At 35.2% G+C, this 72,089-nt stretch overlaps 1 pseudogene; it reads right to left on the reverse strand.

Moving 5' to 3' along the window:
* Positions 1 to 40,146: 40,146 nt before the first annotated feature.
* On the reverse strand, positions 40,147 to 41,002 carry LOC109275228 (armadillo repeat-containing protein 1-like; annotated as a pseudogene).
* Positions 41,003 to 72,089: the final 31,087 nt, after the last annotated feature.

The raw sequence follows: 72,089 nt of genomic DNA on the forward strand, positions 1-72,089 counted from the left end.
ACTCATAGACATCACAAAATAAAGTGCATACTTCAACTTTGAAGCAAAAGATCTTTTAAAAAATTTCTTAAGGGGCGCCTGGGTGGCTTGGTCGGTTAAGCGTCCGACTTCGACTCAGGTCATGATCTCACGGTCCGTGAGTTCGAGCCCCGCGTCGGGCTCTGTGCTGACAGCTCAGAGCCTGGAGCCTGTTTCAGATTCTGTGTCTCCCTCTCTTTCTGCTCCTCCCCTGTTCATGCTCTGTCTCTCTCTGTCTCAAAAATAAATAAACGTTAAAAAAAAATAAAAAAAAATAAAAAAAATAAAAAAAAATTCTTAAAATGTTATTTTAGAGAGAGAAAGGGCCACAAGTGGGAGAGAGGGGCAGGAGGAGAGAGAGAGAGAGAGAGAGAGAGAGAGAGAGAGAGATTAATCAGGTTCCATGCTCAGTGCAAGTCCAATACAGAGCTCAATCCTACAACCCTAGGATCTCAACCTGAGCCAAAATTAAGAGCTGGATGCTCAACTGACTGAGCCAACCAGGTGCACCTGAAACAAAAGATCTTTTGAAAATAAATTAGCAGTATTGGGTAGGACAGCACTCAACCTTTATAGAATATCAATTATAAAATAAAATGAGTTCATTTTTAGAAGACATAAAAATATCATTTGTATTTTGCTTCTAAAATATTATTTCCAAGAAAAAATTTTTAAAATTGAAATTTCAATTAGGGTAAATTCTCATAAGGCATACTTTTCCATGAATATAAACACCATGTAAATATAATGCTAGTCTGCCATTATTTTTCTATTCAAAACCAATAAAATGAGTTGGGGGTCACTCCCTTTCAAAAAAGAATGAAAATCCAAAACACTAATTTACTTTCTTATTTATTCTTCTAATTCAAGATTAGTAAAAATGACCCTCTGCCTTCATTAAAATTGGCTTATTTAAATAAGTATTGCAATTAAATTCTAACCAGTGAATGTCAATTACTTGCAGATTAGGAATGAATTTATTTAGATCACTAAGGAAATTGATCTTGTATGTCTTCTCAAACATGATAAGATTTTCAACATTTATTTCATTTAGATCAGATGAAGGTATGACCAAGCACATTCCCTTTACTAATTTTCTTTCTTAGCCTTGAAAATCATGTTATATTTGTGGGCCAGGTGTTTTAATATATTTTCATATATATGTACTCTTTAGTAGTCTAAGCATAAATTAAAACATAATCACATTTCTTGACACTTCTTTACAATAACTTCCTGATAATGCTTTATCTTTAGAGAGTACAATGATATTAAGAGTTGGTTCATTTATGGTTTAATAGAATTTTTTTGAAAATAGCTTTAAAATTATTTTAATGAGTTGATACTTTCATGAGGTAGTTACAAATAGAATATTTCCTTAACGCAAACAAAAAAAAGTTCAAAATACGATTTTTTAAAGCTAACTATTTCCAGAAAAAAATGCCTTAGTACGTGTTATGAAAATTGTATTAGTGAACAAAACACATTTTTTCCTGCTGTTATAAATTGCTCACTTTATAAAAGATTGATATTTAGGGAGTTTTAGAAGAGTAAAAGAAACAGGAGAAAATCACAAAGAGTGGGATGGAAAATGAGATTCAAAAAAACACTAAAAAAATAAACTAGCTCACTTGAGGAATGGTACTTCAATTGAGAAAATATTTTCCATGATAATTTGGTCGTTTTAAATTCTGTATGCCAGTATCTACTAGCTATAATGTTTTCAGTGGTCTCTGTGGATATGATTTGTTATATAAGGTGTGTTTCCTGCAAGTAACTAAAAATCTAAAGGCAAAATAGCTAAATAATAAAGGGGTTTATTATCTCACATAATAAGTTGTGCTGGCAAAATCACATCCCAATCACATTACTAAGAATCCATGTTCTTTCCATCTTTCAATTCTCTCAACCTTAGCAGGTTTGTTAGTTGACCTGTTGGTCCCTCAATTTCTACAGCAGCTGTAAGTACCATGACCATGTGCCCTATTTGCTTGCACGCAACAAACAAACAAAACACTCTTTTTGTTTATTGTTCTTAAAAGGAAAAATATATCTCCTACTTTTCCAGAACGTTTCTCCACAGCCTCACTGATAGAAATTGTGTTTGCATGAGTTAACTGATGTAATCATTGAAAAGGGAGATTAGCATTATCATCATTGCTTTAGATTAGTTAGGATTCACTTCAAGGTTAGGGCTTGGGATAACATTTTTGTGAGATATGCAAAAAATCGTGGACACATAAAACAAATCAGAGGGCAATTACTAAGGGAGAGAGAGAAACTGCCATTGGAAAATCAACACAAGAGTCTACTGCTGTGCAAGTGTAATCATGCCATTAATCAAAAGCACTAAGAAAGGAAAGAGTTAAGATGGCAGAGAAATAAGGGGACCCTGGGCTTTTCTTGTCCCACAAACACAGCTGTATAGAGGTCAGATTACTTGGAACATCCAGGAACTCTATCTGTGGAGTGGCAGAAGAATCTCCACATTTGGAAGGAGAAGCTTGGCAGGTGTGAGTTGCATGAATGTGAACTTGGAGAGAGAAAATGGTGGTGCCTTGGAGAGGAGGCGACTCTTTCTGTGAAGAGACAAAACAGAGAGAAAGACAGGGGTTGAGATTGTGTGGCACTGAGTTAGCACAAAAAGGAAAACTTCTTTGGACCATGGGCTGGGAAGTGAGAAGTGCTGAGGGTCCCAGTTCTTTTTTTTGCAAACAGCTTTCAGAGCTTAAACCCTAAGGTTTTGGAAGTGTGCAACTTTCTCCAGAGTGGAGCTAGGGCATGTGTTCCTAGTGGGGAAGGAACTGGCCCTGTGTGCATTGTGTGGTATAACGATCTCTGGGGCACACTGGGAGAGAACAGTCCCCTTCCTAGAGTACTTTTCCAAGAGGGTTTATTATCCCCCAACGACAAAAGATGCTGCAAGTGCCAGCCAAAGTCCTTTCATCAGCAGAGTGGAGAGGCTCTACTCTGGAGGAAGGGAGCAGACCCGTGCAGTGCTGCGTCCTTTTAGATTTTGGCTTTTGATCCCAGCCATGTGCCATAGAAAAAAACATAGGAATGTTGTGGCATAGAGCAGGTGACTGGTCTTGCTATTCTGTGAGGGCTGCCTGAAGAGCAGGGCTTGAGATCTGCTGTCCAGGGAGGAGAGATTGGGGTGGCACCACTTCCTCCCCAACACCAGCACAGTGGGGCTTCAGAGAGCAACACGGTGGCTCCCAGTGAAGGCGGGACATGCTTACAACCTCACCCCCCCCCCCATGCCTGGCAACTGCTTATTTACTGGGGCAAGACTGACTCTAACGCAACACAGCCAGCCTGTCCTCCAGACCAGCACAGCCAGCAACCCCATGCACCAACAGACAACTCTTTTATTTTTTTCTTCCTTCTTTTGGAATCAGGCTCATAGTTTGTTGTTTGCTCTTTATCATTCCCTTTTCCTTTCTTTATTTTTTTATCAGGCTTTTAAATTCTTTTTTTCTGCTTTTTTTTTTTTTTTTCTTTTTTTCCCCCTCTCTTTTTCTTTGGACTCAGCCTTATAGTTTTTTGATTCTGCTTCATTTCCTTTGTTCCCATTTTTTCTCTTTTTGGGAGATTAGGCTTTCCCCCACCCTTTTTTCCAGGGTTACTTAAACATATCGAAGCACACTTAGTTAAATGTCCAAACACTATACCACTGCAAGCACTGACCAATGGGAACGAGCAGCCAAAATGAAACAGCAGAGTGCACACAGAAATTCTTCCCTGTAGTGCCAGGCCCTGAACCATGTGTGACCCCTGTTTCATATAACAGTACTCTCAGGTACAGGAAACATAATAAGATTTTCAAACACACAAAAGACAGAAACTTAGCCAAAATGACAAGACAGAGGAAATCTCCCCAAAAGAAAGGTCAAGAAGATATCACAGCCAGGGGCTTACTCAAAACAGATGTAAGTAATATATCTGAAGAAGAATTTAGAACAAAAATCATAAGACTACTAACCGGGCTTGGAAAAAGCATAGAAGACACAAAAGAAACACTTGCTGCAGAGATCAAGGACCTAAGGACTAGTCAGGATGAAATGAAAATGATATAACAGAGGTGCGAACCAAACTGAATACAGTGACAAAGAGGGTTGAGAAAACAGAGAAGAGAAGAAGATAAGATAAAATTAAAGAAAATAGAAGATGGAAGAAATAGAAGATTGGGGCACCTGGGTGGCTCAGTGGGTTGAGCGTTCTACTTGGGCTTAGGTCATGATCTCATGGTCTGTGAGTTCGAGCCCTGCATCAGGCTCTGTGCTGACAGCTCAGAGTCTGGATGCAGTCTGCTTCAGATTCTGTGTCTCCCTCTCCCTCTGCCCCTCCCCCACTCACACTCTGTCTCTGTCTCTGTCTCTCTCTCAAAAATGAATAAACTTAAAAAAAATTTTAAAAAAGAAATATATGATAAAATTAAGAAATAGAAGAAGATAAAAGGTGAGATAAAAGATAAGAAGATAAAATTAAGAAAAATAATGAAAATGAGGGGCACCTGGGTAGCTCAGTTCGTTGGGTAGCCAACTTCAGCTCATGTCATGATCTCATGGTCTGTAAGTCAGTGAGTTTGAGCCCTGCATTGGGCTCTGTGCTGACAGCTTGGAGCCTGGAGCCTGCTTCGAGTTCTGTGTCTCCTTCTCTCTCTGCACCTCCCCCACTCACATTCTGTCTCGGTCTCTGTCTCTCTCTCAAAAATAAACAAACACTAAAAAAATTTTTAAAAGAAAAATAATTAAAATGAAAATGAAAAAGAGGAAATGAAAATTACTAGATCACAAGGGAGACTTAGAGAACTGATTCAAAACAAAACAATTTCTGTATCATAGGGGTTCTAGAAGAAGAGGAGATGGGACAAGGGACAGGTTTATTTGAACAAATTATAGCTGAAAATTTCCCTAATCTGGAGAAGAAAATGGGCATATGATTCAAAGAGGCACAGAGAACTCCTTTCAAAATCTGCGAAAACGGGTCAACACCAGGATATACCACAGTGAAACTTGGAAAATACAAAGATAAAGAAAGAATTCTGAAAGCAGCTGGGTATAAAAGGTCCTTAACTTACAAGGGTAGACACATAAGGGCAGTAGCAGACCTGTACACTGAAACTTGGCAGGCCAGAAGGGAGTGGCAGGAAACATTCAATGTGCTGAATGGGGAAAATACGCAGCCAAGAATTATCTCTCCAGTAAGGCTGTCATTAAGAATAAGAGAGATAAAAAGTATCCCAGACAAACAAAAACTAAAGGAATTTGTGACCACTAAACCAGCTCTGCAAGAAATTTTAAGGGGGCTCTCTGACTGGAGGGAAAACAAAAACAAACAAAACAAACAAAAAATAAATAAATAAATAAATAAATAAATAAATAAATAAATAAACAAAGCAACAAAGACTACAAAGGACCAAAGAATATCATCAGAAACACCAACTCTACAGGTTAGACAATGGCACTAAATTCGTATCTATTAATAATCACACTGAACATAATTGACCAAATGCTCTAATCAAAAGACACATGGTATCACAATTGAATAAAAATCAAGATCCATATGCTGGCTACAAAAGACTCATTTTAGATCTAAAGGCACCTGGAAATTAAAAGTGAGGGGATGGAGAACCATCTATCATGCTAATGAAGGTCAAAATGAAGCTGAAGTAGCCATACTTACATCACACAAGCTACATTTTAAAACAAAGACTGTGACAAGAGATGAAAAGGGCATTGTATCATAATTAAGGGGTCTATCCACAAGATCTAACGATTATAAATATTTATGCCCCTAACTTGATGCACTCAGATATATAAAGCAGTTAATAACAAACATAAAGAAACTTGTTGATAATAATACCATAATAGTAGGAGGCTTTAATACCCCACTTAAGGCAATGGACAGATCATCTAAGCAGAAAATCAACAACAACAAAAAAAATGGCTTTGAATGACATACTGGATAACAGATATATTCATAACATTTAATCCTAAGGCAGCAGAATACACATTCTTCTCGAGTGCACATGGAACATTCTCCAGAGTAGATCACATATTGGATCACAAATCAGCCCTCAGCAGGTACAAAAATGTTAAGATCCTACCATGCATATTTTCAGATCACAATGTTCTGAAACTTGAAATCAACCACAAGAAAAATTTGGAAAACCCTCAAATACATGGAGGTTAAAAAACATCCTACTAAAGAATGAATGTGTTAACCAGGAAATTAAAGAAGAAATTAAAAAATACATGGAAGCAAGTAAAAATGAAAATACAACAGTCCAAACAAACCCTTTGGGATGCAGCAAAGGCGGTCCTAAGAGGAAAGTACTTTGCAATTCAGGCCTATCTTAAGAACCCCAAAAGTTTCCAAATGTGCAACCTAAACATACACCTAAAAGATCTAGAAAAGGAAGAGCAAACTAAAGCCTAAAGCCAGCAGAATAATGGGAATAATAAAGATTAGAGCAAAAATAAATGATATAGAAACAAAGAAACAAACAAAACAGTAGAATAGACAAAATAAACTAAAAGCTGTTTTGTTTAAAGAATAAACAAAATTGATAACTCCTAGCCAGACCCCTGAAAAGAAAAGATAGAGAACCCACATAGATAAAATAATGAACAGAAGAGGAGAGATCACAAAAACCATAAGATAGGAATAAACCTAACCAAAGAGGTAAAAGATCCATACTCTCAAAACTGTCTAAAGCTTATGAAAGAAAATGAAGATGGCACAAAGAAATGGAGAAGCATTTATGCTCATGGATTAGAAGAACACTGTTAAAATGACCATACTACTCAAAGCAATCTACACATTCAGTGCAATCCCTATCCAAATAACACCAGTATTCTTCACAGAGCTAGAACCAACAATCCTAAAATTTGTATGGACCCAGAAAAGACCCAAATAGCCAAGGTAATGTTGAAAAAGAAAACCAAATCTGGGGGTGTCACAATTCAGGACTCAAGCTATATTACAAAGTTGTACTCATCAAGACAGTATGGTACTGGCACAAAAACAGACACATTGATCTGTGGAACAGAGAACCCAGAAATGTACCCACAAATGTATGGCCAACGAATCTTTGACAAAGAAGGAACAATACCCCATGGAAAAAAAGAAAGTCTCTTCAGCAAATGGTGCTGGGAAAACTGACACAACCTGCAGAAGAATGGACCTGGACAACTTTCTTACACCATACACAAAAATAAACTCAAAATAGATGAAAGACCTAAATGTGAGACAAGAAACCATCAAACTCCTAGAGGGGAAAACAGGTAGCAACATTTTTTACCTCGGTCACACAAACTTCTTATTAGACATATCTCCAGAGACAAGGGAAACAAAAACAAAAATGAGTTATTGGGACCTTATCAAGATAAAAAGCTTCTGCACAGCAAAAGAAACAATCAACAAAACTAAAAGGCAACCGAAGGGATGGGAGAAGATGTCTTCAAATGACATATCTGATAAAGGGTTAGTGTCCAAAATCTATAAAGAAGTTACCAAACTCAACACCCAAAAAACAAATAACCCAGTTAATAAATGGTTAAAAGACATGAATAGACACGTTTCTAGTAACAAACAATAGAAATGACCCCTTAAAGTATAGTCTTTGACACTTTTCTACAGAATACATCCAGATGGCTAACAGACACATGAAAATGTGTTCACCATCATTCATCATCAGGGATATACAAATCAAAACTACAATGACATACCTTCTACCTCACACCTGTCAGAAAGGCTAAAATGAACAATACAGGAAACAACAGATGTTGGTGAGGATATGAAGAAAGGGGAACAGTGATGTACTGTTGGTGGGAATGCAAACTGGTGCAGCCACTCTAGAAAACAGTATGGAGGTTCCTCAAAAAATTAAAAATAGAATTACCCTACACCTCAGCAATTGCATTGCTAGGTTTTTATTCAAAGGATACAAAAATGCAGATTCAAAGGGGCACATGCACTGCACTCTTGTGTAAAGGAAGAAATCTAAGATTGATGATAGTCCAGCAGCAGCTAAATGTCAAACATAGTTCCCAAACATGAAAGCAGGATTTACCTATTTTAACAATTGGTTTGCTCTGTGTGTCTTGAAAGTACATACATTCTATTCATATTTGAGATAGCTGGTACTAAAATAAAAGTTAAAACGGATACTAAAAAAAATGTGTTAATAGAAGTAACAACAGCAATCCAGCAGTTTCCAGTAGTAACTGTCAAAATAATAATAATAATAATAATAATAATAATAATAAGGGCAAGTCTATCATTACAGGCCAGGGTTTAACACATAGTTTTTTTAGTGTTTTCTAAATGTAAATTTGCAGATCTCACACCGTAGACCTTTCTCAAGATTAAAATTTCATAAGGAAATTATTCTGGTGAAATAATAACTATTATAATAATTAATTGATTGCTTAATATGAGCAAGAGACCCCGTTAAGTATAAATGTATCATTATTTCACTTACTTCTCACAATAATCTTGTAAGATAAGAGGCTTACTTTCCTTATTTTAGAGGATAAAAAAGGTAAAATTTAGAAAGAATGAGTTTTGGCAAAAACAGAGAGAAGTTGTGGAGCAGGAGTCAGAGCCCAAGTCTGAAGAACCAAAGGCCCTAGATCTCATTATCTTCAGATTTTTGTTTTATAAAAGATAGCATTTCTCACGTTCTCATCAGATATACCCAAGACTTCTTGGTTTCTAGGAAAAAAGACAGATTACCGGCAGGTCTGGCTTCACTTCTACTTATCTCTTTTTCTCCAACAACTGTGACTGATGACCCAAAGCTTGCTGATGCATAATATCCTTTCCAACAAAGTGTTTCTCCCATATTTGGAAGTAATATTTCAAATACAAACACAGATGGTTCAATTTATTAAGTGCTAGCTATTTGGCATGTATGTAGATTGTAATTTTATCTTTTAAGTAGGTGAATATCAGTACCCTTTTTCGATAGAAAAGTGAAAAAACAAGACTCATTTGTATTCTGCTGCCCAAGATTACATAGCCTCATTCAACATTATTTAAAAATAGTCTTGAAGGTCCATCTAGCTCTGGGCTAGTTTGTGAAATTTCATTTTCTGCACAAGAGGCCTTGTTTCCTGTTCCCTTGGAAGGATGTAGGCAATCAGTCTATAGGCTTTTCCTACCTCTTTCCGCTCAGCCGTGTTTCTTCTCTTTCACTAATAGTCCTCAAATATTTCACACACAGGGGGACCTGGTGCCTCAGTCGGTTAAGCATCTGACTAGGTCATGATCTCACGGTTCGTGAGTTTGAGCCCCACATCTTTCTCCGTGCTGACAGTGTGGAGCCAGCTTGGGATTCTCTCTCTCCTCTCTCTGCCCTGTTGTGTCTCCCTCTCAAAATGAATAAATAAACTTAAAAAAAATTCACACATAGGCAAAATTGAAATATGTAAGATGTTTTTCTTCATATAAAAAAGCATTTAGTTGGAAAAAGATACATATAGTTGTAGTTGAAGAGTATGTGCACCTAGAAATGCAACCTGGTTCAGGAAAGAAAAGTAATGGTGACTTTCTCTGAGGATTTGTCTCACAACCATCCTGTATTCTTCTTTGGGGATACACAGCAGCAGAAGCACTGTTGTGCTTTACTTTGCTTTTTAAACAATTTCAAATGCATTGAGATTGAAAACAATAAATTTAAACTCGCATAATAACAAGTAGGGTTGTTTCATATCATTGAGTTTTAATGGTATTAAAATAACTGTTTAGGTTGACAATGCCCTTGACAAAGTACAAGAGTAATTTTGACATAAGGACACATTGATAATGACTCATTCTATCAGTTAAGTCTGTAATTTCTCTTGATCACCAATGGGCAGTTCATTAAAGTAAATGATGCTGTAGAAAAATGAAGCTGTTGATAAGATGAAATGTTCTAAAACAGCATCTTGGTCTAATATTTTCAGTGCAAAGTTCTTATTTTTGTGTATAAATAACCCAAGAACTCCAAGAGGGGGAATATAATCTTTACCTCCATTATTTGGATACTGATTTTATATAAGACTCATTATATAAATCATTGTTTCACTATATGCTAACTAACTTGGATGTAAATTAAAAAAAATAAAAATAAGAATCATGATATAGAGGGTTAAATTAAAAAAAAAGAAAAAAAATATTCATTCAGCAATTGAAATTTAATTTTCCATGTGTATATTGAGTGATATTGCTAAAGGAATGTTTATTTTCTGTGTAAATTAAATACCTGCCTATCCAAATTAGCTTTTTTTTTTTAAATTTTGACCAGGAATTTAATCCAATGTACTCCTTCCTATTAAATGAAGTGTGAGGGCAACTCACTCTTTTTTTTTTCCTTGTTTCTTTTTATTTTCATTATATTAGACAACACAAAAATATTTTTCAAAAACTTGTGTCATTTGGTACTTGGAAGTGCTTTCTCTCCACTTCTCGTGGATGTGCTGTAAATGTCTCTTGATGAAAGAAATGTTCTCTATTTCTGTGCCATTAAATTTGGTCACCACTAGTCACCATGTGGCTTTTCAGCACCTAAAAGATAGCTAGTACAACTAAGGGAAAAATAGTCACATGTGGCTAGTGGCTACTGTATTAGAAAATGCAGGTATGGGGGCTCCCGGGTGGCTCAGTATGTTAAGCATCCAACTTTAGCTCAGGTCATGATCTCTCAGTCAGTGAGTTCGGGACCACATCCAGGTCTGTGCTGAAGGCTTGGAGCCTGGAGCCTGCTTGGGATTCTGTGTTTCCTCTCTCTCTCTGCCCCTCTCCTACATGCACTCTGTCTCTCTCTCAAAAATAAATAAACATTAAAAAAAGAAAGAAAATGCAGATATGGACTACAATAAATATACCTTTGACATATATACATATCCTTTATTTACTTCCTTTATGCCCTGAATTATATGTACATATACGTGTTTGAGTGTGTATATACATATGTGCGTGTGTGTGTGTGTGTGTGTGTGTAACCTTGTTTTTTGACTGCTTTCTCTCCATCCTTCAGTATGTCCAGCAATGACTCTAAACTCCTGGTACTGAAATTTACATACCATATTATACCAGAGTGGATCTGTATGATTAATGGCATATGGTAGAAGTTATGGTCTATCGTTCTCAGATTGATTTAGACTGTGACTTCCATCTTGAGCTCTTTCTCTCTCCTTCTCTCTCTCTCTCTCTGTGTCTCTCTCTCTGTCTCTCTAACCAGTTGTGAGGAACTGAGACATACCAACTATATTAGATATGAGCTTAGAGATGTCCACCTCTGCCCCCGTGTAGTCTGGAGTTGGCTGCGACCAGGCTGACAGCATGATCACAACCTCCTGAGAGACCCAGACCACAAGCCAGAGTCACCCAGCTAAGCAGCTTCCATACTTCCAACTCTCAGAAACTGTGAGACAATAAATGTTTATTGTTTTGGACTGTCAGATTTGGGCACCATTTGTTTGAAGCATAGATAAATACAGCAAGCAACCTGTTAATCTATGTATATTTATTTGGCAACTGTGTTTAATGGATTACTTTTTAATTCTAATATCTTTTATAAGTAATTGCTTTGTATCCTCTAGATAGGCAAATATTTAGTCTTTTAAAAAGGACATCCCCCCACGATACTTATTCTTATTTCGTTTTCTTATTATATGTTTCAAGTAAGAACCAATGAATACAGTTAAATAATAGTGATGACACTAACAATCCTTTACCTATTACAAATTTTATTATAATTCCTCTAATGTGCCATTATTAAATAAAGTACTAACTGTTGGTATGATAAAACTAGTTTTATTGTGCTAAATCCAATACCCCATGTAATAAATATATCAAAAATGAATTTGTAATGTTATCAAACATTTTGGCATTCATTGAGATAATGGTTATTTTTAATCCTTTCATTTGCTACACTGAAAGAGCTATGAGACATCTTATGTTGTTGGAAAAAAATAAATTAAGTTTGTTTCTTGGCAACACAAATACTTGAGTATTTTCTCTTTAAATCAATGGAAGATTATTTTAATTCAGAAGTTATTATTATCACATAATGAAATGATATCAATATTATTTCTAAATATTGAAATAATATTACTTCTAAGCAATATTACTTCTAAAACATCCTGAACCAGTATAATGCTTAGCAGGTGGTATTTTTTGTTCTTGTTTTTGTCTTTGTGGTCTACACAAATAAATTCCATTCTCCCTATAATTAAAGGCAATGTTTTCTATTCTCTCATGCTCATATTCTTGTTAAAGCATCAATCACGGTGTTACACTTATACAACATTTCAATAAATGCTTGGACCAGGGAACAGGTTATTGAGGAGCTGGACTGCTACTCAAGGAGCTGGTTTTTAGGTCCTTCAACTTCACAGTATAATGGAGAGTATTTTCCATATTGACCATTTAGTTCCATTGTAGATTTTAGACTGCATCATCGGGCAATCATGGATTCAGAATCATAAGTCAACATTTCAAAACTTTCTTAAAATTTGTTCCTTGGGAAATAAGTTTGTTTGTTTATGTGTTTCTATTTGAATACAGTAGGCACACAATGTTAAATTAGTTCCAAGTACACAACAGAGTGATCCAAAACTTCAATGTCATGTTAAGTAGTATTTCTTTTTTTTCTAATTTTTTTAACGTTTATTTATTTTTTGAGAGAGAGAGACAGAGACAGAGACAGAGTGTGAGCGGGGGAGGGGCAGAGAAAGAGGGAGACACAGAATCTGAAGCCCGCTCCAGGCTCAGAGCTGTCAGCACAGAGTCCGATGAGGGGCTCAAATTCCCTGAAATGCTAGATCATGACCTGAGCCGAAGTCAGGTGCTTAACTGACTGAGTCACCCAGCCTTTAACTAACTTAAAGCCTCTACATTAAGTAGTATTTCTAAGCAGTTTCACAGGTAAGTTTAAGACAGAGGCCAACAAAAGAGTAAAAAGATTGCCATTTTACTATCACAGAAAAGAAAAAACAAGTTCCTATAAACTAATAAATGAATGTCTTTCTCCAAAGCATACTGTATTGAATTAATAATAATAATAAACGTAGTGGTTCTATAAAATGGGGTAAGAATTAAACCTGCTCATTAACTCATGCATTTTAGGAAAAGGAGTTTTCCATCTCCCCTGGTCATTAATTTCCTCATCATGTATTCTTTCTATACTTTCAGCAGAGACTCCCTTGTGTTCAGCCTTTGGCAGTGGCTGGAGAGCTTGTGTTCATAGGCCATGGATTGTGCTTCTTCCTGCATTTCCACTTTGTTACATGAGCCATGTGAAACAAATATGCAGGTATTGGAGATTAGAAACTATGGTTGCCCAAATCATGCCTATCTACACCATCGACAGAGTTCATTGTGTAGGTGGTGACCGCCATTGAAACAGACATATAATAAAACATATCTCTTGTCAACCAACTTGAAATTAGCAGAGTCAGCCATTTTGAATGAATAGTTTCCTGAGAAGTATGATAGCCATGCAGAGTAAGGACCTGATGCATATAACTCAGGTTGTAAGAGTTTTCCTCAAATATTAGTAAATTGATACTCATTTCTTGACAATTACTAAGTGTTAATGCCATTTCTTTTTTTTTATATATGAAATTTATTGTCAAATTGGTTTCCAAACAACACCCAGTGCTCATCCCAACGGATGCCCTTCTCAATGCCCATCAACCGCTCTCCCCTCCCTCCCACCCCCCATCAACCCTCAGTTTGTTCTCAGTTTTTTAAGAGTCTCTAATGGTTTGGCTCCCTCCCTAACTTTTTTTTTTCTCTTTCCCCTCCCCCATGGTCTTCTGTTAAGTTTCTCAGGACCCACATAAGTAATATTTTGACATTATATTCTATTTAGGATAGAATCCCTTCACAAATAGAGACATTATTAAACTTCCAGGTAGGGAGTGAACTCTATAGTTACTGGCTCCTGGTGAGTTCCAAGCTTATATTTTTGATGTTATAGTCAGCTCAAAATATCACATTCTGTGACATTCCAGACAATTCAGAAGGCAGTTATATTCATGCTTCTCGGGGTGCCTGGGTGGCTCAGTTGGTTGAGTGTCTGACTTCTGCTCAGGTCATGATCTCGCACTTCATGAGTTCGAGCCCTGTGTCGGGCTCTGTGCTGACAGCTCAGAACCTGGAGCCTGCTTCAGATTCTGTCTCTCTCTCTCTCTCTCTGACCCTCCCCCATTCATGTTCTGTCTCTCTCTGTCTCAAAAATAAATAAACGTTAAAAAAATATATGTATTAGTTTTTCTTTTCTAATTAATGCAAAGCATTTTTATTTTTAATTTGTTGATGATTTAATAATAATTTCAAAAATGCAAGTCTTAATCCTGTCAAATCTTTATCCTCTTCTTCAAATTGTTGAAGTTTGTTTCCTTATAATTTTCATGCAAGGCACAGTTTTAATGAGTTAGTGTTAGTTCACAACTATTTCTCATGTAAGGAAAAAAATAAAAACTTCATTTAATCACCCAAACAGCAATTTTTATAAAAACATAGAAAGAGATGGGGATGGGGCAGAGTGAGAAGGTAAGAGAAACTCTGCATTTCTGTGTGGAATATAATAAACCTATGTGATGGAAACTTTATGTGTCAACTCGACCTGGCCACTGGGGTGCCCAAACATGTGAGTAAACACTATTATGAATGTGTGTCTATGAGAGATTTTATGGATGAACTTAACATTTGAATCCACAGACTGAGGAAAGGCTGGCTGTCACCCAATCAATTGAAGACCCAAATGGAACAAAAAGCCTAAGAGGCAGCTCCCCTGATCTGATGGCTTTGAACTTGGATATCTGTCTCTTCTGGTCTTCAGAGTCAGACTGGAACATTGGCTTACCTTGAGTCTTGAACCTGCCAGCTTTGAGATGGTGACTTACACCATGGGCTCTCCTGGTTCTCAGATCTTCAGACTCAGACTGAAACTATATCTCACCTCTCCCAGGTCTCCAACTTGCTGACTGCAGATATTAGGACTTCTCAGTTTCCATATCATTTGGGTCAATTCTAAGATATATAGGATAAGTAGGAACATAGGAAATATAGGTCCTGTCCCTCTGGAGAATCCTCACTAATACAACTTATTTAAATTAATGAAATGTCACTTTACACACACACTTTGATGTGATATGGTAGAAAATATATTTTGCTTTAGTAGTTTTTTCTTAAAATGGTCCACCCTAAACACAGCCATAAATGATTTTCATTACATATGATACTAGCGTGAATTGCTATTCAAATATGCGTGGGGGAATTTTAAGAACATGTCTAGGCTTCGTTAACAATGGGTCAACTTTGGGACACCTGGGTGGCTCAGTCGGTTAAGTGTCTGACTCGATTTCGGCTCAGGTCATCAACTCAAAGTTTGTGGGATCGAGCACCATGTCAAGCCCCACACTGAGCCTGGCGTTGGGCTCTGTGCTGAGTGTGGAGCCTGATTAAGGTTCTCTCTCTCCCTCTCTCCCACTCACGTGTGTTCTCTCTCTCTCAAAATAAACTAAAAAAAAAGAGGAAACATACTTAGATAAAATGTTACAAAAATAAATAATGGGTCAACTTTATTACTTTACCATCCTTCCCATCCTACATAAAACTCCTGTTGAGAAAATGCTGCAGACAAATTTTGTTCACAGTATGAATTACTCCGCAACACTTAAAATATAAGAAATGTCCACATCATAGTCAACATCTGTTTTTTTCTGAGTTGGGTGTGGAGAAACGGGAACCCTCTTGCACTGTTGGTGGGAATGCAAACTATTGCACCCACTCTGGAAAACAGTGTAGAAGTTCCTCAAAAAAATTAAAAATAGAATTACCCTACAACCTAGCAATAGCACTGCAAGCAATTTATCCAAAGGATACGGGAGTGCTGATTCACTGGTGCGCATGTATCTCAATTTTTATAGCAGCACTACCTACAATAGCCAAATTATGTTTTCGCGTGTCTGTTAGCCATTTTTGGATGTCTTCCTTGGGAAGTGTCTATTCATGTCCTCTGTTCATTTCTTTACTAGATTATCTGTTTTTTGGGTGTTGAGTTTTGTAAGTTCTTTATAGACTTTGGATAGTAACCCTTTATCAGATATGTCATTTGCAAATATCTTCTCCCATCCTGTTGGTTGCCTTTTAGTTTTATTTATTGTTTCTTTTGCTGTGCAGACACTTTTTATCTTGATGAGGTCCCAATAGTTCATTTGTTGCTTTTATTTCCCTTGCCTTAGGAAATGTGTCAAGTAAGAAGTTGCTGCAGCCGAGGTCAAAGAAGTTGTTGCCTATTTTCTCTTATAGGATTTTGACGGTTTCCTGTCTCACATTTATATCTTTCATCCATTTTGAATTTGTTTTGTGTATGGTGTGAGAAAGGTGTCCAGTTTCATTATTCTGCATGTTGCTGTCCATTTCCCCAAGCACCATTTGCAAAAGAGACTGTGTTTTTTTCCATTGGATACTCTTTCCTGCTTTGTCAAAGATCTGTGGTCCAATTCTGGTTCTCTATTCTATTCTAACACTTGTCACCAGGGAAATACAAAATCAAACCTACACTGAGATATCACTTCACCGGTCAGAGTGACTGAAATGAACAACTCGGGGAACAACAAACGTTGGTGAGGATGTGGAGAAAGGGGGACCCTCTTGCATTGTTGGTGGGAATGCAAACTGGTGCATCCGCTCTGGAAAACAGTGTGGAGGTTCCTCAAAAATTTAAAAATAGAATTACCCTGTGACCCAGGAACAACACTAGTAGGAATTTATTCAAAGGATACACGAGTGCTAATTCACAGGGGCACATAAACCCCTACGTTCATAACAGCGCTATCAACAATAGCCAAATTATGAAAAGCCCAAATGTCCATCAACTGATTAACAGATACAGAAGATGAGGTGTGTACACACACACACACACACACACACACACACACACACACACTGGAATACTACTTGGCAATGAAAAAGAAGGAAACGACATTTGACCATTTGCAACAATGTGGATGGAACTGGAGGGTATTATGCTAAGTGAAATAAGGTAGTCAGAAAAAGACAGATATCACATGTTTTCACTCATATGGGGGAATTTGAGAAACTTAACAGAAGACCATAGGAGAAGGAAAGGAAAAATAAGTTACAGAGAGGGAGACAAACCATAAGAGACTCTTAAATACAGAGAACAAACAGAAGGTTGATGGCGCTGGGGAGTTAGGGGGCAGGGAGGCAGGGAAAATAGGAGATGGGCATTGATGAGGGCACCGGTTGGAATGAGCACTGGGTGTTGTATGTAAGTGATAAATCATAGGAATCCACTCCCGAAGCCAAGACTACATTGTATACACTGTATGTTAGCTAATATGACAATAAACTATTAAAAAAAAAAAAAAGAAATTCATTTTCATAACTAGTAAGTGAAATTTGGCAAAGAAGAAAGACAAGAGACAAGACTAAAGGGAATAATCTCTTTTTGTCTTGTTTTGTTGTGTTTTGTTTTTCCACTCAGCATCTCTTCCCTTATTAAAATGAGAGAGACAACTTAAGGAAAAAAATATATATATAAGAAGTGTCATAGTCTATGTTTTCCAAATCAAAACAAATCTGTCCCTAGGATTCTAAAACTCACTATGACAAGAAAATAGTCTAATAGTAGTTATTTCTTTTGGATTCTTCACTTTGGTTTGTGACATATAGGGGTATAGCAATTCTGTATACTTAGGAAAGAAATTTTTGTTCATAAAACCCTCGAGCCAGCGTCGGCCATTGGAACTGATACAGGTACAGGACTGATTCTCAACACCGCAAAGCTTATTAACCAGCTTTCATAGACAACAATATAGCCAATCAAGCAACCAAGTCTTATCACTTTCAGGGTGCTGGCTGCACTTGAGAGGTTGAATTTTAAGTAAGCTATGGCATATTAATACTTATTTCTGTAGAGGCCTGCATGTTTAACTCTCAAGCTTTTTTGAAAAGTTTGGATGAGGCAATTGTCCATTTTCCACATAAATTATATCTTCATGTATAATATTTTTAAGGCTTTCATTTAGTTCTATAATATTTTTATTTCTCAGCAAACCTCTAAGGAAAATTTTCATTAGAAATTGCTTTGGAATTTATCTAGTGTTATCTGATAAATTTTCTATAATTTTAAGAAATTTTATTTTCTTTCCTTTTAAGTTTATTTATTTTGAGAGACAGAGAGAAAGGGAAGGAGGGAGTGTGACCAGAGGGAGGGGGTACAGAGAAAAAGGGAGAATGAAAGAATTCGAAGCAGGCTCAGCACTGTCAGCATGGAGCCTGACGTGGGGCTAAAAGCCATGAACACCAAGATCATGACCTAAGCTGAAATCAAGAATCTGACAACCAACTGAGCCACTCGGGCATCACAATTTTAAGATATTTTAAAAATTGGGGCATCTGGGTGGCTCAGTGGGTTGCGCGTCCGCTTTGATCATAATCTCATAACTCGTGAGTTCCAGTCACTTGTCAGGCTCTGTGCTGACAACTCAGAGCCTGGAACCTGCTTCAGTTCTGTGTCTCCCTCTCTCTCTCTCTCTCTCTGCCCCTCCCCCACTCACGCTGTGTGTGTGTGTGTGTGTGTGTGTGTGTGAAAAATAAATAAACATTAAAAATATGTATTTTGAAAGTCCTTTTTTTATTTCAAAAATAACTGAAAACAATCTTAAATAAAAATAATGCTCATACATACTATCTCTTATCCATTACTTAGTAGCTACTATAGAAAAATACAATTACTCCCATAGAAAATTCAAACCTCAATAAAATGGCATAAACTAGATAAATATATGAAAATCTAGACAAAGGAATTAGGGCATAGGAAAATAGTCTGTATATTTAGATCATAACCTCTTACATCCTAGAGTACATCATTTAAACTAGTTTATCTCACAAAATGGAAATTGATTAGTAAGGTTGACTTTAGTTTTCCTATATTTCATGTAAGCATTTGAGAAAAACATACAGACAAAAAGCTTGTCACTTTTCTAGTTCTAAGAGGACTTAAAATTCCTACAATTGAGAATTCAGATTATCTGAATAATGTAAGAATATAAAGCCCGGGAAGGAGATAATAGTATGTTGTTGAATTTTTATATACCAAGACAATTTATATCAGGTGAATTTTAGACAAAGGCATGGTTAAGAGATTTCTGAAATTTAATTTCAACAATTGCACCATGATCTAATTAAAACATTAAAAAAAAAGCCAGAAACCACAGTGCATAAAATGCACTTATTGCTCTATAAATAACAGTTGAAAGAATAATTTATGGTTCTCAAGATTAAACATGATCTGAGCATATTCGAAGTATAATAGGGCTATTCATTGTTGAATGTATTAATTAGTGAAAATCTTTTAATTAATAAGCCCTAAAATGAGGTAGTTTCAAATAATAGCTCTTGGTTGGAAGAAACAAAGAGTTGTAAGATATTTCAAAATATCGTTAATAATTTGAAACTTAAAACAAGGAAGTTTTTTTAAGTATATGACTTTGGCACTGCAAACAGTGGAATTAAGGCCAAATGAGCTACCCATCAGAAAAGATTAATTTAGATAACATGTGGATCAGAAGATTCAGGTTGAAAGGTAATCAAATTGTATAATCAAAGTACTCTCTAGAGACCTATAATCCAGCTTAGTTATATCGTGATCCTTAAAGAGCATGTTTTGTCAATTCAATATCCATCTTCCCTAGGGTCCAGAGATTTTATAAAAAGGAAGAAAAAATTATACATCCCAAAAAAAGTCTTCTTTCTGAATCAGCTCATTGATTCCACAGAGAAATTATAATTCGTCGATTAATGGATAGATAAAGAGATATATGTAGAAGATACAGAGACAAACAAATGGAGAAATAGATTATGAAATCAATCCATCCTTTATTTATTAACCTCAACAGGGTAAGGACAGATCAGCTAGTGAAAGTGTAACTTATGATGATGGTGATAGTAAAAACAACATATGTTCTCATTTACAACATAGATAAATTCAATAATATTTAAGGGCTTATAAATCCAATATAAACAATAAGGGAAACAATTGAAATATTTTGAGGTGGAATTTAGTAAATTTAAATCTCAATCTTATCTTAATGTTCATGTCATTTTAGTAGACATATGTAATATGTATATATTGTATATGTACATATGTAATATGTATATATAATAGTGTATATATGTAATATATCATATATATCTTCTTATAAATGATACTTCTATGCCTAAATAAAAATTTAAAGGTAATACTCTTTTATCTGTTTTTGGATGCATTAAAATATTAACATGTAAGTTCAATTATTTCTTTATATATCTTTTTTATAATTTTTTAAACATAAGGCCGTACTATATACTGGTTGTAGGAACAAAGATTAATTCAAAAGGTATAAATTATTATCTTCAGGTAAGATGCATTTTCATATCACTGAGGAGAAACACCTATGTTTGATACTGATTTAAAATCAAATAAAATCAAATACAACAAAGAACACACGTGGGCACCAACAATACTTATCCTAAAATGTTTTTATAATATTGAAACTCAGAAGCTTTTTGTTGCTCATCACAATTATTGTCAAATTGCTAAGGTTTTAATTAGTTTAATTAGGAAAGGAGAGGAAAGGAAATACAGAGCATAACTAAAAATCTTGAGCCCAGGATAGATAAGGCATCCCACCATACTGTGAACTGGAGAAATCCCCTCATCTAAGGAAATAAGAAAACATTATTTCCTAGTTATAATAGCTCCTTCCAATAATAAGGAAGCATTCCAATCTCCATGAATTGCTGACCATTGTGTAGAATACTGAAATAATTAAAAATAAATCTTTCCAAAACTTATTAAGATCTATTTAAAATTGTTACTGCATACTAAGAGATATTTTATATAAGTATTATTTTTATTTAATATTGTTAAAATACATTTTACTTTTAAGTGAGAACTTTACTTTTTCTGCAATTGTTAAACATATATTTGTATGGTAATAAAATGGATTATGAGATTAATTCTGGATGTCTCATAAACTGCCAAGATTCCAGTATATGGACAAAGTATCATTAGTTATCTCTAAAAATAGCATTAAAAATGTATAAGGGAATTTAACCATTAACTGGATGGGCTATGTGGGTGATGTTTAGGATCTTGAAAGTTTATGATTCTTTGAGAGAACAAAAAAACAATTTTTGGAGAACACTTTGCTGATTATGATAATTAAAAAAATAAAATAAAAACACTGCTTACCCTTACTTTTTCCTCTAATTTAAGACTTGTCTTTAAACAGAATTCAACTTAATCCTGATTTTACACAAACAAAACTGCTACACATTTCCTGCTTTCTACCCCTCACCTCTCCTCCCAAAATATTTAAATCACCACAGGCCGACCCTAAAAGGCACATGTGCAAAACAATTTGAGAAATTAACAGAACAATTACTGCTGGTCAAAGGGATTTAAAGAGAATAAATGTGGACATGCACAGCTTAATCCTTGCATGAACTAAACCTTTGGGGTCCAGCTAAACTGTTTGTGATACAAGGCAGTTTTTTCTCGATGACACACTGTAGCAATTCATATTTATTTAGGTTCTATTGCTGTCTTCCCAAGGCAAGATACTGTTTGTACCAGCTTTTCTCAAAAACAGACTCCATGTGTACATCCTTGATTAGTGACACATATGAAGATTTCATTTTATCCTTTGTTTTTCCATTGTTCCTTGCCAGAGGCAGGCATTTACGAAAGGTTTCATTAAAGGACATTATTCCATCCAAATTTTATGTAGAGGCAAAAATAAACTACTTTTTGTAATAGAAGAGACTTGAGATAATTTATTTTGAAACTTCTACTTTCTTGCAATACGAAAGGGTGTATTTCATTTAAATTTAAATGAACTTGTAATTTTTTTCACATCGTTTTAGGGGTAAACTCAAAATGGTGACATTAATTTGATGCATATTTTTGCCTATATCATGGAAATTTTGATATAGTAAGCAAATATTCACTATGTTGGTGTTTTTGATGTTTCTAATTACATTTATTGAATTTATATAACTCTGTAATACATTTCTATCGGCCCATAAAAACACTATAAAATACAGAATACAAAAATAGAAAAATATCTCTTAAAATAGCAATAAAATAAGTTTTCATAGGATATGCTCAACTCCAAGAAACCAAATGTTCTTCTGTCCCAACCCTCATCAAGTTTAACAAGAGTAATGGGGATAAAACTAGATCAAAAACTGAAAAGCTAGTAAAAAAAAAAAACAAAGGCATTTTTCTTTTCCTATCCCCACTTTCTCCATTCCCTCATCCTCATAGATATCTGTACCATGCAGAATATTTGAAATGACCCCATTCCCAGGAAATAGAGCAGTGTATAGCATAAGATTGAACACTATTGTACATTCCATAAGATGTAACATTTTAGTATTGTGCTGTCTCTTTTACAAACAGGAATATTTAAAACTTGCCAGATGAATATTTAAAACTTATCAGGACCCATAGATGCTCACTAGTAAAGGTAATGCATGTTGCAGGGATATTACTGCTGTACTTAGAAGATGTGTTTATAATCCAAGCAGAACAATCAACATATTAGAATATGAGTATCTGGGTTTTTTTTTTCCAATTATTAAAATGATTCGGTATTAAAATACATTTCTCAATTTTATTCCCACAGAACTTAACATTTTAAAGCAATTTTGGTAGCTGCTATCATGTTTATCTACTCACTCTGTTTTGCCCCACTGGAAAATATGTTCCGTGAGGCCAGATATCCTAGCTGTGTTCTTGCAGATCCCTTATGACTAGAACTGCACCCATCAGAGAGTGGGAGTCAATCACTATGTGTTGGATCAAATAGTGTAAATGAATGATTGTATTAACGTGTTTTGTTCATCAAATTTATAATGTCTTCTATTCTCATGCTATAGTACTGTCACTGTATCTATTTCAATTTATGTTAATTCCAATTGTCTGCATGATTTCAGCAAAAATAAAACTGCCTTTGACTATCAGTATTAGTTGCAACTTTGTGTCCACATCCATATGATTGCTTGCTTTTACATCAAATTCTGTTTCTATTTATCCTTAGCAAATTATTAGACCAATTTGCGTGTTTTATATTTTCCAAGCATTAAGATCAAATAATGTTATTTATTTGTCCACCACTGTGATTCTTTGAGATACAACTCAAATCTAGGGTTTTATTTTCAAGCTGTAAATATTGACAGAGAACATTGTAATTTTGAAAAGAAATACACATATCTTTTTAAATGAATTTTAACTCTTCTTTTTGACTCTTTGAACAACTAAATAAGTTAGCATATTCATAATTGAGTGTTTAAAAATGTGATATATGCTTGCAGAAAGATGTTAAAAATTAAAGCCCTACATATATGTGAATGTGAAACATTATAGTTGAAAATTGTGTGAATTAATTATAAATATTAAGCATAAAATTAATATGAATATGAATTAATAATAAGTTTCAAGCAACAAAAGCTAAGACCATATGGCAAGTAGCCCAGCAAAGCATGAACCAAGTCCCCTCAGCTGAGCCATTCTATATCAAGTGATCCCAAGCCTACTTGAGATTCATGAGTGAGAACATATGATTGGCGTTTTAAGCAATGGTGAGGTCAGAAATTAGTGCCAGGAATGAAGTCCTCTTTTTGTTTCCTTTGAAACCAATGCAAAAAGAAAAATAAAAAAATAAAAATATTATGATTAATAGAAAAATTAAGGAGCCAAGGAAAATTTTCTGCAGGTGGGGAGAAAGATTGACTATTTCCCAGCAATATCATATTTTGCTATTTCAGGAGTACATCTGGTTCTTTCCAGGGAATTTTTAGATATTTTGTGTTTATGAGAAATGAGGGCAAACTTCCCCCCCCCACCAGGAGGTATCAAAGAAGAACAGAAATGTTGAGGAAGAGTAGTAGATAATGGCTAAAATTAGATTCTGGTATAGTATGCAACATACTGGAGAAGGACTGTTTCAGTATTTAGATATCTAGTAATATCTTTTTTTCTGAATGTAAGCATATAAGGATGTTTAGCACCGTATATATATTCCAAAGCAAATGGATGCTGCATTATATGTTGTGGCCATATGTTATGACCATGTTATAATGACCAAATAGATATATCAGATAAGGTCACAGGGCTAATTTGAAGAGTATCAACTTTCCTCTACTGTTCGTTGATGGCTCTAATTACCTTACTCAGGAAAAAAAATATATTAGTTTCTGTTTTAGTTTGCCAGGATCACTATAACAACATACCACAGAGTGAGTGGCTTAAACAACAGACATTTATTTTCTCACAGCTATGGGAGCTGAAGTCCAAACTCAAGGAATAAATAAGTTTGGTTTCTCCTGAAGCCTCTTAACTTGCCTTGAATATGGCCACCTTCTCACTGGTGACCATGGTCACCATCACCTGGTCATCCCAAGGTCTCTTGTCTGTGTCTTAATCTACTTTTTTTATAAGCACACCAGCAGATTGGATTAGGGTCTATCCACATGACTTCATTTTGTCTTAAATACTCCTTTAAGGATCCATCTCTAAATACAGTCACATTCTAAGGAACTGGGGTTAGAACTTCAACATATGAATTGGGGGTGGAAAAAATTTAGCTCAGAAATTCTCTTTTTAAAAATACTGTGAAAATGTAAATATTAATGAGAAAAGTACCTGACTTACATTCACCTTAGAATATCAATGATTGTAGAAAACTGTACTGAGTATGAATCAGAGAGCATCTCAGAGTCACAGGTAGTGTGAGAGTGACTGTGAAAGTAACACAGGCAAGCCCTAACCACTACTTTCACTGCCATACACCAGGACCTTTTTAAATTAAAAAAAAAACAAAAAACAAAAAACAAAACAGTTGAAGTAAAATATTAAGTAGTCAGGGATACTGTGTAAAAGCGATATTTATTAGGCTTAAAACTAAGCCCTCCCAAACTTTCCTATACCAAGAATCGCTGAGAAAGCTTATCAAAGGCTCAGATTCCTGCTCTCATCTCAGAGCATCTCATTGCCATGCTGGGATGGACCCAAGGATCTGTACTGTAAGAAGCATCCAAGAACATTCTGATACAGTTAATTATGGAGCACATTTTGAGAAACTGTAGCATAAGCAAAATGCTAATTTTGGTTTATCCATTAAAAGTGTTAATGCTCACTCTCAGAAAAGGGATACTGTCTGGCTACTTGGATTTTATTTGTCTGAAGGACTCTTTACCGATGTCCTGACCTATGTCATTGCTCTCTCTCCCTGAATTTTCCTTCTGTAAAATGGGGATGTTAACAATACCTGCATTATAGATTGTTAAACCACTTAAAAATATATGTCCTAAGATAATGCTTCACACATAATTGCTCAATTAATCTTAGCTACTGTTATATGGGGAAAGGTAGGATAAGGTCTTACAGTAAAAGAAAACATAGGATATAGCATGTGTTCATTCCCAGAAGTAAATAGCCACAGTGTTAAACAATTTTGAATTAGTAAACCAGAATTCTGAATAAAGATATTAAGAAAAAGTAAAAACAAAACAAAACAAACAAAAAACAAGGAAACAAACAAAAAACCAGACCTTGAGTGAGGCAGAAGAAAGAAAGGGTATGTGGGAGTTAAGAGATAAAGGGAACTAGCCTTCACTGAGAATTTTCCAGGTGCCAAAATCCTTGGCATAGAATTCTTTTAAAGAAATAGAAAAACACAAACATGTTTTATACTCCCTATTTTACATACCAGAGTACTAAATCTCAAAAAGATGAATTTGTAAATTAAAAAAAATAAATAAAACAGGTAAGCATTAAGTAAAAGAAGAACTCAAAATTTTGTCTGATGGACGCAAGAACCAACATCACCGCAATAAATTTCTAGGCAACAACCATGCCACGAAGGGTCCCCTTTTTCCTATAGAACCAATAAAATCCAACTAATTCATCAGCAGTGGATTAAGTGACTTTTGAGTAATCTCTGGTCAAAAATCCTGTTGCTAAAGTCACTAAGGCTTTAGCACTTAGTGCTAAGGCTACCCACTGCTTCAACCTTCTCCAACAGTCAAGATGCATAAAAAGAGGAAATAAAAATAAACACTTTTTTTGGTGATATATAAGGAATTTTATTTTAAAAATGGTGCACAGTGCATATTCTCACTCAAAATATTTTTTTTGCCCATGAGGAAGGGACAATGGGACTCAGTCATTGCATGCTTTTGATGTATTTGAGTACTGCAGTCTGAGTAATACTTATAAATCTCGCACAGCAAATGGTCCCATGGTATGAAAATAAACATACTATTATGTTTAACTATTAAAAGTTAAACAATTCCTATATGTCATTGCTTGACCTTTGAATGGGTTTCTCGACCTCACTTAGCAATGGCCAATCCCCTTACACAATGAACTGAAGAGGTAAAATTAGGGTATCAAGGAAGTGGAGAGTGCACGTAATTCATGGCTTTTGTTATTTAATATTACATTAATAAGCAATCACACATAGGTATCTTAAAATGGCAATAAACTATCCTCTCTCACAGGCCTTTGTGTAGGCTGGTTTCAGATAGAAGTTCTTGCTCCAAATGTCACGGTCGTTAAGTGGTCAGTTGGGTCTGGTATGATCTGAGTTCTGAATGGGCTGGATTAATTCTAATTCTAATGTCTGGGGTGATAAAGTTAATTTGAATAGAGGACCCACAGAATGGAGGCAACCCAAGTGGCCTGGCCTACATCACAAATCTAAACCTGTCAGCCTGCAGTTATGGGACGTGCCTTACTGTCAAGGAAACCTAATACACACCAATCACAACTGTGCATCGCAGCTTTACCCTAGAAAATAGGACCAGCTAGGCTTATAAAAGCCTAACCAATTATGCCTTGTTTCCACGTTCCCTCTTGTTGCCTGTAACATTCTAGAAAACTCAGTCTTGCCTCAAATCCCTTGGGCACAGTGCTCCAATACTTGTGAGGCACCATGCTCCCCAAATCCATGGACTGTTTTCCTTTGAATAAAGGATATCAAATAAGCTACTAAATTGTTTCAGGTTTGTTTGTTTGTTTGTTTGTTTGTTTGTTTTCATCTGACAGGGGCCTCGGCTTGTCTCAGGATGGGTTGATTATCTCTTACTATCAACACTGCATCTTTTTGTATATTAGGTTGGCCTAATGTACAACATGAAGATTTCGGGGTGGTCAGCATTTTTATACATAGATTGGCTTCTCTAGGGAATGTATTCCAAAATGCACGGTGGGGACCAGAAGCCAATAAAGCCTTATGCTTGGAAATGGCACATCACTTGGGCCATATTCTATTGGTAAACAATCACAGACCCCCTACTCGCTGGCCCTGATTCAAGAGAGTACAGAAATCATCTTCAACTCGTGATGAACCAATAGCAATTCATACTGCACAAGAGCGTGCGGAACTGGAGATATCATTGTGACCAACTGTGGCTGGATAAAATCAGTGAAGGAGAACCACCATTAGAATTACAGGTTAAGAAGTTTACTAACGGAATTGGATATTATTACATGATTGTGGATCCAAGGCAATAATGATACAAACATAAGAGCTGAAGAAATAGGAAAACGTGTAGAATTTCCAGGAAAATATTGAAGTTAGTTACAGCTAGCTTCTAGAGTAGCGGTGTGAAGGGGCCTGGCATGGTAAACTGGGAAAGGGTTTTGTTCCTTTGCTCTTTGTGGTTACCTCGTCTCTGAGTTTTGCAACAAAGCATCTGGGGGTGGACTTTGGGTTGCTGTTGTTTAACATGACTGGCAGTCATGGGAGGCAGGGTTGGGTGCAGGGCAGGCGGGAACAGGGACAAATTGTAAAACATCTGTACCCCTTGGCCTCTCCAGAGACAATACACCTACCTCAAGTCTGAAGGCCGAGGCTGTATTTCTTCCCTCTGCCTCCCACTCATCCTTTCTAATTTGGAATTGCATAGGTAACAGGTTCCTGGGATATATATTTCCTGATATAATTAAGTTGGCCATTGAACAGTACAACATATATATCCAGTGACTGAGCAGGGTCTACAAACATGTTTGCAAGTGCCAAGTATTTAAATAATCTTACCTGGCCAGAAGAAAAATATTGAATGAGTTGTTTTTGTCTTTGAGATGGATAACCATGTATGGTAAAGCGTCACAATAACTATATAGGTGCATCAGGTGTAATCGGGCATATGGCCGGCGACACTGATACATTTTTATCAAGTGGCTTTGTATTGCTTTAGTATTAGTCACCTAACTACCTCTTCATTCATTTGTTCAACCCACATTTATTGAGAACTACTGCGTGCCAGATATTATGCACCTCCGATGGCTTTATTTGCAAAGTTGAAATATTTTCCTTTCTTATTTTATGTAAATTTCATACTGTTGAAAGCCATTTTTAATCAAGAATTCGTATATCTGCATTGAATCATAACTTTGGGAAGCACTGTGGAAGGTTATTGAGGCAAAACTACTCCTAAATCACTGGTTCCCTCCATTTTTCCCCAGTGTAGCTGTCACAATCAGAAGCAGTAAAATGAAGCGACTTGAATGATGACACATCAACTCCCATTAATAGCTGAATGGATATACAAAGGTTCTGGGGAATGTCTACGTTAGCAATGGAAGTGGATTCAAATATGCTAGAAAATTGTTTCCCATTTCAATCTGATTTTTTTTAAGTATGTGATTTAACATCTTGCAAATGCATTAGTGCTGCGAATACCACCGAGAAAAAAAGAACACATTTGTAAAGACTTCCTTGCCTTACTTTGTCGTGATGTGTGAGTTGAAAGTTATTTTAGCTTTTAGGAATATAAATGGTTTGAAATTTCTGCTTGCTTTTTCCCCCCACTTTTAATTTCCCACTAGCCAACCCCCTCCATGATCAAGACAGAAAGGCGTGTCATTGTCCTGTACAAACACTTTCAGCAAACTGGGAAATTGCTTAGGAATGATATTATGTATTTTCTCTTTCTCTATATCATTGATTATCCATAACATCCTCAATCAGACAACAATCTATTTCAACTTCACACAAAGGAACTGAATTTAGTTGAAGGGTAAAACTGAAAGCAAAAGTGTGTGAAAGAGAACAAGGAGGAGGTTAAAGAGACAGCTTTCTTTTTTCATTATTATCTGTCAATTAGACATTAAATTATTGGGTTTTGGATCTGACCTCAAGAAGTTATCTTTTTCACACACTTTCTATAAGTGTGACATTCTAAATTTGTGTAAAATTCAGTTACTGAGACAATAGGCCAGTCAATGAGGAAAAGAATACATATATCCTTTGATTTTAATTGCAAAAATGTATTTTTTAAAGTTGCAAAATGACTGTAATATTAAATAAATTTCAGCCTTCGGCTCAGCAGTTCTGAGTTGAAATGAACACAGCCTTAAATGACTATATTGTCAGCACAACTTATTCCAAGGATGGCCTTAGTAGACATTTAAATATTAACTCTTTTTCATGAAATATTTTCCTTGTTTCCTGTTTACAATTAATCAATACACCTAAAGTCTTATTTTCTGTGATATTAACCCTCTCATATTTTTCTTCTAGCATTCAAAATCTGACTCCAAGAAATGGCAGATATTACTTCCACAGTATGTAACATAAGCATTACTTTTTTTTTTCACATTACCAGCTGACACATTTGAAAACTTCATTTCAATCTATATTTATCACAGAATCAAAAATATCATTTAAATTCTGTCTCTATTCATACCCAATGTCACAAAAAGGCCATTCTCTTAGTTTAGTTCATGAACTTCGGAATGTAGATGACTTTCACATCAACCTCTTACTGGTTTTATCACCAAGTTTCAGTTTACCTGTGCTAAGCCTTTAAATACATGATCCCTTCTAACACAAACATATCTCCGTGCACACAAAGACACATACACACACGTTCCAGATCATTTGGCAAGCACGTAGCAGAATTTGGACTTGAATCCAGGAGTTTCTAATTCCCTCCTTTATCTATTCTCTTAAGCAGTACATTTACTCACTTTTGTCTTCCCATAAAACCGTGAAGTCGTTGAGGACAAGAACTGTATCTTAATCTCCTTCAAATACCCAGGGCTTACCCTAGAGCCTAGAACAGCATTATAACCCAATAAGTATTTAATAAATGAATCTATTTAAATAGGAAAATCACATTGGGTGTTTCCTGTAGAATTGAGACTATTAAAATACTAGATTACCTGCCCAGAGTATATTAGGCAAATGCATTTACTATGTACATGACTGGTTTATGTAGTTTTCCCAGGTGACATCTTTTGGTGGTCAAAGAATAAACCTATATGTAGAATATTTGAACACTTATGGGAAATAGTTTCGTGGTTAGAACTGCCAGTGATGGCTGTGAATTCCACGTCAGTGAAGTTATTCAGACAAGATGGGAACCAGACACTGGACCTAGCCAGTAGAGAATAAACAATAATGGAAAGGATTAGTAGTCTATATACTAATTAAGGCCATTTTATACCCAGTTTTGTATCTATTTTCTTTTATAACTAAGCCCAGAAAATAACTCTTTCTACCACAGTTTCCACAAAGAGATGACAACAGAGAACACATTGGAGGGCACATCAACAATTTCTTTCTCTTTCAAGCATTCATTTATTTTTTTTAAACAAACTTTACCTGAATAAAAACATTTAAAAGGTTTAGCATGCAGATTACAAAATAGCAAACCTCTGGGGATGACTATATATATTTGTGTCACAGCTGTCAATGTTAAGAGGTCCTAAAACATGGTCCAATAACATAACAAATCAAAAGTGACACCGTTAATTCAAGGAAAGGGACCAGCCTACACGATGTAATCCTTTTTTTTTTGCTGACTTGCACAAGAGCAAACATCAGTATGTAATGATGCATTATGACACCAAATAGCAGGGGTTAGGGGCAAGCACAGACCGAAATCTTTTCTGCAGCATTTATGAAAGATTCAGAGCCACTTACTGTTCTTTTTTGCTGGCCTAAGCATGAATCAGTTTAACAGCTCAATTTACAATGTTATTGCTCATAGAGGGAATAAAAAATATATCAGATGTTCTAAGAAATCTATGTAAGTGAGAAATTAGTAATTTTCGATTGTGCAGTGAGAACACATGTGTTTTTTCGAAAGCAATTTAGTATTCTTAGAGAAAATGAATAAAAATTTATTCTTTTCTAAAAGGACTAAGCTTTTGGTAGGTGAATGTGTTTGAACATAAAATATGAAGTGATTTCACATGGTCCTGAATTAGCTTCTGCAGAGCTGAGTAATTTTAGCTTATTTCCCTATGTTCAATTGAAAACTCCTTCTGTCCATTCTACTAGAATTGGGCATTTTACAATGAGATTGATAAGTCAAGTGGCAATAATTAAATATCAAATGACTGAAGCGGATATTGCCTAAATGGATCACATTGAAATCAACTGAAGTCAAGTTTCAGCCTGGTGAAAACAATAAGACTTCTAGAACAATAGGGTTACTTTAATTGAGAATACACAAGCACACAGAGCTCAATTCAGCACTCTGGTTTAAATTCCCAAGCTAGAAACAAGTTAAATTTGGCTTATTATTTTAAGGAGTGCTATAACTTAATTAAATAGAGCAGATATTTTAAAACTGGCTCAGGAATATAAAGACATTGGTAAACTAATTCTTCACTTGTAGGACTATTCATAATACAGTGAAAAAAAAAAGCACCAAGTGCTAGGGGACGTGGGTTTTAATTCTGGTTTTTATACTAATTAGCTCTGTGACTAGATTAGGACCTACTGTGAAGGAGTTATTTCTCTTCAGTGAGGCTCAGCTTCCAATTTCCTCACATGCAGATTTAGTGTTTCAGATCCAACAATCTCCAAGGTCTCCTTCAACTCAAACATTCTGGAATTTTGTGATACTACTTTTGGATACACTTATTATTCCAAAGATTGCAGAGAACATTCTTATTGGTCATCGCCTCAAAATAGATGGAAGAAAAAACCAGGAGAGAAATTTTACATTCTGAGTTTGCAAACTTATTAAGCTTTAAAGCCTCCAGCAGAATGATATGAAAAACACACTCCTTCTTGGGTGAATTTTTACAAATTCAAGTCAAGATATTTTATCTTGAAAATGCAGACTACAGCAGGAAAACATTTAGCCCCTAGAAAGAGTGGAACCAACAAGATGGCACAGAAATGTCTGCTGAGTAAGGTCTTTGTCATCTGAAGGGTAGTTTTGGGTTCTGAGGTGGTCACTGTCCAACTGGGTGATGATGGGGGAAGTTACTTAACATCTGTGGGGCTTTATTTTCCTTATTTTAAAAATAGAGACACTTAAATCTAACTTACATAGTCATTTTCAGACTCACATGAGATAGAAACGAAGTGGAATTTAAAGTAAAAAGGAAAAGAAACTAAGTACCTAAGTGGCACTGTTTGTTAAATGCTCATTAAATGTTAAATGTTAACATTCTCTTGCAGGTAGTCTTTACCTACACCACTGCATTTCTTTGTCTTTGTTTTTGTTACTTTTGTTTTTCTTTTTGTTCTTTCCACTTACGTTTTTAGAAGCTGTTTGATGGGAATGTTTCAATGTCCCAGAAAGTAGTAACAGCTTTTTCGTATGTCAGTTCACCTAGCCATTTCTTTAAAAGTAGATCCAGGAAAACCTGCATTGAAAAACTCAGAGATGAGTGCACTGTGGACAGTATGGTATTTTAGAGGGGAAAAAAAAAAAAAAAAAAAAAAAAAAAAAACCAAAAAACCCAGCCTCTTGTCCTTCAAAGAGCTCCTAACACAGTGTTTTGGTGCCTGAAGTGAAATTCAACTAAACACTGTTAGTAAAAACAGTAAATGCTCATCATACTGAGAATTTTTCGGCATTGGAACAATAAAGCATAATTTTGGAAGCTAGAGACACTTAATTCTATTGCTTTTGTCAGACTGAATCGCTGCAAAAGCTATAGCACTAGGCCAAGTGGAAAATAATGGTTGCGGTTAAATACATTGTATATTTTTATACAATTTTAATGAAGTGTTAGTGTTTATATCTTGATGGATGGAAAAAATGCCTCCCCCAAGATTTCCAACATCTTTATCTCTTCTTCCATGTCTATATCAAGTTTTCCTACTCTTCATGTAATATAAGAAATCAATTGCACAGCAAAGATACATTAGGGTATCAAAATATTTAATCATGTTATAGATAGCATTTACAACTTCGTGTGTTTAGTGATAAAATTTATTTTTTTGGCATTACGTTTTCATGTTTTGATATTTGGATACATTTTCTTTCCACATTTTGCATTTTCCTTGTGAGTTAGCTTCCATCTGACAAAATGATTAGCTAGTACTGTTTGTGGCTAAGCATTGTACTGAAAGGAACAAAACTCAGCACGTTCATGTAACTGACGGGAGCAAAGAAGGTGCAGACGCTTAGTGGAACTCTGGTCAGCATTATGATCATTTTAATTCGTGTCATGTTGCTATCTTCTACTCATTGGAGAAGACATGCGTCAAGGTTGTTTAACAAATAACTGTTGAGGACAAAATAATACATTAATCCTAGGTCTTGTACACTTTCTAAAATGGTGCTTGTGCTACATGACCAGCTCTCTTAACCCAGCCTCAACCTGAAGACTCTGTCTCTGACCTCAAGAAAGTTACTCTTGCGGACATATGCGACTTAGCGAGAGAACATTTGAGGAAGCACGAATAATAGAAAATAAATTCTTCTTAAGTGCTAAGGGGATGATGGATTATAATATATAACAAATTGTGAAGATAAACCTAGGGACTAAATACAACCTCTTAACAGTGAATCAATACAGGAACCAAAGTCAGGCAGGAAAATGCAGCCTGCCATGATCCACAATTTACTCAGACCACCAAGTTCGAAGGTGTATATTACCTAAGAACTCAAGAATGGAGGTTATAAAGTAGCTTCAGTCAGCTTCAGTCACCATTTCCTAGTAGGCGCTTCTTTAGAGAATGAAATGGTGCCACTTAAAAATTTGATTCTACAATTAATTCTGCATAGCCCAATTTGTTTCCTATTTTAAAGACAGGCATCTCATCAATAACTAGGCTCGATGTGTCTAAATTTCATCTGCACTGGCATTTAAAGATCCACCCTCCTTCCAAATAAAGATTTTTGTTGCTGTTAGTTTTATTTTCTTGTTGTTTTGTTTTGTTTTATTTGGTTGTTTTTTCGTGTGTTTTAACGCTGATAAGGAAGGCTGATTCCTGATGGGGGAGGAGAGAAGGAATTTGTATTCAAGAAGGAATGGTAAAGAAACAACATAAATAATTTTGAGGACATGCATCCGGAGAAAGTGATGCAAGCACATTTTTTCTGTGTCTATCAACAGAAAGCAGGAAGACCTCACCACACATCAAACCAGGGGTCTTCTGTAACTGGAAGCTGAATACAAAGCTGTTTCAAGGATCCGCTATGTGAAAGGATCTGTGCAACAATGAGAATGGCTCTAGTAAGCGACCGTGACAATGGTGGGTGCATATTTAAGTCTCCCTGCATGCCCAGGTGTATGCTAACTGTTTTTTGGACATCATCTCATAGCGTTCTCTCACAGCATCTGCAAGGTTGAGGCACTATTATGATCAACTCACCTTCAGAGAGGAGGAATCAGGGACATTGAGCAACAGTCAACGGGTCTCAGTCTTGGAGACACATTAGAAGCACCTGAAGATGATTTAAAAATAACTCCAGGGCTTGAATTTAGACTCTCTGGCAGGTGGGGACAGACACTGGTATTTTTTAAGGCCCCTTTCGGGGTGCTAATATGAAACCAATGTCGATAAACACCAAATTATGTAACTTCCCCCAGTTAACACAATGAAGGTGGAGTCGGGATCGGCCCTCGGCAAGGTAGACTCTTCATGGTCCATTCAACTGTCCTGTATTTGGGGAAGCAACAGCAGGCTGGAATTAGGAGTGTAGTATATCCCTGTTCCAAAATTATGACTGTATATTATGGCAGGTCTTGAGCATCATGTTCTTGGACACTCCTTCCTTAAAAAGCCTCCTGTGGATTCTCATTGCTCTTGCAGTAAAGAAAAAAAAAATATTTTACTTGTTCTACAAAGACCAAAGCCCTCAGAACGTGGCTTTGTCCTAGCCCTTGAAGATGCTCCTCAAGCAGTGGTTTTCCCATCCCCTCTGTCCCTGGGTTTTCCCAGAGCCTATGGCCTCTGCTTGGATTATGCTCTTTTCTTCTTCTCCAAATTAATCCCCGCCCCACCTTTTAATTTTATCCCAAGGCTCACTTCTCAGGGAAAACATGATTTTCATGACTAGGTCGAAGCCTTCACTTTCCCCAGTCTCCCCATTCACCTTATGGATTCTCCAAGCTTCAAGTTCCTTTGTCTCCATTTACAGTGTCACTTGGTAACCCCATGCACAAGCTTGCTGGATGGAAGTCTCTCACTGCCATCACTCTCCCTGGCCCCAAAGCAGTCAATTAGTGGGCATACCTCTATTTCACTTTCCTCATGCCATCTTAAACTCTAGCTGTCGTACATCAAAATTTATCTCCCTGCTCTGCAATGTAGTTCTCTTTAAGTTTTTATCTGCATTAAAAAGGACAGCATTCCCTTCACTGCCAGGGCTTGTGTTGTTAGAACTCCTCGTGAGTACTTACCCTTACATAGACAACTTTGACAGGGGAACGCTCAACATATCTTCTTGGTTTGTGTTCTTCTTTTCATTTTTACTGCCATCTTCAAGTTCAAGGTCTCATCACTTCCACTTTAGACTACTACAGCACTGCTCCACATGTGTTGGGCCATACACATCCGAATCATTAGATTCATGGGTTCAGCTCATTACGATACCAGTGCCTTATCCCAGTTCAAAAGAATCTGGATCCCTGGGGCTAAAGCCTTAGGATCTGCATTTGAGGGAGTTCTTGGATCATTCCTCTGCACACAGAAGTGTGAGAATCATTAAACTGAAATAACTTTAACTCTGTAAGCGTTATCCAATCCTAATCTTTCCTGCTTCAAGTGAACCTAGATATTCCTTCCACATTAATATCCAAGGAATTATCCCGAGAGCAAAACACTCAAACAAAAACACATATATTGTGAAACTCCATTGTAGGCCTACAGAATTAAGAATCCATTTAAAGTTTAGAAAGGAGGCACTTGTTGGGATGGCACTGGGTGTTGTATGTAAGCGATGAATCACAGAATCTACCCCCAAAACCAAAAGCACACTGTATATACTCTATGTTACCTAACTTGACAATAAATTATATTTTAAAAATAATAAAGTGTAGAAAGGATGTTTTCCCTTCTCTATTTTATTCCAACTTATTTTTCTACATATACTCCATTCTTTTCTAAAGACAAATTACAAGACATATTTCTGGAGATTTTTCTCTGTATCAGGTTAACACTTCTATGCCTGGTTACAAATCAGTTGCTTTTTTCCACTTAAAATGTGCTCGCTCCAACATATGCCTCAAATTTCAAACTTTTGTGCTCACTTCAAATGAAATCTTTTAATTACTCTTTGGTGACCACTTGAGTGGTGACAGCCAAAAATTTTATTAGGTGTCTAGAATTTTAATGACAGCTTTTCCTTGTTTTCCCAACCTAGTTTCATCATGCTTTTGAAAATATCATAAAGACTCCTGAAGCGACTCTCATCTCTCCTTTTATCTCATGTGGCCTCTGCTTCCCATTTCTAAAGAGATGTGTCTTCATATATTTAGGTATTTGGTACATCTGTTGCTTCCACCTAATCCAGGTGGCACCTTTGATGTTGGGAAAATTCAGATGCCGCTGCCTTGAGAACTCAATGCAAGTATTGTATCCATAGAACCCAAATGTCTGTAATTAATGAGTTGACAATGATGCCCTCTTCTGGAGAGTTTTCCTACTGGAGGAGAAGCACTTCTTTTTTGCCTCTTCCAAATGACACCTTCTGCTTCCCGCCCCCAACTACTTTTGATCACTGATGCTTTCATTTTGTTCAGGTTTCAATAATTAACGAATAATACCCCATCTTAATTTACGAGCAACTGAGAGATGAGAAGTCAGATTAATGTAGATTAAGCAGCCATGACTGTTTAAAACCGGACTCAAAGATGGAGTTTAGGTATGGCCAAATGGCCACGTAGCACTCACTTGAGTTAGAATGACTAACTCAACTGAATAACCAACAGGATAGGCTCCTTTTTGTGAGGCAGAAGAATGGACAAGAATGGACCTGCTGGACAGAAAGATTTCTTCCTGATCTTGATATTCTGTTCTATTTTGGAGAGCTCCCCACAGAACACTCCAGATTGATCTATGCCCCTCGTTCACTTCTTTCATCTGATTAGAAAGCTTGGAAAGAAACAACTTCACAAGAGACCACCTCCTCATCCCCATGCTTTCCTTTTCTCTTCTTTTCTTTTCTCATTTTTCTTTATAATCTGGGTGTCCAGTTTCCCAGAAAGAACATGAATCTTATGTGCTTCCTCATGGCACAGGTATAAGGGGCAAACTTCCTTTGGAAAACACTCTGTAGTCCAGTTTGACCAGGGTTATGCTAGGTAAATCTTTAATTATGAGCCACATTCTCCAATATTTTATCAGGAATCAAGGTGCTATCACCGAAAAATGTTTGTCTGTGAAAATAGGTCATTTCTCTAGTATATAAAAAAAAAAACAAAACCTCCTTTTACTCTCTATTCCTCTTGGAATAAAAACCAAAGTACACATACTGGCTGGCCTCAAGTCGTTTTCAAGATGGGTCCCTAACACCTATCTATTCTAATCTCCTTCTCCTGCTTACCTCAATTCTCTTTCCTGTATTCATTTTGGCCTTCTTGTTTGTCTGTAAATACATAAGACATTTACTTGACCTATTCCTCCACCTGGGTTCTCTTTCTCTAGATAACTCCCTCAAGCACTTACCTTTGCTGAAGGCTCACCTTCTCAGTAAGGCCTCCCCTGAAACCTTATTACCCTGTTCAACACTGCAACCCAGTCCCACCTCCTGCACCCCCATGTTTACTTCATGTTGTGCACTTTACTTTTTTTTTACATCATCTCCAAATATACTCTGCACTTTACTTATTTATTTTATTATTCGTTAAATCTTTCTCCCAAGTGAAAGTTACACTAGGGTGGCAGTTTTTGTATTTTTGTTCCATGACATATCCTAAGCACACAGAATAGTTCCAGGCAAGTAGGGGGCAATCAACATGGGGGAGAAGTAAGCCTGGGACAGAGGTCATGCCCAAGGCCGAGGTCATGACACTAGTACCTGTATAGACGATATCCCTGGAGTATAAGAGTAAAACAAATGGTGATTATTTAAAAATTATAATTTGTTTTCCCATTTTGTACCACTTGAGTGCTTTGCTGCTAAATATGTTTGTAACTTCAACCAATATATAGTGTTACTTACTTTTCTAAACATTAGATCAAATTATTTAAACAATGCCTAGTACTACAAGTCATTTAATATGTGACAGTTTTGTGTACAAGAAATTGACAATGTATTTGCTATAATTAGATCTATATATTTTTTTAATTTATTTTTAATGTTTATTTATTTTTGAGACAGGGAGAGACAGAGCATGAACGGGGGAGGGCCAGAGAGAGAGGGAGACACAGACTCTGAAGCAGGCTCCAGGCTCCCAACTGTCAGCACAGAGCCCGACGCGGGGCTTGAACTCACAGACCGTGAGATCATGACCTGAGCCGAAGTCGGACGCTCAACTGAGGGAGCCACGCAGGCGCCCCTAGTTCTATATATTTTTATGCGACAGAATGCATAATTAAAGCTTAGAAACCCTCCCTGCTGACTATTATGTGTTTGACAGAAATTTGTTGTTGATGTTATCATTATTGTTGGAATGTACAAGTGTGGGCGAAGGGTTTTTAGAGAGAAATAATCAAAAGTGGGGCCGTCATATATTTGTGGATTGGTCTGTGGTATCCATTCAACTTTCTTGCAGTCTGCTTACCTGTGATACATAGGCTGAAAAGTTAAACCCCATGGACCTAATTCTTAGTATGTAGAGTTTTGGTTGGAGACAAGGGACTGCCAATTGGGTATGTTTACTGAGATTTGAAGGTTGAAGGTAATAAAGAGTACCCTTCTACAGTTAATGTCAATGCTGAAGATATTAGGTTCTCTACTGAAGTGTTCAGATGTCCATTCACTGTCTTCATGGGTGACAGACAGCTGTTATAGTTCTATAGCTTCCAGATTTTTGATTTACAACTAGAGAGGTATGTTCTTGAATTCAACAATTCTTCCTAGTTCCTGCCATTCCTGTTTAGTGCAGATATGGAAGCTCCCATGTTGCTCTAGTCTGTATGTAGTATCATTTAGCAATTGTTCTTGAGGACAAGCCTAGACTCTGCTTCCCTAGCTGTTTCAAAGGTTTTTCAATTACCTAATTACTTGTAACAAAAAAGAATGCGTTATGTTTAAAATAGTTGGAGAAAATTACTTTCCTTCCTCTTATCTGGGATTTATTATCACATATTGTAAGAATTCTCAAATGATACCTCCAACTGTATTATTCATATATTGTGCCCTTGGCCCAAATGCAAGTTTCTCCTACATTAAAACTAAATCATTTCACTTGCATCTGTATGAATTCTTGATCATTATGAATAATAATGGGTGCATAGTAAGCACTTACTTATTTCAATGAATGCATTTTCATATTCTTACTATAATTGTATTTAGAGAATAAATATTTATTAGATACCTTTTATGTTCTAGATACTATTCCATGTACAGAAGTAATGAAGTGGGTTTTATTTTTCTTACTTTTTTTAAACTATGTTACCTATTATTATTTTGCAATATATTTCCAAAAAAATGCAGTTGCTGTTGCCTTAACTGCTATAAGACGCTCATAAGCAAAGCAAGTCCACCTGTAGCATTTGTCCTTTTTACCACTGATTGGGGGGAAATGTCCAATAAGATGTAAAATGCAGCATATGCAATCATGGAATCTAAAAACTTTTCATGATAACGTGTTGCAGATTGCACTTGACAGTTCACCACTACAGTGGAAACCTGGACCCTGCTTGATTCACGTAGTCTTTGAGACCCAAACTGGAGTCATCAGGAAAATGACCGATATGCAAAGTTTGCAGCTGTGCTCAGTTAATTGGCTCCATCCTCCAGGAGTAAGCCCACCCGGGACACTGAGCTGTTCTGCTCCTTTGTGGGACTCTATTTCCACAGGCTTATCTCAGATTGGGACCAACATCTCTTCTCCAATCTCACTTTTCACCCAACTCGCTGAGCCTTCATATCCTTGGTTGATACTATTGTTGATGCCAAAGCGTCTGCTTTCAAATCTGAATGGACCTGCAACATGCATCTTTGAACAGCCATTTGAAAAGTAAAGCTTAATAACACCTTTCATTTGTAACAAAGTCTCTTCACGGAGATTTCTCCAAGACTTATTACCAAGACCATCTATGTGCAAAACCACTGCTTTGGAGCATTTGCTTGTAGTTCCCAGAAAACAAAACAAAACAAAACAAAACAAAACAAAACAAAACAAAAAACTGAGCTTTCCTTCTACATGAATTCATTTATTTTAAACCAACACCATCTGCCATCTTGAAAGACCACATGAAGAATGTCATACATTTCAGAAGCCAGCAGTTTTGTTTCTCCTGGAATTGTAGTCTTCTGTATAATATTTTGCAAACTTAGCATCATCCCCAGTTCTCCATCCATCTTTTCTCTGTTAGCGTGGCATTCTGCCAAGTACTGAAGAGCAAGCAAAGCCAAATGGACAACAGAGTGGTTGGGAAGGTCCATAAGTAAGATAAGGTCAGGCAGACATCCATGACATCGTAGACAATGGTTCTTCTACTTAGTAGATCTTTTGGTGGATCTCGTAACTGGTTAACTAATGTGAGAGAACATTAGGTTCTTTATTCATAGTAGAGGAGGAAGAATTCATCCTCTATGCCATACACAAACAAAATCTTCTTAAATTCACTCCAGAGCTTCAGGAGTCCAGAGCCTGTTGCACTATCAAGGTCACACCAACACATGAGGTTGAGGGACCCAGGAGTCACAGAGCGGGTCCCTCTATTTAGAGCCGTGATCTCAGTAACAACAAATGACCAGGCTAACTCTGGGAACCAAGGAGTGAGAAAGCTGGTGACAAAAGGTTCTACAGACTCACCCATGACCCCGCAACATCCGTCAGTTCTTGATTTTTATCTTATGGGGCATATAGATTAGTGGAAGTTTTCAAGTAGCAAGGCATAGCAGAAAATGTCTTTATTTGTTCCTGTTGATACAAGGTTGTCTTAATTTTACTCTGAAACAATACATTTTTGAGCATTTTTTTTGGTAGCTAGACACATTTCTTTCTGTAAGTAGTTTTTATGACATTCTTTTTAAAATGGTGATGATGTTGGTAAATTCCAATTTTCTTATCAATCCCCCAAATCACATAAGATCATATGTCAATACACAAATATCTAACTGGTTTTTGCTCTCTGTTTTAAGTATCTGTGGATTCATAACTAAGTAAGCATTGATGTTTTAATATTAGAATCAAATTCAAAGACCAATAAGTACTGTTTTATATATTAAATGTTATATTATAAATTATATTTCATTGTATCAAATAAAATAACTTATATATTAAAGAATTCCATTGAAAATGGGAGAATTTAGTATAAAGATGTAGTCAAAAACTGGTTTTTCTGATCCCCAGACTTCCACCACTGTATTTCTTCTTTGCATCTATGTATCTATCTATCTATAGAGAGAGATAGCAAAGTTGAAGACATCCTAATACCTTCATTATGAAACATCATTATAATACTAAAAAACTCTTCCCTGCTGTTTGCAGATGATTGAATATGTCCTGTATGACTTAACAAGACACATGATTTAATATTTTTGCAGAACTGAGGGAATGCTCGGAACACTTCTAATACCATTAAATCTAAGATTATTCTTACATAACTTGTCTTCATGGTCATGACATCTTGACACTATGATCTTCCTCAAGCTTTCGAATAACAAACAAACCAAACGGTTAACTCTTGAGTTTTGAACCAGATTATCTCCTTCATCTATCATTGAGAGAATCAAGAGAATCACTGGTTTTTCTGACCAGTGTTGTCAGCCATTAATTTCCATACCTACATTGCTGTAGATTTTTTCAAGGAAACTCCAGTACGATGAACTTGGTGATTCTAACGTCAAAACTCACTTGAAGGTTTGTTGTTGGTTTTGTTTATGTATCATGTGTGTGTCTATAGATATACACACATACACAGATATTTAGATAGGTATTTATATAGACAGATTATAGATGATAGATAGATAGATAGATAGATAGATAGATAGACATATCCCAGATACCTTAGTGTAAATATGGCCTTTCACATTCTTTCATTTGGTGACATCACCAAAGTTTCCCTAAGAAATAAATTTTTATTTTTCTTTCATGATTTCAAATATTCCTGCTGACTTTTAGAGCACTAGGAAGAAACTCCCATTGCTTCAAACATATCTGAGTGTAAGCAGGACCACCAATGACCTCAGAGATTAGGGAACAATTAATCCTTTTAAACTGACACCAACTGTTTCTACTCTTACTATTAATGTTACCACCACTGCACCTTTAAATTCTTACTGTCGTTTTTACACACTCTGCCTCAGTCCTTTGGGGAATTATTATTGTCAGCAATATATTTTTTTTTTTTTTCATTCTCGCTTCAGTGCTTCACAGATGAGTGCAAATTTCTGCAATTTCCACTTCTCCCTCCAAGTCTTTACTTCCTCACCCCTGTCTGGCTCCTTTTTTCAATCCTCTGACTCCTCTCATGTAGCTAAAAGGACCCTGTGTTTACACTGATAAATTTAAAAAGACTCATGCCCTTAAGGAACTCATCGCCTACCAGGGAAAACCCAGTGATAAACAAGCAAACGTAATATGTGTTGCCCACTGATGTCACCCAAAGGGGAAGTTGTCACCTATCCCAGAAACCTGATTGTTTCCAGGGGCAAGAATGTGACAACCTGTTTTCTCTGGGCTCTCTGCCTTGATGTCATGCCTGGCATTTTCAGCATTCTGGGAAATGGAAGAAGTATGCAAAATTGTCCAGAGTACAGAGAATGGAAAAACCTAACAGGGCCATATCTGAGAAAAGTGAACCTGAGCAAACCACAACAGAGAAGTACCTAATAATTGTTCAAACTAAAAGCTAATAGTAGTAGAGTGCAAATCATACACCAACCAAAGGTCTAACTGTACTAATACTTTATATGTGTATTAATTAAATTATTAATGAAAATGGTTTACATGTGAGGGAATGAAGGCCCTAAGAAGATAAACCTGTCCAAGATTAGAAAGGGAGTAAGTGGCAGAGATGTGACCTGAGCCCAGGATGTCTGGCTACAGATACAGGCCTCTTAAACCCCATAGTATATAATTTCCTCGCACAATCTGGAAATTTTTCTGGGATGCCATAAAATCAAATTGTGCCACACACATATACATAGCACATATGTGTTCACACACATATACATGTAATATTCATATAGCTTCTAACAGTTCACAAAGTATTCTCACATGTAAGTCTCTATCACATCCACAACTCTCAATGTTAACTAGGATCACAATACATAAAAAAAAATCCTAAAGCTTCGAAGTCTGAAGAGAGTTATTCAAATTTACATTGATTATAAGATTTGCCTCTAAGTCTTCCAACTGCATGGCCAGACGTTCCCCATAGCTATATCAATATTGCTTTTAAAACCTGATATAAAACCCAAATAAGAAAATAATGGATAGATACAGCTGGAACTGATCTCCTTTACAGATGGTTTTTATGTGTTATGATTGAAGACACTTGTTAGTCCTTCTCAGTTTCATCTAAGCAGTGGAAACGGCATATAGTAATTTATCTTCATGGAACAAATTATATTTTCAAAGATACTGTGGTTGAAATTATAATTATATATATATATATAGATAGATAGATAGATAGATACATATACATGATATTCGCATTATAATTATAATTATAATGTGAAATATTTTATTAAGATTTCTTGGAACATACAAGATATCACTCTACCTCAGGGCCTTTGCACGGACAGTTTCTTATGTCTGAAGGGCCCTCTTCCTTATCCACATGGCTTGCTCCTCACCCTCTTGTCTTTGACCAAATGTTTCTTCTTCAAAGACTTTTTGCTGATCAATCTTTAAAACTGTAGTCTTCCTTCCCACTCTCCTACTGCTGGTTCTTCATTTTCTTTCTTTCCTGCTATATCTGTTAACATTTATGATCATCTGGAATACATTATAGGTATTTATTTGCTTATCTTTTGTATACATTTCCACGGCAATATAAGCTCAAAAAGAGGAAGAGTTTTTAATTGTTTTTTATACACTACTCTATCACAACAATTTTCCGGAGTATGTTAGGCCTTCTATCTATTTTTCATCTATCTATCTATCATCTATCTATCTATCTATCTATCTATCATCATTATGTGTTGAATAAAATACATGTATTTTTTACTCTCTAAGTTAGCCATACAACAAGTTATACATGGATCAGCATGTACCATTTTGATGTGTTACATCATTTTCATGGCTAATATGTCTGAATGCATATTTGCACCAAATGACACAATTGTATTTTCCTTACCATAATTATACAGCTAGAAAGGGTAAAAATAATAATGGATGATACCTATATCACCTTACATGTGCCAGGCACTTTTTAAACACTCTACTTACAGTAACTCATTTATTCCTTACAACAATACTTTGAGATAGCTATTATTATATTATCCTCACTTTATTGGATGTTAAAAATAAGGTACAGATGGCACATGGTCAAACTGCATAGTCAATTATTTCTCTGAATTATATTTTCATCTACTTTTGGTGAAATCTTTTATTGTTGGTATAATGTTGCAGATATGCAACATCCAACAAAAACACATTTTTACCAAATTGTTATTAACTGTAAGTACTCCTCAATGCTTTCTTGTGTTTCATAACTTATTTGGAACTTTTGTATATAACACTGCCACTGATTAGAACAATTTTGCAATTTAGATTACCAAACAAAGCATCATCGTATGCTTGGAAATATTTGTACTATTGCTATGAAAATGACTTTCAGATACATTTTGAACAAAGAGTTATGCTAAATAAGTGAGAATAGGAAAATTAGTCAGCATTCATTCTAAAGAAATAACACAAATTTCTATTAAGTATTTTCAGTTAGATTGCAAATGCTTCTTATGAGAAAATTAATCTTATTCATAGCATACATTAAAAAATGTAAGCATAAGACTTCAAATACACGGAGAGTTATTGATGTGCTGTATACTTCATAAAGTTTATTCCTCATATCTGTTCTGTTATTAATATAAAAGAATTATATATTAAAAATACAGAAAAGGTTTTTAGATCATTTAAAATCCATTAAAAGCTGAGATATTCTTATAATTAATTTTCCACTGAGATGAGAATTCAGAACCTTGAAATAACTTGCAGATGGGCATTGTCATAGTGAAGAGAACCTTTGTCATCTTCCAAGAATTATTTTACTCCCTAGTAAAAATTCAAAGAACATTTGTGTTCCACAATCAAGGTTGGCGGGCTGGTTCTTGGAAGGAAGATTGGGTGGCTTTCAATGCAATTTAATTTTACTGGTATTTATCGAACTTAAAATGTTTTTCCTGTTAGCTTCTTCTTATTTTTTTTATATTTAAGAAAATTTTTTTTAACATTTATTTACTTTTGAGACAGAGAGAGACAGAGCATGAACGGGGGAGGGTCAGAGAGAGGGAGACACAGAATCCGAAACAGGCTCCAGGCTCTGAGCTGTCAGCACAGAGCCCGACACGGGGCTCAAACTCAGGGACCATGAGATCATTACCTGAGCCGAAGTCGGCCGCTTAACCGCTTAACCGACTGAGCCACCCAGGAGCCCCTAGCTTCTTCTTTTTAAATGGAAATACCCCTTGGAAAGAAGGTATTGTCAACTCAGTTTTTTATACCTTCATTCCTTTCCTGATTCTTGAAAGAGTGACATAGACCAAGGCAACTGATTCTGTGCTAATAATAATAGGGAAAAAAAGGTTTTCATCACGGCACGTCATGATGAACATTGTCACTAGCATAAGTTTTTCATTAGAACAATTTATTAGTTGTTTATTATTGTGAAACATATTACCCCTAAAATTACCGATAGAATACAACACACATTTATAACCTCACAGTTTCTGTGAGCCATGAATCTGTGAACTGCAGTCATCACAAGGCTAGATTGGATCCTCTTTCTGGCTTAGTCTCTTGATGATGGGCAGGGTTTAGCTCCTCCGATGTTTTCAAACTAAGAGGTCAGTCCCTCACAAGCTGTTGTCCCGAAACCTCCCTCAATTCCCTGTCACATGGACCACTCTATAGAGCAATTTACAACATGGCCCCTTGCTTCATTAGAGCATGGAAGAGGGCAAGACACATTGCCACCACAAAGAAAAAGCTAGCAAGCAGAAGTCACAGAGCTTTGTAGTGTAATTATGGAAGTGGTATTATGTCTCACTTGGCATATTTTATTCATTAGAAACAAGTCACTAGGTCCAGTATACACTAACAAAGCTAATAATCACCTTTAGCTTATAAAATAAGTTATTTATTCATTTAAAAACTTATGAGAGAACTTCATTTTTTATGGTAAATCACAGAATATCAGTTTAATTTCCTAAATCAACTGGAGTGTTTCCTTTGTAATTTAAATATGTTCTCATGTCCAAAATGAAAACAACAACGACAACAACAACACATTTTATGGTTTCACCCTGTCTATCAATAGAGAGAGCATTCTTGACAGAGCATTCTGCACTCAAGAGGTCAGTTTTCTCACTACCAAGTCGCCTCCAAGCCCCAATACAAATAGACTCTCCTCCACCACGCCATTGAATCGCCCTTTTTGTTGTTTTCCATGTCAACAAATCCAAAGGACATTGGTCGGCCTTTATTAGCTGACCTAGTGTCATTGTTTTACATAGTTGTTCCTCCCTCTCTTGAAACAGAACTTTCTTTATCCATGCACGGTGCAGTCACACTATACAGTCACAATATGGTCACAAGGGATCCACTGAGACAGACAAATCTCCATTTTCTTCTGTGTTAATTTGGGAACCTAAGTACTGTGGCTACAGAGAGATGGGTCTTTGCATCAGGGACACATTTTTGAGAGGGGCCTTCTTTTCCTCAAAGAAAAATCAATAGTGATGAAAGCTCTCCCAAGAAGGAAAAGGCCCTTGGGGGCAGAAAGATCCATCTGGCTCCAAAGCTGCCTTCCTGGAAACAGAATTAGTACACATGGTTCCCCTCTGCCATTTTCTCCTTCCCCAAGGTAACTGAATGACTTCAGGATTTGAACACTAAGGAACAATGTATTTAATCAAGAGTGAGGAGAATTAATTTTTAGCACCATATATAAAGGTGCCTACCATAGTCTTACATATTTTCTGTCCCAATCCATGGCTTATGAGAAATTCTTCAGACATAATAAAGGTATTGTTTTTGATAAAAATAACACATATTGCTAGAAATGACTTCATTGCCAAATGTTGATTTTAGTATTACTGCCAAGCACACTAGTTATAAAATTACACATATTCTACTAACTGCTATTTTGGGACCATGTTATTTGAAACAGGTGATTACTGAAGGTGTTGCAATTTTTCTAGCATATTGCTTATTCAATATTTGATAAGTGTTGCTAGCAAACTATTTGGAATGGAAACATTGAAGACAGGTATGAGATATTTGGCCAAGGTTTTGTGATTACATGTGAAATATTTTGACAGGAGCTATGTATAGGGAAAAACCTTTAGAGACAAAAAACAGGATTTTCTAGTAGGTAGCTAATGTGATGTATTTCTTTAAACAACTAGATAATCTGAATACATTTTCAAGTTCTAGTGCCTTCTTGATCTCTATTAACACCAAAGACATCACTTTGGGTGCTAAAGTAATAATTTCAAAACAATGTAGAAGTGACTTTTGAATTACTTTACATGAAAAAAAATTATTCATACATAGCATTATTAGTATTTTCTTATAATATATAACATATCATATAACATAACATATAACATATAACATAACATATAACATATAACATATCCTTTGTATCATAGTTTCTTTTCTAGTTAGTTTTATTTTTACTATTTTTTAATACATGTTTTTTCTTCTGCTATAGCAAGGGATTTGGAGATTCTGACATTTGTTCTGTCATGAATTCTCTGGTCTTTAGTTTCCTGGTCTCTAAATGTGGATATTGGACTCAATGCTGTATAACATCTCATCTAGATGTATCCTATGAGTTAATGAGCATCAGTTCCTTCAGAGAAAGATTTGTACCATTCTTTCACTTATTTTCTAATGGGATTTAGTATATGGTAGGCACTTCATAAATATTTGGGAAAAGATTAAGTTAATGCATATTAATATTATTTTACATTAACTTTATTTAATATTTGTTAAATATTTGTGTGTTAGATAGGATCTCAGAAGAGAAAAAAAGACATCAGGTAAAACCTAAGTTAATCTGAAAAGGCAATACATATTTAATTAATAATGCATCAATATTTGTTCCTTAATTGTGATGAATGCACCGTATTTTATAAAATGTTAATAATAGGGGATACTGGGTGAAGGGCATACAGAAACATTCTGTAATAGCTTCTGAATTTTTCTATAAATCAAAAACTATTCTACAAATGAAAGTTTGTTGAAAAGCAAACAAAATATTTCTTTTGTTCATTGGGTATGGAGGTTGTCCTTTTCTTAATGTTTATTTTCCAAATAATCCTTAAAGTTTTATCAATTAATTTGTCCTCAGAACTTGTTAGGAAATATTTAAACAATAGAAAATTAGCTACTTTTTTTTGTTTATAATTAGCACATCTGGGAGATATAAGTTTATCCTTTAAAACTTCAGCCTCTTTTCTTTTCCTCAGATCAAAAACAAACGTTGGAAAAAAAAACTTGTTTTTGTATATCTCTCCACATCAGCACATTTTTTTTTTTACTTTTAATCACAAATATGTCAAGATACTAAAATATCAAATGATATAAAAGGCAAATCAGCAATCAAGACAAGTTCTTATACCCTGCAGAAACAACAATGAGTCACTTTATACAACTGCCTTAAGACTTCAAGGTCAAAATATAGTCTCTTTAATTGTTAAGTGCTGTCAAATACGATAAAACAAAAGTTTTAAGTAAAATGAAACCAGAAAGCAAATAAATCTGTAAGGCAGTGTGAGTCTTGTTTGTGGATTATAAAACAATCTAATTTAAAAAACTGAAGTCATTAAACACTGAATACAATGAAAATAATTGGAAAAACTTGCTTCTAAACCTCAGCTGAAATTAATCAGTTTCAAACATCAGGGAGGATATAGTAAGTAGACTTAATGTCTAGGGTCCCAATAAAAAGCATGCGTTTATGTTAAATGATTATTATGTAAATAGATACTTTGTTAAATCTAGCTTTTTTTAAATTACACTACATATTTAATGATATTTATAAGTAAAGAAGCATAAGGTAGGTAAGACAATTTTTTTCAGGGAACTGAATACATTAAAAGTGTATTGAAAAAAAGTGTATTGAAATACATGCAAATATTGGATATATTGACTACATTTATAAAATAAATGTATTTCTACTATGTGTGCTATATATGTTGTTCTATGTTCTTCAGTGTAAATCTAGCTTTATGTATTATTGCACCGACTTTTCTAGGATGTGATTTTTAAGTCTGAAATAATCATTTGGATATTTGTAAGGTATTGACTTTTGTGTAATGCTTGCAAATTATGTTGGTATTATAATTTTGCTTGCATGGTCCAGTTTACAATACTTTAAAAGTGCTGTGCACTGATAGGTCAATGAATATGCATTGCATGAATGAATGGATGGATGAATGATTGGCTTCATGAGGTAGTAAAGATGCTTTCTCTATCTACAATACACTTCCTCCTAATCACTAGTGATCAAATCCTCATGCAGTTATTAAGGCCCATTTTGACTGGTAATATTTCCGTTGAATATTTTTCTCCGCTTTCATATACTGCTTCACTTTTTTGAAGCTCCACAATACTTTGTAGCTTCCTTGCATCGCTCATATATCTCTGCTTCATATTTTTCAGTCCAGTGTGTACTGGCCAGTCACCTTGAAAGAACGCGTCTTAGGTAAATGCACACCAGGAACTTTAAGGAAAGTAACCCTCTAAAAGTATCCACGCATAAACTATCAACACTGTCCTCAAGTCTTGCGGCTCCTTTTTAGCTATATCCTTTTTTTTTTTTTTTTAATGTTTACTCACTTTTTTGAGACAGAGACAGAGTGTGAGCAGGGCAGGGGCAGAGAGAGAGGAAGACACAGAATCCGCAGCATTTTCCAGGCTCTGAGCTGTCAGCACAGAGCCCGATGCAGGGCTCGAACTTAGGAACCATGAGATTATGACCTGAGCCGAAGTTGGACGCTGGCTCCAACTGAGCCAGTGAGCCACCCAAGCACCCCTAGCTATATATATCCTTTCTTATCTCTCTGCTCCTATTCCCATTACAATTCAAAGTACCGTCTTTATATTGATCATTCTAGAATCTTTTCTTCTTGCTTGGCTATGGCACCTTCAATTTACTTCACGGTGCAAATTTTAAGATGTGTCCTTTAGTCTCATGTCCCTCTACAATTGGTCAGATGCACTTCTCTGCACCTACTCTCATTCTGACCCCCTCAATCCTTTGGATTTAATAAATAGATACTCTCTTCATCTTTTCTTATTTGTGTTCTTGTCTCAGATTATAAACTGTTTCTACTCTCAGTTGTGCCATATAAACTTGAGTGTCTCCAATTTCTATATTTCAATTTCTTTCTCAGCAAAACAGCGAACAGTAAACATAACACTGGTAAGAGGACCTGCCTATTTGGAGTAGTATCCGGCAGACATTAAGGGCTCTGTAGAAGTTTGCTATTCATATTTTTAAACCCGCTTATATACTCACCTCTACCTTATAGAAAGCTTCTATTCAGTGTCACATTCCAAAGAAATACATTTAATTTTCAAAAGACATCTAACACAACCTGTTATATCCTTGCTAACTCTTCCAAACTATATCCATCGCACAACAGTGTTTCTAAAAAGATATGTTTATAATCCATGTTTGCAGTTTACTTTTTCCTCTTCTATCTTTAAGTCAACTCCAAGCAGGATTTCTTCCACAAAGTTTTGCTGAAAAAGGTTGCAGGTGGCCACCTTCATGCTGAGGCTAAAAGTCAATGTATCGTGTTCATTTCTTAATAGGCGTTTTTAAAGAGTAGATTTGGGGGGGGGGGGTGCCTGAATGGCTCAGTCTCTCTCTCTCTCTCTCTCTCTCTCAAAAATAAATAAATAAATAAATAAAATAGTAGATTTAGGTTTACAACAATATAGATCAGAAGTTACAGAGATTTGGGGATGTCTGTGTGGCTCAGTCAGTTAAGTGTCCAACTGTTGATCTCGGCTCAGATCATGATTTCATGGTTCATGACTTTGAGCCCTGCATTTGGCTTTGTGCTGACAACCTGGAACCCGCTTGGAATTCTGTCTCTCCCTCTCTCTGCCCCTACCCTTTCATTCTTTCTCTCAAAATAAATAAATAAACTTTAAAAAATTCTTAAAAAAAAAAGGAGTTACAGAGATTTCCCATATACTCTCTGCTCCCGTGCATGCATAGCCTTCCTCATTATCAACACCATCCCCCCACCAGAGTGGTCCATTTGTTAAAACTGATCAGTCTACATTGCCACAGCTTTATCACCCACAGTGCAGAGTTTACAGTACTGTTCACTCTTAGTGTTGTTCAATCTAGGGGATTGGACAAATGTATAATGACATGTATCAACCATTATATTATCATACAAAATAGTTTCATTGCTCTGAAATCTCCCTCTTCCTTTTTGTAAATATTGAGCAATATTTTAGAGGATTACCATCCCCATCCTTCCTTCCATGATCACTGTTTTCTTTGTCTTCTGGGATATTATATTCTTCATTTTTTTTTTTCTTATTTCACTATCCCTTCTCAGTCTTCTTTGCTGGCATTCACTCCTCCAGTAGTCACCAAAATTCTTCCCCATATTCTTTTCATTGTATTTATCACTAATAGGTATCGTCAAATTATCATGTCCAAAAAGTACTGTTTATCTCTACTAAAAAAGCGGCCATCAAAATGCAGTCTACCAATGTCTTCTCCAACTCAACTGATTCTCAACTGTGCACTCTCTATCCAGTTGTATGGCTAAAAAAATGGTATCATCTGTGAGTCCTCTATATCTTCTCTAGCTTCTCTAATCTGACTGGTTCTCACTGCTAATATTCGACACATCCATTTTCCCACTGCCTATTTTTGTCTCCAAATCACCAAATTTTATATCTAGCCTTTGCTTTGCCTGTACATTGTGGGGACTCCCAGATAGATTTATTCTCTGTTTTCTTTTATTCATATGAGATATACTTTCATGGATGAAACTAAAACATCCCTAGGTCTAAACTCTCAGTCTTAAATCTTTATTTCTTATCTCACCAAGATACTGCATCCCAAGAGGATATCTCTTCTTGGATTGATAAATATCAGAGTAAACATTCAAAATGCCCCACTCAATTTCTCTGTTGTTCCACTTTCTTTTTATCTATTAATTTTCTTTTGAAATCTTCAAAAAATGACTTCAATGTTTACTTTCTCAGGAAAAATAGCTATATTCAATAAATTTTATTGTAATACCTGATTGCAAATCATGTATGATTTAAGCATTAATCATACTCATGACTGAAAGGCTTGAAGGAATTTGCAGATACTGAAGACTATTTCAACCGCAATTAGTTTCCAAAATCATGGCTTGCCATAAGCCACTGGGGAGTGAATTTCCTGAAGTGGAACATGCCTAATCATTCTGCTATATCCTTGGTATCCATTAAATTTTCCCCCAATGAAGTTGATCAATGCTACACAATTTAAGCATTTTAGATAATATCTAGATAATAACAATAGATTCCTCTAATGATTAGGACCAGAAAAAATGAGACATGAATTAATGTTACACTAAAATAATATCTCAAGTTAATACAATGAGTTTTTAAAAGTGTTTTCAGGATAATATATTTCAGGTCTGATTGTTAATGAAATCAAGATCTCAAAGTATTCGTTTGTATTTTGAATCATGATCAGAAACTTATCTTTATTTTATTTTATTTTATTTCATTTTATTTTTTAATTTTTTTATGTTTATTCATTTTTGAAAGACTGAGAGAAACAGAGCACAAGCAGGGCTGCGGAAGAGAGAGAGGGAGTCACAGCTCTGTGCTGTCAGCACAGAGCCCAACGTAGGGCTCGAACTCACAAACCCCGAGATAATGACCTGAGTCGAAGTTGGACACTCAACCTACTGAGCCACCCAGGTGCCCCATAAACTTATCTGAGTTTAAATTGCTGTCTTTAACATATGTGGAATTTTTTTTTATCTGTAGCATAGGTTGCTGTTTATTAGGGTAATACATAAAACATAATTAATCAATTTATAATAGATGAAAGTAGAGAAAAAGAAGAACCTTATGTAACTATCACTACACACTTTCACTTCTTCTACTGTTCCATACTGTACCTGATCTTTTCCTGCAGAGATGAATCACATTTAGTTTTGATTACAGTAAAAATTTCACTGGGCTTATATTAAAAATCAGTCCCACGCTAGGGAAAAGAGTTTTTTGGAAGTAGAGTTCACTCTTTCACATGATTGACTTGGTAATGAGACTTTTCAGTGATAACATTTTGAGCTATTTTGTTTTACAAGTTCAATAAGCTTTGATCTCCTTGCCTTTCTTTAGGACCTTTTTTACACTAATAATGTTGAGACAAAAAAGACAGCTGCTTATTCAAAAGTAAATTTAAAAGTTTGCATTGTAAGTTGGAGCATTAAAGATATGCTTCAAAATATTTATGTACAGGAATCAGTCTATCAATAATTGACAGGCAACTACCTCAAGGCAGAGACATACTTCCTTCAAAATGTATGTGATCATTTATTCATTTATCACTCTTTTTATTATTATTAACTGGAGATGCTCATTGATTTTGCCTCTGGGTAAATATACAGAAAGGAACAGCTTTAATCACTCCTCTACCTGATTGATCCTTTCATGTCATTTAGATAAAAGATTGAATAAATAGGACGACTTTATGCTTTGATTCACAGGTCAAGGCTCACATTCTTGTGTCTCTGGAAAGCAATTACAGAGCTATGAAGTCATCAGGAGAAACAACTTTCCTCCCTCTGGTATACACTTAAAGTTTTTTGGGTGTTATTAGTTTAGCAATAAAAAATACCTTGATACTATTAGACAAACTAATTTCAAATGATAGGTATTTTTTGGATGTAGAAAATCAGGAGAAGGTGGTATTACTAAATAATAATAGCAATAACAATAATAATAATGCAGTAAAACTATTATCACTATCCACTGAAGATTTACTATGTGCTAAATATTTTTTAAGTTTTTTTAAAGTTTTTTAACTTAGATACCTTATGAAGCACTGTTATTTTCATCTTACAGATGAGGAAACTAAGGCACAGAAAGGCCATTGAACTTTCCCAAAGTTACTCAATTAATAAGTGAAAAGACTGGGATATGTACTCAGGTAAGCTGCTTCCAGATTTTACAATAACTGATAGCAACAACTTCTCCTTCTTCGTCTTCTTCTTCTTCTTCTTCTTCTTCTTCTTCTTCTTCTTCTTCTTCTTCGTTGTCGTCTTCTTCTTCTTCTTCTTCTTCTTCTTCTTCTTCTTCGTTGTCGTCTTCTTCTTCTTCTTCTTCTTCTTCTTCTTTTAAGTTTGTTTATCTATTTTGACAGAGACAGAGAATGTGGGCGGGGGGAGAGGCAGAGGGAGAGACTCTCAAGCAGGCTCTGAGCCACCAGTGCAGAGCCTGACCTGAGCTGAAATCAAAAGTCGACAACGAACTGACTGAACCATCCAGGTGCCCCCAAAGCAACTTCTAGTTTCAAATGTCCATGAAGTATGACCAGATACTCTGCATGTACTTCCATGGAACCTAGACCCAGTGCCTTAAACTCAGTCTATTTACTTTCTATGCTTGATTATTGGATTTAATCATTGACTTTAGTGCCTCCCTGTAGATCCAGTAGAGAAATATTCTGACATCTCAACTCAAAGGTCTTTTATCCTAAATTTTGTTTTTCTTCAACTATACTGGATAGGGAATATTACATCATTTTATCAAGGATTATTCAAGCAACTACTTCCTTGTTATATTCATATTACAATATAAACTTCATAAATTATTTTAAGAAACATGATGATACTTATATTTAGCTATAAATTGAGTAAGTTTTCCTCATTATGCTCATGAAGACTCATAAGACTACAGAGGTATTAAAAAGATTTAAAGTATATTTTAATTTTCAAATATGTAGAAGATATATATGAAAACTTTAGTTTTGTTGGAAATAAAATTCAAGTTAGATCTTCACTTTCAAATGTGGACAGATTAAGTGTATTTCTAATTTAGAAACAGGAAATTTAAAGATATTATTTACTGTTAACATACTAATTATACTTGACAATGCATATGTGTAATGTATACTTTTTTTTAAGTTTTTATTTATTTTGAGAGAGAGAGAGAGAGAGAGAAAGAGAGCATAAACAGGGGAGGGGCAGAGAGAGAGAGGGAGAAAGAGGATCCCAAGCAGGCTCTGAGCTATCAACAGAGAACCTGATGCGGGGCTTGAACCCACAAATCAGGAGATCATGACCTGAACCGAAATCAAGAGTCAGACACTTAACCGACTGTGCAGCCAGGCACCCCAGAAGCCTTAAATTTATACAAATATATTTATTAACCAAATATATGTACTTATTAATTGTAAAGATGAATTTTGAGTAATGGTTTCTGTTTTAGACTTGGCTATATATCACACAATAGGTAAGTATTTCTTTATCTTGCTTAATTCCTGGGGTTAGGACTTCCAGTACCCTGTTGGGTAAGAAAGGTGAGAGTGGGCACCCTTGTCTTGCTCCTGATCTTAGAGAAAAAGCTTATAATCTTTTACTGTTGAGTATGATGTTAGCTGTGGATTTGTCATATGTGGCCTTTATTATGTTGATATATGTTCCTTCTGTATCCAATTTGTTGAAGGTTTTTACCATGAGAAGATGTGATATTTTGTCAGTTATATTTTCTGTACCTACTGAGATGATCATATGATTTCTATTGTTCATTCTATTAGTGTACTATGTCAGGTTTATTGTTCTGTTCATATTGAAACATCCTTACATCCCAGGGATAAATCCCACTTGATCATGGTGTATGATACGCTCCACACACAGTAGAAGGTATCTGAATCAGAAATGGAGTACTAAAATTGTCTTTATGTGAAGAGTATGTGATCTTACATATAGAAAAGTTTAAAGACTCCACCAAAAAAAAAAGTTGGAATTAATAAATTCACTAAGGTTGCAGGATATAAAGTCAGCATACATAAATCAGTTGTGTTTCTGTACATCAGCAAAATATCTGAAAAGGAAATAAAGTTAGCCCATTTAAAAATTCAAAATCAAAACACAATAAAATAATTAGAAATAAATTTAACCAAGGAAATCAAAGATCTCTACCACAAAGACATTGATGAAATAAACTACAGCTATTAGAATAACTATCACCAAGAAGACAAGAGATAAGTGTTGGTGAGGCTGTAGAGAAAAGGAAATCTTTGTACACTGTTGTTGGGAATGTAAATTCGTTCAGCTACTGTGAAAACACTATGAAGTTTCCTCAAAAAATGAAACATGAAAATAGCCCATGATCCAGGAATCCCACTCCTGGATACATATTCACAAGGAACAAAGACAGCATATTGAAGAAAATATCTGCACTCCCATGTTTATTGCAGCATTATTCACAATAACCCACATATGGAAACAACCTAATGCCCATCAACAGATAAATGAATAAAAAAAGATATGGTGTAGACATATACAAATATATAATGGGATATTTTTCCAGCCCTGAGAAAGAAGGAAATCCTGCCATTTGCAATAACATGGATGGACCTTGAGGGCATTACACTAAGTGAAATAAATCAAAGAAAGAAAAAGTCTACGCGGAATCTTAAGAAGCTGAATGCATAGAGTCAGAGAGTAGAATGGTGGGTACCAGGGGCTGGGGGATAAGGAAACTTAGGAAATGTTGGTGAAAGAAAAAAATTCACAGAAGGTGAGTAAGTTCTGGAGATCTAATAGATAGCATTGTGATTATAATCCCCAATACTATATTATTCAAAGCTGCTAAATAACTAGATCTTAAATGTTCTTACCACAAAAAGTAAATGATAACTATTTGATGTGATGGCAATATTAGCTAATGCTATGGTGGCTATCATAAATTGCAATATATAAATGTGTTAACCTAAAACACCATGTTATATGTCAATTATATTGCAATAAAAGATATGTAGTTGATATATTAATCTACGCAAAGGAAGGAAAATCAGAAGGATTTTGAAATCAGAAGGAAAATCAGAAGAAAACACAAACATTCCATTACTATTTTTTAAGCTTGTTTATTTATTTTGGAAAAGAGAGAGACAGTGCAAGTAGGGGAGGGGCAGAGAGAGGGGGAGAGAGAATCCCAAGCATGCTCTGTACTGTCAGCACAGAGCCCAATGCGGGGCTCAAACTCAGGAACTTTGAGAAAATGACCTCAGCCAAAAACTGGAGTCCGACATTAACTGACTGAACCACCCACTCACCCCATTATTTAATTACTGTCAGTCAATTTAAATTTAAATTTTCTTACTGGATTTTAAATTTTCTTTCAGTTCAAAGGCTACATACTTATGTAATCTCATGATTACTTTAGGAACCACTAACAGACTTTATATCAACAAGTAACTTCTAAAATTTCCAGATTAGTTACAAGGATAGAATTTGCTGTAATCTTAATTCTCTCTGATTTAACACTACACAAAAAATATTAATATTCCTTAAATTCATAACTCCTAACTTGGTATGCTCTTATGCTTTTTAACTGAATGTCCTATGTCTCTCATTAATTGTCCTCCACTTTATTTAAATAAATACCTGACATTAGATGTCCTAAATTTCTGATGAGACAGTTGCATTAAAAATATTCTAACTGATGTTTATATCTCCCGTTCCCACTGTGTAAATCACTTTCCTACAAATTTATTACAATGCATTTTAAAGCAAAACTTGGAGACTCTTCTTTATTCTAATACATTTGGTCTGAAAATCTAGGAATTAACATAAGGATGGTGTCTATTAAAAGGAATACAAAATTTATACATATATACATGTAATTATACATATATACCTATATATATATACATACATTTATACATATTTATACATATATGTGTATATATATGTGTATATATACATATATACATATATATGAAATTTATAAATATATACATATATTCATATATTAGGCTCTGTTATAAAAATATCCAGGCTTAGATAACTAAGTGAATACATAAGAATATTTATGCCTTTTTTTTTCCCAAACATACTTGCTTGCAGGCACCTGGGTGGCTCAGTCAGTTAAGTGCCCAACTTTAGCTCAGGTCATGGTCTCACAGTTTGTGAGCTCAAACCCCACGTCGGGCTCTGTGCTGACAGCATGGATCCTGGAACCTGCTTAAGATTCTGTGTCTCACTCTCTCTCTGCCCCTCCCTTGCTCACTCTTTTTTTCTCTGTCTCTCAAAAATAAATAAACATTAAAAAAGAAAAAAGAAAACTTGTTTGTACAGTCTTGGGCATAATAAGTACACTGTAAAAAGCATATCATCATCAATATGTTCCCAAAATATAATGTCTAAATACTGGACAATGTTTTTTTTCTAAGTTCAGATGTTTACATATATTTGTTTGTTTTTACAAATACAGCGGCCTTTACATGCCAGCCATTTCACTATTTTACCAAAAATGGAATCTATGTTAATCACTTCTGACACTCACCTTCAGTTTCTATAAGCTACCCACTGAGCAATCCACAAAAATGAACATTGTGAATCAGTGTTGACATGAAAACATCACAGACAGAAGATGATAGAATATATTGGCTACACAGAAGCATAGGGCATTGTATCTTGTAAATTAAAACACACAAACCCTGAAACAAGAGTGATTGTGGCAAGGATTTCATACCCCAAGCCCAGTTTTTACCTTATCTTTTTCTCTGACGTTAAACTCAACTCACTGTTTCCTTTCAGTCTTATCCAGAAACTAGCTCAGTTTTTGTTATTGTTGTTGTTGTTGTTCATGACCCTGTATTTCAATGTATTAAAGCCCTACTAACCTCTGATTCCAGATGAATTGGATTATTCAAAACATTTTTTATTCAGACAAATTTTCTAGCGCAGTTTTAGGTTCACAGCAGTATTGAGGGAAAAGTTCAGATATTTCCTGAATCTATACTCACTGCCTCCCCCTGCAGCATAGCCTCCCTGATTAGTAATATCTCTCACCAGAGCGGTACATTTATATAAATGATGAGCCTACATTGACACCTCATAATCATCCAAAATCCACAGTTTGCATTACAGTTCAGTCTTGGTGGTATACATTCAATGGGTTTTAAAAAGTATATAATGGAATGTATCTATATTACGTTATTATTCAAAGCATTTTCACTGCCTTAAAAATCTGTGCTCTGCCTCTTCATTGTTCTGCCACCCTTAATCCCTGACAACCACTAATCATTTTACTGTCTCCGTAGTTTTGCCTTTTCCATAATGTCCTATAATTGAAATCATACAGTATACAGACTTTTCAGATTAACTGCATGTACATGGGAATATGCATTTCATATTCCCTTGACTCTTTCTCCTTGACTCTTCATGGCTTAAAAACTCGTACCTTTTTCTCAAAGAGTAATATGTCAATGTCTGGTTGTACCACACTGTATTTATCCATTCATGATCTGAAAGACATGTTGATTTTACCTCCAAGTTATGACAATTGTGAATACAGCTGCTATAAACATGAGTGTGCAGGCCTTTGCATGGACAAAGTTTTCAACTTCTTTGGTAAATACCAAGGAGGACAATTGCTGGGTCATGTGGAAAGAGTATGTTTAGTTTTGTAAGGAACTGCCAAATTGGCTTCCAAAATGGCTTTACCATTTTTCATTTCCACTATCAATGGAAGTTCCACTACAATGGAACCAAAGTTTGGTTCCTTTGCTCCTTACCCTCACCAGCATTTGGCGGTGTGAGTGTTCCATATTATGGCCATTCTGGTAAGCGTGTAGTGGGATCTCACTGTTGGTTTAATTTGCATTTCCCTGTGGACATTTATGTGGAGCATCTTTTCATATGCTTATTTGCCATCTATATTACCTGGTTTGCTAAGTTCGATGAAGGTCTTTTACCTGTATTTTAATCAAGTTGTTTTCCTATTGTTTAGTTTTAAGAATTTTTTGTTTATTCTGGATAGCCATTTTTATTAGATATGTTTTTTGTAAATATTTTCCCCAGTCTGTGGCAGATCTTCTGGTTCTCTTGACATTCTTTCTCAGAGCAGGTTTTTTTCTGTTTGTTGCTTTTTGTTTGTTTTGTTTTGTTTAACAAAATCCAATGTATTAATTTTTTCTTCTTACATGGATTGTGCCTTTGGTGTTGTATCAAAAAGTCATTGCCATACCCAAGGTCATCTAGAATTTCCTCTATGTTATCTTCTAGTTTTATAGTTTTACACTTTACATTTAGGACTGCTATCCATTCTGAGTTCATTTGTCTGAAAGGTATAAAATCTGTGTCCAAATTCATTTTTTTTGCATATGAATGTCCAGTTATTCCAGCATCATTTGTTGAAGACAATATCTTTGCTCCATTGTGTTGCCTTTGCTCCTTTATCAATGATCAGTTGAGTATATTTAAGGGGCTCTATCTATGGTTTCTCTATTCTGTCTCTATTCAAATATTACATTCAAATATTTGTCTATTCTTTTGCTAAAATCACACTATCTTGATTTCTCTAGCTTGTTAGTAAACCTTGAATTTGGGTAGTGCCAGTTTTCTGATTTGTTCTTCTCCTTCAATATTGTGCTGGTATTCTGTGTATTTTGCCTTTCCACATAAACTTGAGAATCAGTTTGTAAATCTCCACAAAATAACTTTCTGGGATTTTGACTGGGATTGCATCAAATCTACAAATTGAGTGAGGAAAAACTGACATCTTGACAATATGGAGTCTTCCTTTTCATAAACAACATGGAAAATCTCTACGTTTATTTAGTTCTCTGATTTATTGATTAGCATTTTATAGTTTTTATCGTTTACATATTGAACATATTTTGTTAGGTTTATGCCTAAGTATGTAATTTTTGTGCGCTAACATAAATGGTAGTTTGCTTTTAATTTTAAATTACATCTGTTCTTTACTGGAATATAGAAAAGTGATGGACTTTCGTATCTTAACTTCAGATCCTGCAACTTTGCTATAATTACCTATTAATTTCAGAAATGTTTCTCTCTTTTGGATTTTATACTTCCCAATTAGTATGCCTTTTGTTTCTTTCCTTTGTTTTATTGCATTAGCTGAAGCTTCCAGTACTATACTGAAAAGAAGTGATGAGAGGGGACATCTCGCTTTGTACTTGATCTTTGTGGGAAAGCTTTGACTTTGTCACTATTAATTATGATGTTATCTGTAGATGTTTTGTAAATACTCTTTATCAAGATGAGGAAGTTTGTCATCTATTCCGAGTGCACTGAGAGTTTTTTAAATAATGAACGGTTTTTGGATTTTATCAAGTGCTTTCTCTGCCTCTGTTGGTATGATCATGTGATTTTTCTTTTGTAGCCTGTTGATGTAATGGATTACATTAATTGATTTTCAAATGTTGAAACAGCCCTGTATACCTGAGAAAAATCCCTTTTGATTATGGTGTATAACTTTTTTTATTGTACTACCGTCAGAACTCATCTGAGCCTAGTGCTTTCTGTTTTGGAAGGTTAATACGAATTCAATTTCTTTAACAGATGTAACCCTATTCAGAGCATCTATTCCTTCTTACATGAGTTTTTTCAGATTTCGTCTTTCAATTTGTCCATTTCAACTAGGTTATCAAATTTGTGAGCATAGAGTTGTTTGAAGTATTTATTTATTTATTATCTTTTTAGTGTCTATAGAATTTGCAGTGATGTTTCCTCTTTAATTCCTACTATTAGTAATTTGTGTCCTCATTCTGTTTTTTGTTGGTTATCCTGGCTGAAAACTTATTGATTTTATTTATCGTGTCAAAGAACCAGATTTTTTTTGATTATCTCTATTGATATCCTTTTGATATCCTATTCTCAGTTTCATAATAATAATTTTTTTCTTCTGCTTATTTTGTTTCTTTTTTTTACAGAAAAGAAAAAGCATGTATGTATGTATGTATGTATGTATTTACTTATTTATTTATTTATAAATCCAAGTTGGTTAACAGATAGTGTAATAATGATTTCAGGAGTAGTTCTTTTCTTCTGCATACTTTGTATCTAATTCAGTCTATTTTTGCTGGTTTCCTAAGTTGGAAACTTCGATGATTGATTTTAGATCTTTCATATTTTATAATATATACTTTCAATGCTATAAATTTCCCTCTAAGCACTAATTTTACTGCATCCACATTTTGTGGGTTTTTTTTTCAGTTTAAAATATTTTAAAATTTCTCTTGAGATTTCTTATCATCCAATATTTGGAAGTTTGTTTACTCTAAGAATTTTAAGATTTTTCAGCTATATATCTTTCATTAATTTCTTATTTAATTCCACTGAGGTCTGAAAGCAGGAATTATTTTGCTTCTATTCTTTGCAATTGGTTATTTTATGTTTTATTTTATCTTGCTGAATATTCCATGTGAGTTGAAAAAAGTGTGTAGTCTGATGTTACTGAATAAAATCATCTATAGATGTCAATTATACCCAATTGATTGTTGGTGTTGTATTCTACTATTGTTGTATGAAGTAGTGTGTAGATGTTAATCATATCCAGTTGATTGATGATGTTGTTGAGTTCAACTGTGTCCTTCCTGATTTTCTACCTGCTGGACCTGTCCATTTCTCATAGAGAGGCTTTGAAGCATTCAACTCTTATTGTGCATTTATCTACTCCTTTTTTTTGTAATTCTACCAGTTTTTGCCTCACAGAGTTTGATGTTCTATTGTTAAATACATACACATTAATGGTTGTTATGGCTCATTGGAGAATTGACCTCTTTATCATTATGTAATGTCCTTCTTTATCCTTGATAACTTCCCTTGCTTAAAAGTCTGCTCTGGGGGCGCCTGGGTGGCTCAGTCGGTTGAGTGCCCGACTTCGGCTCAGATCATGATCTCACAGTTCATGAGTTCGAGCCCCGCGTCGGGCTCTGAGCTGACAGCTCAGAGCCTGGAGCCTGCTTCCGATTCTGCGTCTCCTTCTCTCTGCCCCTTCCCCGCTCATGCTCTGTCTCTCTCTGTCTCTCGAAAATGAATAAACATTAAAAAAAATTTAAAAAAAAAAGTCTGCTCTGTCAGAAATTAATATAATTACTGTTTTCTTTTGATTAATGTCAGCATGATGTATTTTCTCTATCCACTTAATCTCTGTGTCCCTATAGTTAAAGTGAGGTTCTGTACAGTTTATAGTTGGCTCTTGTTTTTGTTTTTGTATCTAGTTTCACAATTTCTGTCTTTTATTGGTGCATTTAGATAACTACCATTCAACCCGATTATTGATATAGTTGTATTGATATCCACTGTATTTGCTACTGTTTTCCATTTGATGGCCTGGTTCTTTGTTTATTTTCCTTTCGTCTTTCACTCTTTCTCTGCCTATTGTAGTTTTAAGCAAGCATTTTATATGACTCTATTTTCTCTTCGTCCTTAGCAGTATACACATACAGCTAGCTAATTCAAGTCAAATTTCAAATAACACTCTACTACTCCATGAGTGTTGTATCTTTTAATAACAAAATAACCTTCATCTCTCCCTTCCTTGTCTTGTATAATTACTGTCATTCATTTCACTTATGCATAAACATACATAAGCTTCTCTCTATATATAAGCATCAAATAAATTGTAGGTATTTTTATTCTGAACAAAGTATTATTTCTTAGTTCAATTAAGAATAAGAAATAAAAGTTTTTAGGTTACCTTGACTTATTCCCTCTTTTATGCTCTTCCTTACTTTATGTAAGTTCAAGTTTCTGACCCAAATTATCTTTCTTCTCTCTAAAGAACTTCTTTTAACAGTACTGGTAAGGAAGATCTACGGCAACAAATCCTTTGAATTTTTGCTGTTCTGAGAAAGTCTTTATTTCTGCCTCACTTTTTAAAGATAATTTCTCATGTTACAGAGTTCTAGTTTTAAGATAAAATTAAGATAAAATTAAGATAATTTTCCTCTGGTGTCCTTTAGGATTTTTTTTTACCTTTGATTTTCTATAATTTAAAAATAATATGGTTAGATGTAAGGGTTTTTGGATATTTATTTTGCTTAGTGTTTTCTGAGCTTACTATATCTGTCTGACATAGATTGGAGGAAATTGTCAGTTGTTGTTATTTAAAACATTTCTTCTGTTCCTTTCTCTACTTCTTCTCGTATTCCCATCATATGTATGTTACATCTTTTGTAATATTCTTTCCATAATTATATGATATTCTCTTCTGGTTTTTTTTTTTTTCAGTCTTTGTTTTTTTCCTTTGCTTTTCAGTTTTGGATGTTGCTATTGTCGTGTCCTCAAATGTAGAGATTCCTTCCTCAGCCATATCCAGTCTATGTTATCCAGTAGAACTCAAAACAATACATATCTTCCAGTCCCAGTTCTGATAATTCCAACATCTTCGCCAAGTCTTCTCTGTCTCTTCTGCATTGTTTGCCTTTTGGTATGCCTTTTAATTGTTTCTTGATAGGTGGACATAATGTACCTAGTAAAATGAATTGCTATAAGCAGGCTTTTAGTAATGTGGTGGTAAGGTATGGGGGAGAGAAATTGTTCTTTAATCCTAGGATTAGAAGCTCTGCTAGTATTTTTAATGCTTTCGCCCCCACTTGAATGGGACAGAATGACTAGAGTGGGCTGGAGTTCGTTATTTTTTTCCCCCAGGTCAGTTAGTCCCTGATAATACCCCAGCATGTTGGGCTCTGATTAACTAGTTTCCTCTGAGTGCAAGTCTTGCTAAGAACAGAATTCTCTGGCATATTACAACATGGTTTCTTTTTCTCTCCTCCTGCTGGAAGCATTCGGAGATTTGTCTTCAATATTTAGTGTGGGAACCTGACTGAGATGCTGTAGGTAAATCTCACAGTATTGTAGGTGCTCTCTTGTGACTGGGTCCCCCTAGAGTTTTTAACTCTCAGAGTTGTCCATACTGATTTTCCAGCAATTCGTCATTTACAGTTCAGATTTTCCTATCCTGCCACTGGCTCCTGTTGTGTTTCCCCTTATGAATCTCTGCTCCAGTAAGCCGTGACTCCTTGTATTTGCCTGTCTTTCTCTTCAATCTTGGTGACAATGGTTTGCCCTGTGTCTGCCCTCTCTTACAGATCCAAGAAGAGTTGTTGATTTTTCAGTCTGTTTAGCTTTTTAGTTGTCTTTAGAACAGAGTAGTGACTTCCAAGCTCCTTCCAAGTGGGATTAGAAACCATAAGTCTCCCTAATTTTGTTGCTGATAAGTGAAATTTGACCCATAGAAGTTAAATAACTTCCTCTGTATCACCAAATTTAGAGAAGATAGAAATATTTTTTTTCAAAAAAGACTCTTCAGAAAAGGACAAAGAGAAATGTATACAGAAAGCTTCCTGATGAAGAGGTTGCATTTGAACTAGTGTCTAAGAGATATAGATTTTGATCAGGTGGTGACTGATAGATTTTTGGCCAAGGAACTGAAATATATCATAAAATATCCCATGGTTTCTCAGGATGAAAGTGAAGAATACAAATGAAACAAGAGTTTTTAAATCCTTACATGTGGAACAGGAAACCAGAAGTCTTACCCCCTTTCAATCTTTCCACACAGATCTTTTTCTACCTTGACACTATGCTACTTTCATAGCCATTTTTGTTTACCTAATTATTTATGTTACAATTAACTAGACTCTAAGTGTAATTCTGCTCATATTTGTACACACTATGCAGCCCTAGTTCTGACCCCATAAATTGATGCCTGACACCAGTCTTTCCACCATGTTATATCCATTCCTTAATTCTGGGTCTGATTATAGCAACTTGCTTTTCAACTCTCAAGAAAATATTCTTAATTTTTTTCATGTGCAATTTTTGTTTCCATTATCAAGACACTAAGCATGAATCTAAAACTTGTTGAGGACTGTTTCAGGTTGATCATTAAACTTTTGCTAGTATAGCATTAAAATCTTCCCCTGCTATTTATATTAAATGGTGATCATTGGTTTCTTTGCCTTTAATAGATCTTCATCAAACATTAAACAACTATTCCTAAAGAAGCTCTCAAACCGCTTTGTTTTGAGTCATTTATTTGTTGATCTTCATTCTTCCAGGTCAAATATGAAATAGAAGAATGTCAGGATACTTTTTTTTCTTCTTTTCCCAGTGTCTTGCAGTATATTTGTCTAACTTAGAGTTAGACTATGAAGTTGCATGTTTTGGGGTTAAATTATCATCTATTTCCTCATTTTTGAAGATAGTACAAAGGTCCATGATTGGATAGCTGAGAGTATTGAAGAAGGTAAGGCCTATAAAATGCCTAGAAATGTCATACACATCAGCTAGAGGATGATATGTAAAATGGAAAACTGTAGAGTGCAAGGAACTAATATATCAAGATTTTTTTTTACTTTTATTTATTTATTTTTTATTTTTTAGAGAGAGAGCACAAGCAGAAAGAAGGGTAGAAGGAGAATTTCAAGAAGACTCCACATTCAGCATGGAGCCTGATGCAGGGCCCAATCCCACATCCCTGAGATCATGACCTGAGCTGAAATCAAGAGCCAGACGTTCAACTGACTGAGCCACCCAGGTGTCCCTACCAAGAATTGTTAATGGGAGTTCTGAAATAGTAGTGTGGAAATGATGTGTAGGGAAACACTTTTAAAAATGGTCTCAAGTTCATTTCATTTCTGTGGCTTCAAGATTTTCTTTTACCATTCAGATGAATCAACATAATGTAATCCTACCAAGAGATCTTAAAGAGTAACACAATGTCTTTCACTTTCATGATTCAGAATTCTTCAATGTCATCCTATTATTTTTGTGATAAACATTCTGCTGGAGTGCCATTAATCCTTTCTCTTTTTTAAATTTTTTTTTAAGTTTATTTATTTTGAGAGAGACAGAGACAGCATGAATCAAGGAGGGACAGAGAGAGAGGGGGACAGAGAATCCCAAGCAGCTTCCACACTGTCAGCACAGAGCCTGACGTGGGGCTCGAACTCATGAAACTGTGAGATCGTGATCTGAGTTGAAACCAAATGTCACTGACTGAGCCACCCAGCTGCCCCGCCATTAATTCTTTCTAACATTAAATTCCACTAAGACATCTAGAAACACCCTCTTTTATTCCTTTTTTTTCCCCCACCCAAATTGAGGACATTTGTGATGATTAATTTTATGTGTCATGACTGGGCCACAGGCTATTCACATATCTGTCAAACATTCCCTGGGTATTTCTTTGAGGGTGTTTTTGGATGGAATTAACATTTAATGAATAGAAGAAAGCATATTTCCCTCCATACTATAATGGGCCATACCCACCAATCAGTTGAAGGTTAGAATAGAACAAAAAGACTGACCCACCTCCATGTTAAAAAAAAAAAAAAAAAATCCCCAGCAGACTTCCTTTGGCCTTCATCTGTACCACTGACTGTCCTAGGTCCCCAGGCTTTCACTCTTTGTGGTGAAATTATACCACTTCTTGTCTTTAGTCTTGAGCTTTCTGGCTCACAGTGTGGATTTAGACTTGCCAAATACCATAATTATGAAAAACAATAATTTAGCAAAATTTTATCTATGCTTATACATATCTGAATGTTGTGGTCTTTTTTTTTTTTTTTTTTTTTTGGTCTCTGGAAAGACATGACTAATATAACCTCTTTAATTGCTATAGTGCAAAATAAATGTTCTTACAATAATTGTCATGTCTTGGCAACATTTGAACTGGTCAGTAGTCTTGAATTAGTCTAATTTAAACTTTACTGTCATTCTGTTCTTGGACATAAACCCTGATATTTTATCTTACTGTCTACTAGAATTTATATAAACACCATGCTTCCTAAATGTAGCAGATATGTTCTCAAAAAACAATGCACACTTAGAGAAACTTATTTCATCATACTATTATATTGGATTTCCATTGCTTAATTTATAAACATTATGCATTTACCTGAGCATTCTTTTTTCCTCTACAGTGCTCCCTTCTTCATGCGGGACATCCAAGACTCCCAGGGGATGCCTGAAACTACAGACAGTATCTAGGCCTATACATATATGTATATATGTACCTACACATATGTACCTATATGTACCTATATATGTATATATACTATGTTTTTTTTTCCAAAATAAACATACCTATGGTAAGTTTAATTTATAAAATGGGCACCTAGTAAGAGATTAACAATAACTACTAATAAAATAGAGCCATCATAATAGCAATGTACTGTAATAAAAGTTATGTGAATGTGGTCTCTCTCCCTCTCAATATATCTTATTATACTATAGTCACCTTTCTTGTACTTGTGATGTTGTGAGATGATAAAATGCCTACATAATGAGATGAAATAAGATGAATGACGTAGGCATTGTGAACAGCGTTAGGCTACTTACGGCCTTCCAACCACATATCAGGAGAATAATCTGTGTCCAGACTGTGGTTGACTGACTGCAAGTAACTGTAGCTCCAGGAAGCAAAATGAGTAAAGGGCATTACCGTATGTGGTTTGTGGTTTCTGATACAACAATATATGCCTCATTCCCTCAATTTTCCTTTTATATTTTGGATTATGCTTCCTATTTATATTCTTTTAATGGTTGCCCGTGATTTTTAAAACTTGTTAGACTTAACAAATGAAATGTTAATCAATATCATTCATCCAAGAAAATAAAACATTCTGGAAGTGTTTGCTTCTTATTACTGCCTTTTATCCTTGAACTTGCGCTTGGCACTTTTTTCATAGTTTCTCCACCTTCAAACCTCATAGGAAATTGGATATAATGAAGATAATGAATTAGAATCAACAATAATGCTAGTTATCACATGAGAGCACCAATTAGAGACACTTGAAATATTTCTTGAATCTTCATAAATTCCCATTGTGAGCAACATTATTAACCTAATTTAATAGACCAGGAAGAACTCGAAGAAATTCAATTGTTTCAAATCTTAGAAACATATAAGGGGCAAAGAACGAATTTGAATACTGGGCTCTATCACTAAATAGTACATATTCTTTCTTTAGCACCATGTTAATTATGCCTAAGTTTGTGATCAAGTTGAATGTAAAGTCTGAATATTTTCTAGCATGAGCATCACCCTGAATGTCGGTGCAAATATCCAGAAACTGGATATGTGCAGATTTTTGTCCTAATTTATGCTTAAATGCTTGTTTTTCTGTAACTTTAAGCATATATTTACATTCAGTCAAATTTTTAAAGAATTTGAATTGGTAAATATAAAGCAGATACCAAGGCAAAATATTAATAAAGAAAGAAATCTATGAAATGATTAATTAACAGCAAAAGTATGCATGTGAATAGAACTTATTTTCCCTACTAGAGAAAATATAATCCTTTTTCTGACAAGTGTACATTAGCTAAAGCATTTCAATTACAAATATCAAGTTGAAGTCTATTTAGTGTGGGTAATGATGTACATTGCACAAGTTTGATATTCATGTTTCTATCTGCACTACTGAATAATAAAATCACAGAACTTGGAGAATCCAAAAATCTCTGTGTATTAAATAAAGCATACTCCATGCAATTAGATAGCATAAAACCAATTTAATAGAGCAAAATTTACTTCAGCAACGTGAAAAAAAAATTTTGAGAAGGTAAGTTCTTGTAACCTGGGACAAATAATTTTTTTTCTTTGTTTCTCCTGCTTAGCTTTTTCAAGGCCTTTAATAACCAGAGGCCATGTTTTAGAAATTTATTATTAACTAAAGGAATGCATTGCATGAGACAGGATATTGCTTAAAGAACCTTACAGCTTTTAAAGCTCACAAAACTAGCTTGAGTTTTGTTTTTTCTCTCCAACCCCAATGTTCTTACATATAAAGAGATGATAAAAAAAGGAAAAACACAAAAAGAGAAAAAAAAAAAACCAAAAAACAGACCTCTTTCTCTTCATGCTTTCTCCCAGGAGAGGAAAGCATTTGTCAAAGCCACAGTTTTAAAGGCTCTTTATACTCATCAAAATTTTGATAACAATGGTAAAAGAAAAATAAAGTTACACATGTGACTGTTCTGAATCACAGAGTGCTCTGCAGATACCTGTGTAGAATTTTATAAATATTTGGTTCAAGGAAGGGCAGGCCCACAGGCAAATTGATATTCAATAAACACAATTTGATTTTATTTGTTTTGTTAACAAACTTTTTTAGTTATTCTGACAAATGCTGGCCTTTGCTTATTTTCAACACCAAATTAGAATACTCTCCAATTTTCTATAGGTATTGTAGAAAATCGTACCTAAGTTAATGATTGCATAAATTTTTATGTATTCTCCTGCCTATAATTAACCTTTCCAATAGAGTTTCAAAATGTATAAGCAATATATTACTAAGATATAATATTCATTTTAGCTCTGACTTTTGCTTCTTTGTGAAATTTTGCATTTAATCCTAAATTATGCCATGCTTCCACATTTGAATATTACCAATAATTTACATAATTAATTAAAAAATGTTTTTCCAGACAGACGTGTTTTGCCAGATTACCAATTTATATAGAACTTAGGTTAAGGGTTTTTTGTTTGTTTGTTTTTATCATAGACACATTTTTTCACAAAATTACCTAGGTGTTGAAATAAGATGTTCTCAAGTGGAAATAACAGACTCTAAATTGAATCTATACATGTAAAAAAGAATATAACATCAAGTGTTGGGTCAAAAAAACACATTCAATGTTTTCTGATTTTTTTCATATGGGCCGGAGCATCACTGGAAGAGTCTCTAGATATATGCTGATTTGGGTAACTAATGGTTGAATTCAAACCATCCCACTAGGACATATCATAATCTATTGTTACAGTCCTAAAGTTCATTGCTTTGTGAAATATAAAATGATAATATGTGTGCGTAACTAAGAAGCCTCCACTTAAACATATACCAGTAAAGATAATGACGATAGAAACAGTTTATTAGGTGTAGAAAAATGGATTTAGAAATTGTCTCTTCATTATATACCTTACTAAGCATTCTTCTTATGCCACAGGTTTCCTACGGTATATATATGAACATCTACAACCACTGACTGAAAAACCACATTGTTTGTGACTTTGTGGTTGTGATGTCCATTGGCATCCCCTTGTGAGGTTAACTAGTCAGCTGAATGTCAAGCCTTACCAATTATCAGCCCGAAGAATAAGTATAATGACATATCAGCACATAGCCTTTCATCACAAGTGACACAATGATTTGAATGGCTCCAAGGTACACCTTACTTTTTAAAATATTCTGCATATATTTTTAAAGAAGTCACCAGTATAAATCCCTGTGGTGCATCCTTTGGCAACAGACCAAGAAACAACTTTAAGTATTGAAACACTGAGAGATGTTGACAGGGTCACTTCAAAGAGCTCAAGGGATTAAAAAAAAATGATATGGTGACTTTTCTTCTAGGTTCTAAAAACATGTTAAAAAGAAAATGTACTGGCCTATTTTGTAATGCTTATTTTGTAGATAGAACCCAATGGCACAAAGTAGAATCTAAATAACTTCACATTACTCATC

Source organism: Panthera pardus, unplaced genomic scaffold (assembly GCF_024362965.1).
Source record: "Panthera pardus isolate Hobbes unplaced genomic scaffold, ASM2436296v1 HiC_scaffold_13, whole genome shotgun sequence".
NCBI classification, from domain to species: Eukaryota; Metazoa; Chordata; class Mammalia; order Carnivora; family Felidae; genus Panthera; species Panthera pardus.